Source organism: Neopelma chrysocephalum, unplaced genomic scaffold (assembly GCF_003984885.1).
Source record: "Neopelma chrysocephalum unplaced genomic scaffold, ASM398488v2 Primary Assembly neopelma1_92, whole genome shotgun sequence".
In the NCBI taxonomy this organism is placed as follows: Eukaryota; Metazoa; Chordata; class Aves; order Passeriformes; family Pipridae; genus Neopelma; species Neopelma chrysocephalum.
In genome coordinates, this window is record NW_020897754.1 from 272,366 (window position 1) to 339,801 (window position 67,436).

Below are 67,436 nucleotides of genomic sequence, written 5' to 3' on the forward strand. Positions count from 1 at the left end.
AGGGAATTAATAAAGTTGAAATGCTTTCCAGAAGTATTCTGGGAACAAATGGGATACCAAAGCACAGAATAAAGAAAATCCTTCAGTGAATACAGTGAAATTATCCTTATGATGAGATGCTGCATGATTTAGAGTTCAGTATATATAAATCAACTAATATTTGGCAGAGAAATCTGTGGTAACACAGGGGAAACTGATCATAAGAAAAGGGAAGAAGCCAAAACAATCCCTAGTCCAGAGTAGTGTTGTTAGGAAATGAAAATTTCAGTGGGATGATAAATTGTCTTCAGGTGGAAAGAAATTTACCTTCAAAAAGTGCTGATGGAGAGGTAAATGTTTATTCACACAGTGCACACATAATACAATAGAAAATATAGTTAGGTTAAAAAATATGTTAATTATTCCACAGCTATGGTTAATAAGTTATTACAATAAAGTTATTAGTGTGTGTAGCACCACAAAATTAGCAAAACAGCATGTCCTAACAATTTTTAGACTACTGGAACACCTTCAAAGTCACAATTTTAAACATTTCAAAACAGCATGGATTTTTTTAAAGGGTCTTCAAGAACATAAAGATTAAAAATACAAGTGAGAGAAAACCAGAGGTGATCTTCAGGTTGTCAGACTGAAGAGGTGACTGATATTAACCCTGTAATTTTAGATTTTTACAGCAGTTCCATACTCACATCGCTGCAGTTCACAGGTAAAGCTGGAGAAGGGGACTTTCTCAGGAGATGTGATGGACTTAACTCCCCTGATGGTGAAGAATGCAACCTAAAATTGCATATATTTAGTTGATTTACCAGGTCCCATTAATCAAACACTGAAAAACAGCCCTGGTGTTGCAGAAGCCAGCAGAGCTCCCCAGTGATGAAGCTCTGGTCAGGTAATTTGAGACACCAAGGTCTTAAATTCTAACTAACACTCAGATAACTGATGAGATGATATTACTATCACCCTAAATTTGACCTTAACAAGAGTGGTTGGACTTTCTGATGAAGCCTTAACTCCTGGAAGAGTTGGGACTAGAAACAGGTTTACATTCAGGGACAACATAGGCCATGCAAGTGTTTCAAGGAGAGTTTTCCTACCAGAAAAACATAAACACTACCCTCAGACAACTAATTTCCCAGTCCCAAGTGGTTTATCTACCCCATTCAACACCATGTGAAGCAGCTGCACCACAGTAACACTTTGGAAGTCACAGTTAAATAATCCTTTCCTCAAAGAAACTGGCATGGCCAGAACAAAACTATTTATCCACACCAGGGATGTGTTCTGCCTTTACTACATTAGATTAGAACTGGTATCTCACAATGCCACTGCTCAGCCTCAAAATATTTGATGCACTTAATAAAAATGAAACCTGAGCAACCCCCACATATCATATAAAGCTCTTCCCCACCTTTGTTTAAAAGCCCAATGATGATGTTGAGCATTTATTACCTTTGCAACTCTAATATTTCATTTGCAATTTCGGTTCCTATACTTCCAGCACCAAGGACTGTTCCAGAGGACATTCCAGGTACACTTACTAAAGACTGTTTTACAGCATCTAGAGATAAAAAAAAAACCCAAAGCTTTAAATCTGTAGCAGTTTAGTTGCACAGCAAGGATTCATTTTAAAGCAGCTTTTGTTCTGTATCTCTTATTTTCAGAAATTAAATTCTTGAAAACACTGATTCATGGGGGAGGGTGTTGTGAGCCTCATTTGCAATATAAAGCCAAGTGAATAATGTATTTGTGAAAACTGTTGCTCTCCAGTAGTGAAATTAGCTTTAATTACTGCCACCTCCAGCCTCTCTCACAGACAATGCAAAGCATATGAGGGAGAAAAACCCTTTGATTTGTCACAAAAAAATATTAACTAAATGTGTATCTATGAGTACTGCTCTGTATTCAACAGGTAAACTCAGAGCACAACTGCATTTCATCAGAAAAGTGGATAAAATATGAATAAATTCTGTGCCAGAAGCATAATATCCTACCAAACAAAATCCTTGCTACAACAGAGGCTGCTAGAAATTAAAAATATGCTTCTGTTTACAGTTCTGTGAATGATATGAATTAGGATGCTGTAAGTAGCTAGAAACTGTCACCAGAATTAGCTTTAAAAAAAAAATTAATCCTTCCTTGCACACAATCTAGAGTAAAAAAATTCCTGGAGGGAATAAATCTGAAATGACTGATCAGGAAAAGCACGTCTGATAACTGTAAGAAGCAACACTTGCCTTCTGCAGGCTGGGAACTGTAGAGAACCTCTTCTTCAGCTGATTCCTTATGACCTCTGAGATTTACATACATTAAACAAACAAACACACACACAAAAACAAACCACAAAAAAAAATCAGCTGATTTTTCAAGGGCAAAATCCAGCACATTTACGTTTGATTTCAAAAATACTTCACACAGAATAAAAACTGACATCCTCAAAGTAGCAAAAATGAGAGATTCCTTACACATTTCAATGTTCAATCCTTTGCACTGTTTCTGGGTGAAATATTGATTCCCACTTATTCTCCAAATAAAAAAGAAAGCCAAGATGGTTGTCTGTGTTCCATGGCAAGAGAACAAGACTGTGAATTTAATTCTCTGAGGGAGAGCAGGTAACCAGGAACAAGTGCTACAAGGACAGGTCAGTGGCTGCCTCCCTTCCCTCCTCCAGACAGATTTCCAAGGGCAGGCAAAAGTGTCCCTTGGCTGCTGCCCAGCACTGAGTGTCTTAACTGCTCTTCTCTGTCTTCTTGAGGAAAAAGGACATGGGAAAAATAGGTGGGTGATGTTGACTTAAGGCATGAGCCAGATACAGAACGAGGAAAAGGCCCCCTTGGCAACTTGGATTTTAATGGAATTAAAATCCTCTCTGTCCCCCAGTATCACTGGAACAATCCAAATTATTGCTCCATCACAAGGAGAATGAAAAAGAAGAATTAAAAGTAAAAAAGAAGAATTGAACACATCTATTTACTGTCCCACAGGCTGTCAATTTGGAGAGTATCTATCGATTATTCTTCTCCACCTTCTGACACCTGGTAAGTGGAGGAGCCCTTAAAAATGGGTCAAATGACATAGGAAGTCTTGTAAAGCCAAGCAGGAAAAGCAGAATTAACTCAACATGTCCATTTACTCATATCTCCTTTTCTTAAAAGATCCTTCCTTTCCTCCAAGAAGAAATTCTTTCACCTCATTTTTCCCTACCAGGAAACAGCAGAGTTTTCAAAGTCAAATCCATGACTTAGGGCTGAAATAAAAATAGCTGGTAAAGGTCAAAAAATGTTTGTCCAGGTTACTCAGCCCCTTTTTGTGTTGATATTTTCCAGCCTTGTTCTGCTTCTTAAACAGGCTGCTCTCTGCTAATGCTAATTGTAATTAAGACAAAAAAACAACATGGAGATTGATAGGAATTACTTACAATACCACAGTGTTGTTTGACACGATGTACTCCAGTTCTTTGGTCCATGGATTCATGAAACTAAACCACTGACTCTTTAAAGTAACAAAAGTCCCATCTTTTGCTCTAAATTTGTAGGAATTTGTAAAGACTTTTTCTTTATTCTGCAGCACTAGATAAGAAAGGAAAGTTATAGTCACCATATTTATGCTTAGGAAAGTGAAGTTAAAAAGCAAATCACCAGGAGGGAGGCTCAGGACTTGGTGAACTTCCATAATTAGTGTTTTAATGATATTATTTTGTACCTTCTTTATGTTTTTCAGCTAGATGGTTGTGATCATCCTGGTGGCAGTACTCGTAACAAGAAGTTCCTAGAAGCTCTTGGGGCAAGTAACCTAAAATTGCTGTTGCACTGTGAGAAACAAAAACATGAACTCCAGAGGATTCAAAAAATTGCAAAACTGTTATTTTCAGGATCAGGTAAAGCAGAAAATTAATATTTAAAGAAACAGTGTTTGGGAAAAGAAATAAAGCATTAATACAGCTCTGAAAGAACAATTCACTGCAAATTATCCATTTGCAATAAATGGCAATTGAAAGACAAAAAACCCCAGTGTTTAAACAAACAAACTACATGTTCACACAAAATACTTATGGTGATTAGGTCATAATTAGCCAGTCAGAGAACTGGTCACACAAAAGGAGTAATTAAAAAGCTCAGTAATTGAATTTTGCTCTGCCACTCCAAGGAATAAGGTTACACTGACACTTTCAGGTGAAAGAACAGATGAGTGAAAGCAACACAATCTCCAGTGGCAATAATGAAATTCAAAATGCAAAGTCTATACAACAAATAAAATATACTCAGTCTATACAACAAATAAAAGTCTGTTTCAGAAAGTTCAAAAAAGAGGAACTTCTTAGCTTTCATTTCTAATGAAATAATTTGGTACCTCACTCAGACATATTTGTCCCAAACAGCAGGATTTTAAGAATAACTTTTGGTTAAATGTCTACTACTTTAGTCATATGCAGAGCTATGAAGCTCTAACTTGAGATTTTTCTTTATGAATAAATAAGTACATGAGTGCATTTTATAACACATTTCTGTAGAACAATACACTTCTACATATTAAGTTTTATGTCTGGGGAAAAAAAAACAAGAGCCTAAGTACTCATAGATTCAGACTGAAATATTTCCTGTATACAGCAGGAAAAATTCTGAAAATTTTTCAAGAATTCTAATTAGAAATTCTGTCCTGCTCAAGAAATTACAGTTCTGACAGAAAATTTAATTAGTGGTGTCATTAGCATTTTCTCTCCACAAAGAACAAAACACTCACCGCTGATCTACATAAACAAACTTCCCATCCATGGCAAATCGTGTAACAAATTCTGTTGCTTTGACTTTTATCTCTCCACTCTTTTGGGGAACAATATAAGGGTGTAACCTCCCAATTGCAACAAGGCAGTTAAAGTTACTACTGTCCTTTTCTACATCATTTTCCTCTTCTACTCCCACCTCATTAGGAGGCCAGTTCTTCAAGTACCCAGTACAGTGAATGGTGCAGTATTTCCTGTGATCTGATCAAAAGAAATGAAATAAGAAGCAGTTATTGTTCAAAAAGAAAACCAAACTACTTTTTTTTTCACTCTATTGGCCATGAGACCAGCAACTACATTTTATTTTTACCTACAAGGCTATAGATAATTTTACAGAGCAATTTTAAATTGGTTTTGTACTACTTAATTTTGGCTTACCTGGAGAGAGTGCTTCTAACCCTACGTAAGATTTAGGAAGATAAGTTATAGGTGTTGGCAGTTCAAACATAGTGTCACAATAAAAAAAAGCAAACCAACAGTCTGGTAACCACAGCTCACTTTGTCTTTATATGGTTTCATATGGATTATACATTAAAATTCACTGGAAAGGCCCTCTGCAGCTTCCAAATCAATTTATTCCTTGTGAACACAATGATTTTAACATATCCTTACTGCAACTGCTAAAAGAATCAATTGTGAACAACCCAAAACAATCCAGGTTATTCTCTGTTTATCTGAGGCTTCTGAATTCCACAATTTTCTGGGAATACAAATATTTTACATGTCTTAAATTACAGCACATTTGTCACCTACATAACATGTAAACACCCTCATATGCATCAAGGCATAGAGATGATTTCACATGTCCTACAGGAACTGTCTTCCCCAAAAAAATGCCAAAGCATTCCTGATATCTCTATGCTTTCCATAGGTTTGATTTCCTCTCAACTAGAAAAAAAACCACTTATCAACTCCATAAAATGAGAAACTGAGTTATCCCACTGTGACTTTGTTGGGAAGGCACCTGAGAAACTGGGACAAACATTTATCCAAGTTATGTTCTTATCTCCCCGAGTTATTTGACACATCAAGGGATACCAAATTCTGTTTTACTTACAATTATGGGCCTCTTAAATTTTACAGTTGTGTGGTGTATCTCAACAGTTAGAGGTTACTTTGAAAAAGAGAAGTTGGAGGGGTTTTTTTCAGGATCAAACAATTTCAGCACACCTTTGCAAAAATCAAGACTAAGGTATTAAACAGAAGCTGGAAATAACATTTCAAAATTGAAATTCTCACTGCAAATTTGACAAGAGTAGATTACTGTACAGGCATACCAAAATATGAACTAAATTACAATTCTTGGAAAAATGAATGGAATTACACTGATAAAATAACTTTACAATGAAAAGGGTAAAAAAGGAGAAACTCATACTTTCAAATACACACAACACAAAAAGTAAATCAGAAAAAAAAGTTGGTTTACTTGCTTTTTTTTCCTTCAAAATAGTAGAGTTTGCAGGCCTTATTCACTCAGTTATCTTCAAGACATAAAGTTATTTAGTTTCATTCTTCTGATCTGCTCCAGTTCTTTCAAATATTTCCCTGAGACTTCTAAAATTTGACCACCATAGACCACATGCTCCTAAACAGCCACTGTAACTCCCTCCCTCCCTCTTTTCCAGGAGGGAACAGGGAGCAGAAAGGGTACAATTAGACTGTTTTTCCAATTTAAACTTCTCTACAGCTACTTTGTGAGATCAGCGAGAACTACAAGGGTCACAGAAGTGGCTGGGAATTTAAACTTGGAATTTAAATACACCAAATTTCAAGACAAAAAGCCCCCCTTTGATCTACACTGGTTGAATACCTTTCTTCTTTGGGTTGGGCAAACACTCCTTCTCTTCCTTCACTGTGGTCCTACTACACTTTATCCGACAGAAGAAGGAACGGCGAGCCCCGGAATTCAGCCGAGCCGGTCCAGCTTGGAAATCTGTGTGGACTTGCAAGCCAGCTTACAAAAATTCAGTAAAGCAGTTAAAAAAGCCCAAAATCAGACAGCAACACTTCAGAAAACATGTAGCTTCTAGTATTACATTCTCCTAAATAAATCTTGGCCTTACGATGAAATAAGGCTAAGCTTAAATAATAAATAAAACATGGCTGTCCCACAGATTCCAGAATTAAAAACAAGCTACCAAACTATTTTTTAAACCCCTCCTGATATTTTGAGTGGTATTTTAATAAACTTTCAACTTGGTTTTGGCACAAAGATGCTTGTAAAAGCCAGCTATAAAATAGCCTGGAGATGCACAGTACATAAGGCTTTCCATATTAGAAATAACTGCAAGCAGAGGAAAGTTTGGTTACATTGGGATTGACACTTAGCATTTTCAGAGAAGACAGGGATTCTTGATATTGGAGTATTTTATCCCATCAGGTCTTTTGTATTGACAAGACCTAGCAAATACAAGAAAAAAAAGTAGTGTTCCTGGTAGGAAAAAGGTCAGACCACAGCTTGGTAAATGTTCAACAGTGCAAATCTCAGTCATTCTTACGATCTAAAATCAGTTCTTTTCTGGGCTAACTTTTAACTGCAAATGCATTCTGAACAGCAGACACACATTCAAATGGGTCACAAGGACACCCAAGCACATAAAAATATATTAATCTATCCTGGATAATAACTAAATTTACTGACATCTCTTTAAAAATAATCTGAGTTCAAATATGACTTACTTTTGCCATCCACGAGCTTCTCCCGAGGGGAGACATCCGAGGAAGAAAGTTGCTCCTTGACTTTTGCAACATCTTTTGGATGCAAATAATCAAACAGGCTTTGTCCAATTAAACTGGCCTGTTTTAAAAACAAAACAAAACCCAGAAGAGATGAGAACCACACCAGTTTGGGCCTCCACACGTGTTACTTCATCTCAGAAAAATAAGTGTCAGTGTAGAAGTTTAAAATAAAAACGAAATCTGCTTAATGCTTGTTCCCCTAAGATGATTCATTTCACTTCAATTGAAAAGGATAGTTTTGCTTTTTTCTTTAAAAAAAAAAAAAAGATAAAAATAAATGTATGGAACAGAGTCCAGATTGGTGATCCTTCCATTAGTGAAGAAAATCCTCCCATTTATGAAGAAAATCCTCACATTTCTGAAGAAAATGAAGGCAGCACAAATGGTTTTAAAGTTATACAAGTAGCCAGATGGCAGCACTGACTGTTTTAGCCTCTGTTTGTGAAACAGAAGTCACAGATTCATGAACAAATTCTCATGCCTTGATTACTTGTAGTAATTGCCCATGATGTTAAAGGTCAACTAATCAAGATTATTTATATTTTTCCTATTTCCCTTATTCCACAGGCTGAGTCCCATTCAGGTCGTTCTTGTGGACAATGTGTTATGCAGTGCATCCAAGCATAAAGGCATCACCAAGGAAAGCTTTAATTAACCTCCACTGCTGAACTACCAATTTTCCTTGGCCTAAAAAAACCCCCTGAAAATCACTTCACTATGTAAAAGAAAATCTCTTGCACACAGAAATTAGGACATCTTCCAATTATCCTCTCAGAGTAGCAGTTTTCTTCAGGATGAGCTGAAATCTGGGGCTGTTACTCAGGTCAGGAACACTGAGTGTACCTGCAAATATTTTATTACAGGATGTTCAGCCTTACTCTGAAGAAGCTTTAAAGAAATTCCAAGAAAAGATATAAAAGGTCTGGTTTAAACCAAAGAAAGTCCAAGAAATGGTATAAATAATAAAAATGTACAAGTTTTCAGATTTCTCAGAAAATGCAAGGTAAAAGCAAAGCAAGAAACTCAACTATAACCAACCTGATCATAATTCAGTATTTTGCAAACTGATTCAGAGACAAACAGGATTTTTCCTCTGTTGCATCCAACCACAAACAGGAATCCATCTGCAGCCTGGAAATATAAAAATACTGTCTTTGAAAACATGCCATTAAAACATTACTACAAGAAAGCACACTTCTAAACCTGATTTTTATAATTAGGTACGAGAAAGATGGAGAGGGATTATTTGCAAGGGACAGGACAAGGGGGAATGGCTTCAAACTGACAGGGAGTAGGTTTAAATTGGATACTGGGAAGAAGTTCTTCCCTGTGAGGGTGGGGAGGCCCTGGAACAGGTTGCCCAGAGAAGCCCAGCTTCACTTGGGAGTCATTTACAGATCTGGGCAAAGTTTGTTACAAAATTCAAGTTAATAAGGACACCATTCAACTGAGAGTTTCCTTCCACTTACCCTCAAGATTAACTGTCTGAGTTCATCATCCTTTAAAAATGAAGGTTTATATCTGACTTCTGAATAGGAGCTGCTGGAACCTGGAAAATGGATTAATCCCAGACATAATGTCAGATGTTACATTTTAAATTTACTTTTAAAGTAGTTATACTAATATATTTTGTATTTTTTCTCTGTGATCAGAACAGCTGAATAAAAAAAAATAATTAAAAGTTCTAGGAATTCTAAAAATTAAAAAAAATCTCAAACATACAAGTACATAACCATTTTTTATTGCCAACAATCCAAAAAACACACTATTGTAGTTAAACTGAATGTCTCAATAAATGTAGTGAGACTGACTCACTGCATGTGCTGTTCTAGTACCCATGGCAAGCACTCTAAAATAAAGAATTTTTATCCATTACAAGCATTTCTATAACTTTTTCTAGATATTTTTTGAGGTAAATAGCAGTTGAACTTTCCAGCAAATGTCACCATTCACTATAATTCCACGGAGAATCTTGTGTTTTTTTAAAGCACTTGCTTTGAGGATATATATAACTGTGCTGGGTGAAGCCCAGTTTTTACATCCTATTGTTAAAATATCAATGTTTGAGCTGAAGATTTCTTGTAGATGATTGTTTAAATTGCAAACCCCCAAAATCTTGTGTTCTGTTGACAGACTATGCAATGTGCAACTTGCATTTGGATATAATTTTTTTAGGGGAGGAAAAAAAATATAAATCCCAAACCCCAGCAATAGCAAAAGGAGAAGAAAGAATATTTCCTGGGTTGATCCTGACACTAAACATTCCCTGAGATCCATGATTACTTTAACTTTGCCAGCTGACTGAGGCTACCAGGAGTTTATAACTCTTTTTCTTGGTGCTCTCTAACATGTAATTTTTAAGACTTTAATGTTATCAAAGCCATCAATCATTTCGTTCAAGTATGTTTTGTCTTGCAACTTTCCTTTTGACTCTTGGACTTTTTAAAAAGAATCAAGGAATGACTTGGCTGCAAGACAGAAAATATCAGATACTGAAGGGTGGCTTTTTTTCTGCTGTACTAAGCAAAAAGAAGACATTAAGTTCTGGAAGATACAGATGGAGATTTAAATGAGGAACAGACCCAGAACTAAATACGGTAAGGAAATGTAAAATGAGTTATCCTTGATTTATTTGAGATCAAAGAAGATACACTGTTTAACTACTGTTAGAACAAGGATTAAGTTTCCTAAAACCCACCTTTTAAAGATTTTAAGTGCTGCACAGCCATCCTTAACACTGTGAGCTTGTCCAGCTTTCTGGCCATGGGGTTGCACTGAGGGATCATAGCAGACAATTCCTCTATCAAATTATTCATTTTGTCTCTCCTTCGTTTCTCTGTTTGACTGTGAGCCTCTCTAAGAAGAAAAAACATTTAAAAAAAGAGATGTAGAACACATGATTTTTTTTTCCCCCATAACATTCACCAGTTCAATTTTGGCATGGAACACACCCCACAAGTGCTACTGCACTGAAACAATTTTCATACACTCGGACAACTGAATGGGATTCACTTGAACAAAAGAAATGGTCACAATAATGATGGGAAAAACTGAGGAGGAAAAGCATTGTCAAGGAACAATTTGATTATATGTGACCATGAAGACTTATAAAAGTTAAATTATTCTTGTGACCTTTGGCTTCCAAGTGATTACCTGGACACCCTACTGTACAGAGGAAAACTCTGGATGTCCTTAGGAATCCCTGGGAGACATTTCTGCTTCCTGGCCTTATCTCTGTAACTGTGTAATGGGATGGGGTGTAGGATGGGGTGTTCATTCTGCTCTTTTCCTTTTCAAAAAGAATGTCCCAGAACAGGCTAAAGCCTCTCTGAAATCTGTTTTATGCAACTCTCAACACCTAGAGATAAGCAGTGTCTTCCTGGTAACTCATTCCCTCAAAAACCCCTCAGATTGAAGGCAAACACAAGCGTTTATTCCCAGCACAGCAACAAACAATACTGTTCCTTGGGATTTTAAGAGATGTAGTGGCAACTGAAAGAAAAAGCTATGCCTTGTGCCATTTACCACAATAACTCAGAAAACTTTCCCTTTCCTGGTAAGGTGAGAAAGAACAAAGTGCAGTTTTAAAGACCTCATTGTCTGTTATTTTTATTACTTCACCGAAAAATAAATGCCTCCACCACACAACTGATTCTGGGTCATTCTGCCAAGATATCAGTTTTTCTCCCTCTAAAGCCTTTTTAAAAAAAAATTAATTGTAGGAGTTATGCTCGGCTTTAGAGGTTCACCCATCTTTTTCCTTATTGAAGGAACAATCAAGTACTATCTTGTGTCTCCTCCCTGAACTGTGAACCTCAGGAAGACGGATACAGTCATTTCCAGGAAAGGGAACAACCTTTCCCATCTCCAAGGGTCAAGAAGAAGTTATAAAAAATTAAGGTGGGTGCAGAAATTCAGGTGATGACTGGATGATTCAAAAAGCCTTCTGTTACATTCTCAGTTACAAAGGGGAATGAAGAAAAGCTGCAGGAAAAAAACACTGGAAAAACACAACTGGGAAGAAAAGCTCCAGAGAGTCTTCTTATTTTTTTTCTTCCAACTAATGAAACAAAACTCAAGGAAAAAAAATGAACATACAACACAAAAGTCATTAAATATAATCTTCTTTTATAGCAATCTGGGATACTCTCTGAAGAAAAATGCATTTTGAAGTTAAACAAAACTGTAAATATATCTTGGAACATTTTAGTTTCATTGATTTTGTTTAGATTACAGGGACACTTCACAATTATTAGTTAGCACACTACATAAATAATTCTGACAGGATGCTGAGTGGATTATGGATTTCTGGTTTGACATCTCTGCTCACATGAAAAATGCAAGACACTTATTTTTAAATCAATTTTATAGAACAGCTCTAGTTTTACAAAGTGGCTTGTCTACAGCTGAAAATATTTGGCTGAATTGTGGATGCATCTTACAAGTGAATTTCAATTGATGTGAATTCCAAGTTCAGTGGCAAACCTTGAATAATTCCCTATACAAAAACTTGTTCCAGGATGAGAATTCTCTGTTGTGCTTTAGCTGAATCCATTTCTACGTGGGATAAATTTTAAATATCTGCAGGTGTGGACAAATCCAGAAAAAATAATTCTCAAATTCACCCAAATGAAGCATCAGCTCCTCCCTTTATATATGACTCGAATGTTCTGCATTTAATTTTCACCTTGAAAATTTTATTCTCCTGTTTTTGCTAAAACTTCTGAGATATTCTGCAGCAACTTTTATTAAAATTAGTAGAAAATTCCTATACAATTAGCAGGGAAAGGGAAAAGTATACTGTTAAATATTTGAGAGTTTTCACAAACTCATATTTCACTACTGTGAATCCCATTATTTACTAGCAAAACATACTTCTATTGTAAATCAGTACCTGAAATCTTTCACTTTAACATGTTCTTCATCTTCACTCCTAGACAAAAATAAGATATAGTTTTACATTGCATATTTAATACCAGGGACTTCTTTCTTCCCACAAATTTCAGAAGACATAAAATGCTACAAATTTACTATTGCTCTGGCAAAAGCAAACCCACAAAAATTCCTAAAACCAAACTCGTGTAGCAAGTGATGCATAATAGAAAGAGACCAAATACAACTTCCAATATTCACAGTTGTTTGAATATATTATGGGGATATTTCAGAATCATGGGGCTATTTGTAACCTGAAGAAAACAACATTATTGGAACATTCAAATAACTTCAGTCTAAGCTTGATTTTACTTTTTTTTATTTAAAATTTTACAAGAGAGATCATCTATTCACATTTTGATTTCTCATATCTTATTGTCAGATGATGAAATAAGCAATCCTTGCCTAGACTGGGCCTAAATTATAGTTTAAACAGTAAAAATTAAGCGTTTTCCTATACCCTACAGCAATGACTGGAAAGTCTATGTGATAAAATTGTAAAGGACACACAGTCACAGTGTCTGTAACACAATAAATATTGATAAATGCAAACACAGGAGTAGGTTGGACTTAGGTTGCAAGGCCCTGGGACTTCTCTTCATTGTGTTCAGATTTACACAAGTTAGCAATAACTATTATTTTTTTGTAAAAACACCACATCCTGGGATCATCAAACACCATAAGCAGGTGGTCCAAGAGGTGATTATCCTGCTGCGCTCAGCACTGCTGTGGCTTCCCCTGGAATCCTGGGTGTACTTGTGGGCCCAAAATATAAGGAGGTGTTTGGTCAAGTTGTGAAGGTCCCTGAATCCATCCAGAAGTGTGGCCAAGGACTCCTGGTTTGTCTAGTTTGGAAAAAAGGAGGCTGAGGGGTGACCTCCTTCCTGAGAAGGGGAAGTGTAGATGGAGGTGCCGAGCTCTTCTCCCTGGTATCCAGGGACAGGCACGTAGGAATGGTTCAAAGCTGTGCCAGGGGAGTTTAGACTGAACATTACTGAGCTTTTCTTTCCCAAGAGAGTGGTGAAACACTCGAATGGCTCCCAGAGAGGTGGTGGATACCTGGAGCCTGGCAGTGTTTAAGAGGAGTTTGGGCAATGCCCTTAACAAGAAGATTTAACCCTTGGTCAGCCCAGAAGTGCTCAGGCTGATTGCTGTAGGTGCCTTCCAACTGAAATAGTCTTATTCCACACAAAAAAGAACACTGCATGGCTACTTGTAAACAAATGTATTTTTTAAGGAAGGTATCCAGATGCAGAAAAAGAAACTGCAACAAAGTAACCATGTCATTAACCATCCCATAACACAGATACACAAAGGGTTTTACTAATGCTGCTCGGCCAGTCTGAAGTCTGGTTTGCCACCTCATTATTTTAACATAGTTCTATTCCAAAAAGCATTTAAAAAGGTTAAAACAAACATAAATGTTTACATGCACCAGCCCTAGAAGGATATGAGACCTTTCCTTCACCTCCTCAGTCTTCTTATTTAAGAGGTACTTTTCATCTGTTCCGATTCTTAACTTCCATCCTAACAAGTCTGGTGAAGTTGGAAGCAGGGAGAAATGTCTTGGAAAGAAGTACCAGGAACCCTTAACATTGGATGGACCTCCCCCTCCTGTTCATCATCTTGTGCTGTCCAAAGCCCTGCCCTTGGATGAAGCATTCCTTAAGGAAACACACAGCTTATCAAGGGAAGTGTGACATGTCCATAAGCACTCAAAAGAGACGGATTCATTCATAAAAAGTACCTTTTCTGAGGATCACCATCAACTTCAGCTGTATCCCTGCAGAAAGAGGAAATAAAGTAAGCAAAATGTAGTTTGGAGCACAACAGGATGACTTGAGAGACCCAAGGAAGTAAAGTCACAGAATAATTTTAGTGGAAACCCCACTTAATTCCTTTCAGCAAGAACATCAGTTTTTAGGACCTAATTAGTACTTCTTATAAACTAATACTTTTTCGATTAGTTTTTCGACTTGGACATGATTTTTTTAATCAGAGAGATCCAAACTTCAGGGAAACTCTACTGATGAACCAACACTTCTACTGAATGGGTAAAAACCCACAAGTGCTACTGAAAAAGAATGGAGAGTTCCTGTTTTTTTCCCCCAGAAACTAATTATTGCTGGAGTTTTCAGGGATCCACAAGACACATTTGAATCTCCAAGCTGACAATTACATCAACACCCACAGCATGGGGACATTCTGTAGATCAATGGAATATACATGGAAGAAGCAGGGATTAAAGAGAATTGCTTTAATAATCACAAATACATGTAAACTTCCTACCCCCACCTTTTTTAAAGATGGGTTTTGCACACTAGTTTGGAGATATTTGTAATGCATTAAATCCAGCTTGTGCCCCTCACTTCTGCCTGATTAATACAGCTTTGAACAGATCACTTTTTTTTGTGAACTGGCATCTGTTTGGCAGCTACAAATCAGGAGAAAACAAGTATGAGCCACTTAAAAAGCCTGAGCACAACTATGGGACAGTCCCCATTTTTAGGTCACAGGTCTGTCCCCACATTTAAGGCAGTGGCTGCTTTGGTCACTGAAGCAGCAGTTCCAGATCAAAGAGCTTAATTAACAATCTGGTTTCATGCTTGAAGGTAATATTCCAGATGAGCTTGGGAGATTTCAAGCAATTTAATAACTCGTGTTTGCCAGCACACAAAGCAGAGGGAGAAAAAGGGGAAAAAGACAAAAAAAAAGGTAGGATTGAAACTGCAGCATTAAAGACATTATCCAGACACTTCAGGCCAGGATATGGCATTAGAGGATACTGGTTTTAATAACTGGGGGCTGCCAAAGAACGTATCTGGAAGAAAATGTAAAAATTGAAGTTGGGACACAGAGAGAAGGGATTTACTCACTGGTTATCGGAATCACTCCCTTTGCGCTTCCTGGGAATCTCAGGCACAGGAGCATTGAAAGGAGTGGTGGTGCCAGGCTTGGTTATGGGATTCATGAGGCTGGAGACTCCAGAGGCAACACACGGGCTCCCATCTACTGGGAAATTATCTGTGAACGGGAATAAAAGCTCAGTGTCCAGGAGGAGCTGCATCAGCATGGATCCATTGGGATTCCCAGTTGGGACAAGAAGTGGTCTCTGTGTGTGGTTTCCAGGTCTCTGACCCAGAAAACAAAGGTTGCACTGCTCCAACCTAAGTACAGCAAAGAGGGCATTGTTTTCCCACAGTGCTGTAATGATCTCCTCAACCCCATCAACATAAAACATATATATAAAATATATATACTCCCCTCCTTAAATCCCCCAGCACCTCAGACATCCTGCTGAATCACAGCTGTGGCACGAGTTCACAGATCCAAACACTGTGGCTCAAACTAAATTAAAGTTAAAAAATATATAGGGAGCTATGTTCCTCAGAACAAGCTGCATAGAAAAAAAAATAAATCCAAGTTTGCTACATTCCTGGTATAAAATCCACAACTACACAGGATATTTGTCATGTAAGCTGGAAGGGTCTTGAAGTAGGAACTCCTTTAGGCTTCACATGCTCAGAGCAGATGAGAGACACAGAGAAGTCATTTAAGGAAGGGAGTATCTTCTACTTCTACAAGGGGGCAAAAGGCAAGGTGAGTACTTTGAAAATCCAACAGGAAGAAAAAAATGGATGTTTTCTTGTGAGTTTCCTCCTTTTTTTTGGCATCTGTGCTGTCTGTAAAAGACAGGTAAAAATGTGCAAGAAGAATGATACAAAGCACACTTTTTTTCCTCTCAGGTGTAAACAAATCTTACACCATAAAAGTGACCTTCTAGGTTTTCATTTGCTGCTGGAATATGACTCTGGAGAGTTAAAGGAATATAGGCTAATACTCAAACAACAGCTTGCCTGGTCTTCCACTAATCCTCTCTCTGTCAAGTCAGACGACACAAAGTCAGCCCCTGTTTTATTTTAGAAAGCTCTTTAACTCATTAAGTCACACAGGAAGTCTCAAAAAAAAGAGGTGGAAACTCAAAGAATCAAGAAATATCTGACAAATAAGTAACAGCCTTTCTGCAACAGCAAGAAAACTTAGTTACTTCAGATATACATTATATTCAATTTAGGGATGTTCAAAAGATTAAAAGAAATGACGTGATAAAAAAGATATTAAGAGAAATGACATGATAAAAAAGATATTTAAAAATGACACGCTAAATACTACAAGGCACAAATGGTAGACATTTGAAATACTTTTATGATTAATCTCCTCTTCCTAATAGTCTCTCATTTTATATTTCTGTTATTAACACAATTATAGAACAAAAATTGTCAATGATTCCAAAGGAACTGTTTACTTAAGAGGAGTAGTTTCAACTCACTGAGGTCACAGCATCCTATAATTATTGGATTAAGCTCCTAAAGTATAATCCTACATGATGAATATTCATAAAAGAGTACTTACTAACTAGAGACCTACATGATTCCAAGACAGGAGTGCCTCCAGCACAAGAGATCCTTTCGTCCTGGAACAAAGCAGGACAGCACAGACCCACTGACCTAAATACTGCTGTGCACACAGATGGCCAGCCTTTCTGAGCCACTTCCCTTTAAAGGAGCAAAATCCAGTGCCTCTTCCAGTTTTCCCAATTTATCCATCACACTATCAGAATTACTGTTATTCTTTATATATATATTTTAAGATTTTCAAAAAACCAAACGAATGAAACACTTAAAAATTAAACAGTGCAAAAAAAATAAAGAAAGAAATCAACTTAAAGTTTCAGAACTACCAAGCACAATAGAAAAGTGGCTCTGTGGAATTTAATACCTACCACTGAGCAAGAAGTGGGTAGAAACAGCTCCTAAGGCCAGGTCAGCTCTGAGAAGTCACTAAAGGTGATTTAAAATAATCTCTGAGGGCTCTCTAATAATTATCATTACACCAGGTAATTCCAAGGTGCTCCCTCTCTCTCGCTGGAGAGGGTCAACCTTGTGGAGTCTGGGATGAAAGATTTCTTCTCCAGCTCTCTCACTTTGGGAGATGGATTATTTCCCTGTAAAATCATTTTTAACTACTAGAAACAGTTTAATTCAACCAGAGATGTTGTGTTTTACCACCTCAAGGGCTATAACTTACACTAGCCTGGTTTGCAAGCCCAATAAAACTCCAGCATGGAGAAATGACACTTTTATTACTGTTCATTCCATTGTTAAAGCCCCTGGCACACTGACAACTGAAATTTAATGGCAAATGAATAGTTCCTCAAAGACAAGTCTGTTATGATCTATGTTTGGCTCTCAGCATTAAGCATATCTATATTAAAAGCTTATCTATATTAAAAATCAAAAATCTAAAAGCATGTTGAACACATCAGGATGGATGAAAATAATACAGGAAACCCCCCACTGGAATCATTCTCGCTGTGAAAAAGCAAAGACCATCCAAGAAGTACAAATACACCATGTGGAAAAATAGCTCATTCCCAGTAAGTGTATCAGAAAAACACCAAACTATTATTTTAACACTAATTGTAGTATATTTTAGCACTAATGTTAGTATATTTTGTAATCAGGCAAAGAAAGCATTTAAGGAATGATTATCAATATGCACAGTTCTTATCATCTCAAAATACAAGACCCCACTCTCTTGTGTTTTTCTACAAGGAAAAGAAATAATAATTCCAGTCCCCAGGGGGTTGGCAAAGAAGTGAACAACTGCAAATGAGCTGCATGGAACTGCTGTTTGGGGTGGGATATAGACACACAAAATCAACATATTCCTGTGTTCAGCAAAGCCTCTGTGTCAATCCCATGCAATGCATTAAAGAAACAAGGCTTGGGAGACTCCCCATTTTTCCAATAACATTTTCCAATCACATGCCACATTCCTGAGCTGTTTGCTCCACCAACAGTTTGCAGGTTTTCGGTTCCTAAGCAAACACAACCTATTAGAAAAAGCTTATGGCCCAACTCCACCAGCCATAAAAGGGGAGATTCATCTGAGCAAACAACTATGTCCACATCCAAAGTGGCCACTCCAGCCCCTCTTGGAGGGAAGACATCTCCAGGGTGATTCATCCCTACCCAAAATAGATTCCTCCAGTTGGCTACATGGACTACAACAGTTCTAGGGTGATTCATCTCCATCTAAAATAGATTCCTACAGTTGGTTCCATGAGATGCAGCCCAAGAGGATCCACCTTTTACACAAGAACCAAAGCAACTGGCTCAGACTTGGACAGCCACACTTGGACATCAAAAAGGAGTGAGATGAATCCCACCCAAGGTGGCTACAGAACTATCATGCAATTCTGCAGCATCTGTTGGTATCACATGCCACAAAGCCCAAGACAGTCTTTCAAAATTAGTGCCTTAATTAATGCACTATCACCTCATGACCTGCTCACCCCCCTGTGCAAGGTCACCTTTTCCTCCTCAAAGGTTTCCTAAATCATTGCTTTAGTACCAAAACATTATTTTGACTTTTTAGAATTATCAGAAGGAAAGCATACAAGACACACAGAAGGATACAAGTGATGTATGTATTAATAAATTGATATAAAAGCTGTCAGTCAACCCTCACTGAGCCAGTTTAAAAAATAGCATCCAAATCCAGCTATCAGGATATGGCAGCAAAGTGGGCTTGAAATAAAATGTCAATGAATAAGTACAGTTATAAAACTTATGGTGACACCCTTCACAGTCTGAGGATAAATGAGACTTGGAGAAAAGTGGTTAATAATGTGGTAACACTGGCACAACCTTTCCAAGAATAAGGAATTTTTAATCCAGCTTCCTATTTTGAAACACTTTCTGGCAGAAGGAAAGAAGCTGCTTTGAATTGAATTTCTAAGATCACAGATGCCACAAACTATTAAAATGTGGATTTTCCAAAGGTATGTTCCTGGCACGCACAAAAACCTTGAGCTGGAAGTTTCAGCTGTGACAAGTTTAAAGAACTCAAAATTCTGTTGGAAGTGGCTGTGAAGTGGCACAGGAGGGTTCTGCAGCGTAAGTAGATAAGTTATTAAAATTGAAATGTGCTCACAGGAGCTCCTGGGCTGCATCTGCAGTGGGAAATCAGTGGCAGAACAGCAGCAGGTCAGGGGGAAGCAGCTGGTGCAGAAGCCCCTGTTTCTAATTTGAAAGCAGTTCAGGGAGCTTACACTAAATCACATTTACTCTGGTTCACTGGGCCAAAAAATCCTCACAGTGCATGTGTGTTAAAGCTGCCTGAGAACCCCCTGGTTCAGTCCCTGGGGGATGTGTGGGGTGGGACTGGAGCAGCACTGACCTTGCTGCAAGAAAAGTCTACTTTAGTTTCTCCTGAAAGGAGTCCAGTTCAGTAACACCAAAACTGCCCTGGAAACCAAACCAGGGAGCAGCAATTTATTGAGTTCTGTCATAATGCACATCTTTTTTTTTTTTAAGATATAAGATGGAGGGATGGAGCAGCTCTGCTGTGAGGAAAGGCTCAGAGAGTTGGGATTGTTCAGCCTGGAGAAGAGAAGCTTTGGGTTGACCTAATTGTGGCCTTCCAGGACCTGAAGGGAGTCCTACAGGAAAGATGGAGAAATACTATTTCCAAGGGCTTGGAGTGACAGGACAAGGGGGAATGGCTTCAAACAGACAGAGAGCAGGTTTAGATTGGATATTGGGAAGAAATTCTTCCCTGTGAGGGTGGTGAGGCCCTGGCACAGGTTGCCCAGAGAAGCTGTGGCTGCCCCATCCCTGGAAGTGTTGAAGGCCAGGTTGGATGGGGCTCTGAGCAACCTGGGATAGTGGAAGGTGTCCCTGCCCATGGCAGGGGGGTTGGAACAGGATGGTTTTTAAGGTCCCTTCCAACCCAAATCATTCTGTGATTCCTTGTCTCTGATGACCTGAGCAATCCTAGATATATCCATCTACACATGGAGCACACAGAGAGGACAGCTATTGAGTTAAGTAACTGTGTCATGGAAATTGCCTTATTTTACCATGGAGTTATTTTTCTAAAATTATTTCAATGAATTCTTACTGCAGATTTTTACTAGATAGTGATAGAACTATACCTATAGCCTCCATACATACAGTGCTGCAGGAGGAAGAAAGTTACAGGTGCTGTGATGTCCCTTTACAGCTCCTGCAGATCTGAACTGCAGTAGAAAACAAAGAACCATATTTTCTAAACAGGGTTGAGAGTTGTATTAAGTGTTATTTTTAATTAATTTATTCTAGACTTTTTAAATAGATCATGAAAAGCATCTTCAGACTGGTTACAGCAAGATCATTGCCCACAGTATCTCTCATGGAAAGCTGGGCCAACAATTTTCACTGGAGTTCTGAAAACAGTAGAAATGTACAGTCTAGAGCAGCTTATTCTTCCCCAAATTTTGTAATGCAGGAGCAAGAGACAGAGGATTCAGAATCTTCTGAACAACACTATGCAGAGAATAAACTCTTCTATGTTAAATTAAAAAATGTTGAATTTATTTTTAATATCAGCAAACGAAAGGAAAAGTTATAATATGCTGAATTATAGGCATTTAAATCAAACAATAACAGAGGCAACTGATTACTCTCTGCTTCTATTTTTGCTTATTTTCACCACTCAGAAGAGAATCAGTCAACAGTAACAGCTCACCCACTAAATAACACATTTACTTAACAGATTTCAAATACCAAATATTTGGCCAAACCTATTAGTGTATTAAAAACTATAATAAGACAGTAACCAGCTAATGAAAAGATACTGCCCAAGGCCCTGAAAGGGTACCCTGCTTTCTCAGGCACTTTCAGGTTCACACCAGGTAAAACCCCTCTGAGAGAAATCAGGAGTCTCATGCATCGTAGCTCATTAATGAATAAAAAACAAACCACAAGTCCTCTCCAATCACACACTCCTAAAGGAATGGTGGGTAGCTGTTTCCTTGCGAGTTTTGGAATCATCTAATTGTCAAATGTCCAGTTTAGAGTTTGTTTTTCATAATGTGCAAATGTACCAACAGTAATGTACAGCCAAGTGAAAAAAAAAATCTATTAAGCAGTCAATCTTAGTGTGGACCTAATTCCACATACAATTAAGATAAAAGTATCTTAAAAGCAAACAAACACAAAACTTTTTTCTTCAAAATCCAGTAAAAGAACAGGTATAAACATGGGTAGCTACAGAAAGCAAGGAGGGGGGTTATTTCACAATAAAACATTGATTTCCCAAATCCACCTGTAAATGGAAACATCCATGCACTTGGGGTTTTCTTTATTTTATTTATTTCCTTTCCTTACAGCATGTGCACGATATAACCAACAAATCCTCGTTTAAGCAGTTCAACAGACTGCAAAAATACTACAGAAAAACACCTCACTCTGTTTTCAAACAATACATTATTTGCCACAAAATTTTACCCAGATATTTAGACAACCAAGCAGCAGAGACAGAAACACGTCAACTTATTTGAGACAACCGGGGCCTCCATATACATTAAAACACCCATAGCCCAACAGGTTTATGAAACACTACTACTAAGCCTAGAAGAGCCGGTGCTAACTAAACAGAACTGCAGCGCTGGCTTAAGAGGGAGTGGCTCACTCCTGTTTCTCCAAACCCCGTTCAAAACACTCCTTTCTCCTCGCAGAGGGGAAGCACCGAACTCATTTCTAGGCAGGAGGAGCAGCTGCTGGTTCTGCTTTACAACCAGCCTGGTTTTTCTAGTACTAGAAACTTAGGATTAAAAACAAGGAAGGAACATCAAACCCTGGTCACACACACACAGAGAGAGAAGCCAGAATCACTATACCTAAAATACTAAATTATGTTTACCTACCAAAAAAAAAAATCATACTAGAGTATTAGGAACGCAAGGGTAAGTGTATTACCAAAAATTATGAACGACATAGTGAGTTAAAAAAAAACCCAAAGAGATTTTTAGTGCACATCACGTCCGTATGATGGCAACAAACAGCACTGAGTGACCATCACACAGGCGGGTGCCAGAGGATGGTGCCAGGCTCTTTTCAGCGACAGGACGAGAAGCATGGCCATAAACTAAAACACAAGAAGTTCCACCTCAGCATGAGGAAGAACTTCTTTACACTAAGGGTGGCAGAGCACTGGAAGAGTTACCCAGGGAGGTCGTGGAGCCTCCCTCTCTGGAGACATTCCAAGCCCACCTGGATGCGTCCCTGTGTCACCTGCCCCAGGTGACCCTGCCCTGGTGGACTGGATGGTCTCCAGAGGTCTCTTCCAACCCTACTCCCGGGATTCCGTGGTTTCCCCGTGAGCGCCCCGGGTACATCCACCTGGGAAGGAACTTGGGCGGGAGAGCAGCGCCCGGCGGGAATCAAAACACAAAACCCCACCAGCGCCGGAACGGCGCCGGGCACAGGGCGGGAACCCCAGAGTGCCCCTCACCGGCCCCACAACAACACCCGCCCGCGCCACATCACCGAGGGGGACGGACAGAGAGACACACCCCACACACAGCACCCACGGCCGCCCCCGCCGGCCGCCCCTCAGGCGGACCCCGCTCCCACCTTCCGCCGCCCGCCGCTCCTCCTCGGCGCCCTCGGCGCTCCCCGCTCCTGCCTCGGCCATGGCGGGCGGCCCCGCGCCCCGCTCCACAGCGCCCCCGGCACCGGCGGCATGCAGCGGGGGTGAGCTGAGGTGAGCCGAGGAGGAGCCGCCGGCCCCGGGGAGGGATCAGGGGCCGCCCCTCCAGGCTCCTCCAGGCTCCCCCCGGCGCCGCCTCAGCGCCCCCGCCCCGACATCTTCCCCGCCCCGGCCCCGCGCGCCGCCTCTCGCGAGAGCTGGGGCCGGGCGGCGTGAGGGGACGGCGAGGAGGAAGAGGAGCCCTTGTGGAACCTCGGAGCTGGTTTGGGGTGGGAAAGAGTTGCAGGATAATCGAGCTCGAGCTGTAACCGAGCACCACTTTGTCAACCAGAACACAGAGCACTGAGCGCCACAGTCTTTCCTTAAACACCTCCTGGCACAGTGACTCTCCACCGCCTCCCTGGGCAGCTCGTTGGGATGTCTCAGCACGCTTTCTGGGAAGAAATTCTTCCTGATGTCCGACCTAAACGTCCTCTGGTGGAGCTTAAGACTCTGTCCTCTCATCCTGTCACTTGTTCCCTGGGAGCAGGTCCTTCACCTGGCTGCAGCCTGCTGTCAGGGAGTTGTAGAGAGCAAGAAGGTCCCCCCGAGCCTCCTTTTCTCCAGGTTGAGCCCCCCCCAGCTCCCTCAGCTGCTCCTCATCACATTTGTGCTCCAGACCCTTCCCCAGCTCCATTGCCCTTCTTTGGACACGCTCCAGCCCCTCAATGTCCTTGTAGTGAGGGGCCCAGAACTGGACACAGGATTTGAGGTGTGGCCTCACCAGTGCCCAGCACAGGGGGACAATCCCTGCTCTGGTCCTGCTGCCACACTATTGCTGATCCAAGCCAGGTGCCATTGGCCTCTTGCCCCCCTGGGCACACCTGGGCTCATGTCCAGCCGCTGTCACCAGCACTCCAGGGCCTTTCCCAATGGGCACTTTCCAGCCCCTCTGCCCCAGCCTGGAGCTGCAGGGGCTTGTTGTGACCCAAGGGCAGGAGCTGGCACTGAATCTTACTGAACCTCATCCCGCTGGCCTTGGCCCATCAATCCAGCCTGTCCAGATCCCTCATGTTGTCCACAAAAGCGTATTTGTTACCAGGCGCACAACAAAACAATAATGACACAGTCGAGAGACACACATTGATGGTTTGAAAGTGTACAAAGATCTTGCACCAAAGAACATCCTGACTTAAGATAATCTTGACATACCCCAAGTCAGGATCTTGGAATACTTTTGGTTGGCAGAGGCCTCTGGGAGTCATCTGGTGCAGTGTGTGGTCAGAGCAGGGACAGAACAGTCACATCTGTCAGTGAAAAGGAGCATAAAAATAGGGTTAACCTTGAGGAGTGTATTGATTTTGCTAAAGAAACTGTGACTAAACACACAAAAAAGATCTATGCCATTTTAATAAAAGTGAGAGTATTATTTACCTATTTTCATTATGCTGAGAGGAAGCACATGTATGTGAAAGCCACTTACCTGTCCAGGTCAAAGGGATTTTCAAGCATGCAAAGGTTTAAGCCAAACCTGTGGGTTATAAAACTGATCTTGCAGAAATAAATTGCTTGAAAGATCGTTTTCTGAAAGGCTGTTTACTTCAACAGGACGGTCACATGCAACAGCACAATGAGTCTGGAGCTGTAGAAACAGTACAGAGGGGACTCCAGTAATATTTACAAGCATCTCACCACTGGCGATATTACTACAGGTGGTTGTGGTTATTTATAAAATTACAAGAGACTGTTTACTGTTGACTCTCTTAACAAAAAAAGCTTTTTTTCCCCCCTCAATATCAAGGAAATGTTCAAGTCCTGCTAAAGATTCTTGCTTGATATACCTGAACAAAACCTTCCTGTATGCAAACAAGCTGTTTCTATGTCTTTTTTCTCTGTGTAGGAAAGTTAATGTTTTGTCTTGGGAAAGCCAATAGCTTGAAATAGAAGTCTCATTAAATCTTTGCTTTTCTGCTTCCATCATTCAATCTAAAACAGCAATTCAGTATTGTCTTTATTTTAATTATGTATAAACATCTATGTCTGCCAAAACACTCCCCTCAGCTACCTGAAAAGAGGTTGCAGCAAGGTGGAGGTCGTCCTCTTCTCCCAAGTAACAAGAAAAAGGATGAGAGGAAAATAAATCCTCATAAAATCCTGGGAGCCAAATCCATTTGAACACCTATGAATTTATTGATTTATGGTGGAAAATGAGGAACTTGCCTGAGTTAGGTAGAGCTGGGGACAAAAACCTGAAACAAAGGATGTGTTTCCTTCATAGCTTTCAGAGATTTAGGCAGCATTTACTTGTCTAAACTCTAAACTATAATTTGAGGAGGATTCCTGGACCACATTTGTTCCATCTTTTATAACTAGAAGCTCCCAACACATTTCACATCTGACGTTGGAGCTCCCTGTCTGTGTGGGAGCAGCAGCTCAGCATCTTGCCTGTGGCTAAGCCCAAGGGTTAGGGATGTGACAGAATATTCCAGGAATAGGCCAGGGAACCTTGGGTCCCAGCTGGGGATGCTGCTGAAGACATGTACACTTTTTCATAAGGCACTTTTTTCCCTTGGAAATCCAACTTTTCATCCCAGGATTTTATGTTCTGTGTAATCCCAGTTGCTATTGCAGTGATGTATATATTGCATCATGTGGGGTCAGTTGGTCCTGCAGAATTAGTGTTGCACAGAAGCCATTACCCCTTCTAAATGAAATAAAAAACAGTAGGAAGAGTTAAAAAAACAGGAGTTAGAAACTGTTGCCATCTTTGAGAAAATCACTGACATTATTGCACATTTGCTTTTATTCCTATCCTACAACTGATACTGAAAAAATTTCTGAGACTTTCTTCCCAGGAAGCTTAAATGTCATGTTTTGTCCTGCTAAAATACTCTTTTGCCCCAGTTTTGAAGACAGGAGCTCCCTCCTCCACGTTTGTAGACACCCAAATGTTAGGGAGATTTCAGAAGTGAGCCCAAAAATATTTCAGAGACTCAGCAACCACAAAAAGTTTAAGATGTTATAAAATTTGATGAGTTAAACATTTAAATAGTTCCCCAAAACTGTTTTAACAAGCTTAATAGCCTAACAGCTCTTAAATGCAAACTTTCTCCATATGGGAATATTAATGAGGACATTTAAAATGTTTTTTTTTAACTGACTCACTAGAAACAGAGCTACTGTCCCTCAGTCACATTTCATCTTGTAATTTTTAGTGCCTCAATAGAAGAACTTGCAACTCAACACAGAAATTAATGGCATGTCACCTGGCACTTACATAATTCCTATAACCATCAAGTGCTGCCAAATCATTAACACAAATTTTAGACATCATTTATTACGTTTCTTTCTTATTCACAGGTGATGATTGGCCTGTTCACTGAGCATTTCATCTGACAGTAACTGGTGTTTATAGCACAGAGTTTGCCTTGAGTCTTGGCAGAGCAGGAGCCCAGTTTATGTAAGGCACTGATTTTGAGTAGGCCACACTTGATATTTTTGCCCCATTTTAAGGTGAGCACTTTCTCCTGAGTAGCTTTCAGCTATAAAATAGGGAACAGAATGTTTTATGTAAGCAAGGGACAGCCTATTTTTTTCCAAACAACTTATACAACGACTTGCTAAAGGGGTAAAAATAAGTCAGACCTCGGGGCAGTTAAATAATGGCCTGGGAGTGAGCAGTTAAAGGTGGCTGTGCTGTTCCTCCTTTTTGCTTTTCTGTCACATCCATGTCTCAGCTCTTTCCCAGGAGCATCCAGGCAGGATGCCATCCCGAAGGGGATGTTAATTTTGATGTATTTGCTGGGGCCAAGCTCTCTCCATGCATGCCCATCTCAGAATCCAGGAGTGACTCTCCTCCTCTGAGGGAACACTGGGAGTCCCTCTCCATTATTAGGGACACTTGTGTCACTTCACACACAAACATCCTTAGGTGACTGCCCGGGGTGAGCCAGCCAGCTTTTTTCTCCTGAAGCTTAATAGCAGTGAAGTGACTCGGCACTGGAAAGACAAACACATTTTTCATAACCTCCTCTCCCAGAACACAAGTGTTTATGGTTTCCCCTCAGACATGAGGCTCAAAGTAATCCCTGTGTCCTGAATCCAGTGTGGTTTTATGGAGTACATGTGAACAGGTTAGCTAGTTATCAGATATAATATTTTTTTTAAAATCTATTTTAGGCCACTGTTTGTATTTTATTCTGCTTGAAAGCCTCTGGATTAATTTTAAGGGCACCACAAGCAATTTTCTGACTTTGCTATAAATTTTGTGCCTGTGTATTAGTAAAACCTGCTGGCATTTTAAAGCAAAAGTTCCTCCCAAAATCAAAGTGCCTTTTGCTTCAAAAATTATAGAAATAGCATAATCATACTGTCATCAGCCACTAACAAAAATAAGCCCTTTAAAGTTATTTCTGCTCAATAATTAGCACAGAAGCCCTTCAAAGAATTTAAAAAAATCACAAAAAAAATCAGGCTTTGTCAGCAATGAACTGTGCTGGCACAATCCAGGGAGTGGAGTTGCATGGATTATGTTATTCAGTGAATCCAACTGAACTGGGATAGTGATAGAGAGATCTGGGAATCATGAACAAATTCCTTGCATGATGAAACAAGTTTAACTGGAGAAGAGCATCCAAATCCTACTTGCTCTCCCTTTCTGATCTCAGTATTGGAGCCACTAGGAAAACAATTTACTTTGGGGTTTTCTAACCAAGTTAAAAAAAGGAAGATTAACATTTTCTAAACTGCCTGGTTTATTTTGGAGTCCTGGCTGGTGAGGTCTGTGCCTGCAAAGTAATTCCCTTGCTTGTGAATCTCTTGCCCAAAAGTCTCTCAATTTGATGGTGCCATTTCTGATTTTTTAAAAAAAACGTCTTCAGTTTTTAAATAGCCTTTTCATTCCTGGCAGAAGCTGGTGTTTTCTGAATACCTAATGAGAGCCTAACGTCTCTGAAAACCAGGACTGCTGTTACAAATATCTTCCCAAGGACAAATAAAGCTGTTTAGGAGGCCTGTTGGAATGAAAAGCAATTCAAATGTGCCCATGGTGCACAAGGGGCAGCCCCCAAGTTGGGATCAGGGAGATCCCACCTGGTGCCCTTTGAGAAAAAGGCATTTAAATAGGTTGTACACTTTGCAAAGCTTCCTTGAGGCTTTAGTTTCCTTTTGTTTATAAAAAAAATAGGTAGTATTTTCCTCTTTAACTGCAGAAGTACCATGCAAGTTTCTCACACGGTGTTTGAAGCCAAAAGGCCTCCTCTTCACATCCTGCTTTTCAACCCACTGAGTTGTAGAGATAGTGAAATCTTTTTGTCTCATTGGTAAAGAACACCAAGGCATGGCATCAGCAACCAGCTCCCTTTGGAGACCATCCTTGTTCCTGGTTTCTTTGGCCTTTAGATAGGGATCTTCTGCTGACGTCAGTGGGAGTTGGATGAGACCTCAAAGGCAGCTGCTGGATTGAAAATCTTGACATGAATGTGATTTCACTCCCTCATGATCAAAAAGTCACTGAGGTTCTTATCTGATCATTCACTAAATAGATATATTGAAGTCAGAAGTAGAACAGGGAAATCAAGAGCCCAAAATTGGCAGAGCTGTTGCAGTTTTTGAGGAAGTCTTAACACTGCAGGGATCACTGGTGTGTTCAAGTGATAGAAGGGTTTGGGTTGGAAGGGACTTAAAAGATCATCTCGTTCCACCCCCCTGCCATGGGCAGGGACACCTTCCACTAGCCCAGGTTGCTCAGAGCCCCATCCAATCTGGCCTTGAATACTTCCAGGGATGGGGCAGCCACAGCCACAGCCCCTGTGCCAGGGCCTCCCCACCCTCCCAGGGAAGAATTCCTTGCTAATATCCAATCTAAACCTCCTCTCTCTCAGTTTGAAGCCATTCCCCCTTGTCCTGTCATTCCAGGCCCTTGGAAATAGTCTTTCTCCATCTTTCCTGTAGGACTCCTTTCAGGTCCTGGAAGGCCACAATTAGGTCACCCCAAAGCTTCTCTTCTCCAGGCTGAACAATCCCAACTCTCTCAGCCTTTCCTCACAGCAGAGCTGCTCCATCCCTCTGATCACCTTGGTGTCCCTCCTCTGGACTCGCTCCAACAGCTCCATGTCCTTGCTGTGCTGGGCCCCCAGAGCTGAAAGCAGCACTGCAGAGGGGGTTCCCCCAGAGCGGGGTAGAGGAGCAGAATCCCCCCTCCCCTGCTGCCCACACTGCTTTGGGTGCAGCCCAGGGCACGGGGGGGTTCTGGGCTGGGCCATATGCAGCCTCTCACCCACCAGCACCCCTAAGTCCTTCTCCCCAGGGCTGCTCTCGGCATTTAAATGAATAAATTGTAACTCAGGGCTCCCATTTCAGTCTATTTTGTGGAGTCTACATGTGCACAGCCAAGGCTGGGGGGAATATCTTGGCACCTGCCTCATGTTGGAGCTCCATCTCCTCCGTATTCCAGCCCACCCTGAGGGGCAGATCGTGCCCCCATCCCTGGGAGGCAGCGAGGTGTTACCTCGGCTCGAGGTGTCTGTAACTCTTGCTCTCTGTACCTGGAGTCTCTCCTGTAAAATGTGGAGCAGGGGCTGTAGTGACACTTTTACACAGCAGCTCCAAGGTCACAGCCTCGCTCTGCTGCCAAGCCACCCGCTCATCCTTTAGTTTCCAGGGCAGGAATTGTAGAGACAAGGGCAAAGATGTTGTCTTTGGAGCAGGGAGGGTGGGCAGAGACACCTGCAGGAGAAGGAGCTGCTACCAATGGCAGTGAACTGCCTGGGGACAGCATGTAGGGAGAGCACGTATTCCTGGTATTCCTGGAGGAGGGAGAAGCCGCAGCAGATGGCGGCTCACTAGAAACATTAAAGCAGCTGGTACAGAAACAGGATGGGAAATGAGAAACCTGCCTTAATTTCCCTCCTCAACACCAGAAGGTCCAGGCCTGTGTATCCCATTTCCCCCCAGAACAGGGACCTTGACACTATCAAATAACCTGAGGAGGGTGGTGGGAGGAGGAAGAGGAGGTGAGATGAACTCTCTCTGCATCGGAAAGATTCATCTCCTCTCACACCCACTGCAGTGGTAACATTACCACTGACAGGAAGTCCATTGTGTAATACAAACCACCCTGGTCTCCTACTGCCCCAGTATTAGTGCATCTGGTGCTCTTTGGATGGTGACATTTCTTAGGCAGCCTGGAATTCTGTGCTGCAGAGCCTGGAGCAGCTGAACCCAGCGTGGCTCACCGGGTGCATTTAGAAACTGCTTTCAGTTGTAGGACAGGCATCTCAGAACATCCGTGATATTTAAAATCTACACATGTGATAAATCACTTTGCCTCAGAGAAATGGAATCCTTTAGATTGGAAAGGGCCTCCAAGATCATCGAGTCCAACTTTTGACTAATCACCACCTTATCAACTAGACCATGGCACTGAGTGCCACGTCCTGTCTTTCCTTAAACACCTCCAGGGATGGGGACTCCACTGCCTCCCTGGACAGCCCATTCCAATGCCTGACAACCCTTTACATTTACAAATACATGAAGCACTTCCTAAACTTCAAATATATCCAGAGCTGGGAATCACTATTGTCTTCACTCCCAAGACAGATTGTTTTGGATATTCCTCCCCTCTCTTTCCATTGAATGATTGTCAAAAAAAGCTCTTTTATTGTCCAAAGCATAATTGTTTTGCTTAGGTACAAGGCACGCTTTGTAGAAGAGTAAAGCAATTAAAAATGCACAGATATTTGCAGTATGTTTCATAAGCACTAAACTAAAATGTGATTTTAAAGAAATTTATATGAGCTGAAGGCACTGCCTTTGTATTTGCCATTAAAGTGCTTTTTTTTTGGAGGAATACTGAATTGGGTGATGCAAGGAGATAAAGAACTAAGCTTGTGTTTTCTCATGAGATGTAGCTCTGAGATATAGTTAAGGGAAGAAAAAGGTAATCCCATTAAAATAGAATTTGTAAGATTCTGTTAAAAATCATTTCCTGAGTAAACTGTGTCTGAATTCCTTAGGTGTCTCCCATTCTGGAAGAGAAATCTGGTGCACCAGTGTGGAAAAAAACCCCAAACCACAACTTTACAAAAAGAATGCTACTTTTATTTTCAAATGCTGTAAAAAGCCTCATATAAATTTTTATAATGCTTCTATGTAACTTTCCCAACCACACCTAATGAAACAGTCTAGGAAAAATAGAGCAGTTGCCATTTCGACTCCGAGGACGAGCTGCTGTGAGATCCCGGCGCTGGAAGGACAAGGTACAGTGTGTTACAATGCCTGTGGGACTGAGCAGGTGAGAGCACTTCCTAAGCATTCACTGGCTAAACTGCAGCATTCCCTGCTGGCTGTGCCAGAGGGGGATTGTCCCCTCTTGGGAAGGAGACACCACATCCCTGCCCTCAGGGGAACTTCCCCCCTCCGGGGCTGTTTTCCATACTGAATATCCAATGGCTCAGGTGTTTAACAATTGACCTATAAAAAGAACACTTATGTAACTCTCCAGCAAGGCAAATTCAACAGTGCAACATTGGATTTCTGAATGCTGGCAAGTTTTCCTTTTGTAAACTCCTTCTGCACTCCAAACAAGCCTTGCTGATGTCCTGTACCTAAGGCCACTCACTCCCGCTGGTTGGAGATGGCACGAAGTGCAAAAGTGCAGCTGCAGCTCCCAATCCAAGCTTCCTCCCCAGTTCCAGGGAATTCAGATCCAGGCTCTTCACTTCCATCGATGCACTCAAGTTTTCCCTGCTGGAATAGGTTAAACTTCCCAGCAAAGCTCTGCTAACGATTTGCATACAACAATTCCACGTTTTAACAAAAGTTTAACAAAACAGACTCCCAGAAAATAAATTTTCACATGGTTGCAATCATCAAGCCATTTCAGGATCTTTGGTACTCCAAGAATAAGAAAAATAAATGGCACAGTGACAAACATCACCAAAGGAAAACACACAACCATCCAAAGGAATCAGACAAAAATAACAAAGGATATGTTGTACTTCCACTTTTTTTGAAAGCCAGTGTACAATAACCTGCTGTTCTCTTTAATCCATTACAGTGTCACAGTTTCACCTTTAAAAAAAACCAAACCCCTATCATCCTAAAAGCAGCAGTTAATATTGTTTAACTTGACTTACTGATTAAAATAATGCTATGTTTAAAAAAAAATTAATTAAAAAAATCAACTACCACAATACAGGAGTTTATGCTAGATAGGCTGCAGGCTGTTTCCCTATGGATATAACTCCTATGTGAGCACTGATATGATTAATCATCTGCAGTTTTAAATGAGTAGTATTACCTTGAGTGTTACAAATAGAAGGGTTGAGCTTTTGCCCGAGTTTGTAAACCAGTGAGTATGTACAGACATAGTTGTTTAATAGATAGCTTTAAATTAAGTGTGTATTTATCTGCCCTTCCCCAAACCCCACAGGAAAAAAAAATAGATCACCAGTATCACTGAGCATTTGCAGTTTCCATGAAACTTGTCTTAGCAAGTCCAAGCAAAGACTTGTTTTTAGGCCATGTTAAAAGGGTCAGTGTGGGCTTTTGGAAGGTGGTGCTTGCAGGACTTCTAATTCCAGTGCACACAGTGCCCCAGGAATGAGCCTGGAAATGAAACCCAAGAAAAATTGTTTTGAATAGCAGTGTCCTTTTGGGGCCAAGTTTCATCTCGGGTATTTTCTGCCTGAGCTCCTCTGCCTTGGACTGAAGGCCTCTGAAAAGGCATTTCCTTTCCTGAGAAGCCTCAGGAGCTGTCGGGGCACTGGCAGGATGAAGTCTGGAGGGTGGATTTAACGGAGTCATTGTTTTTGGACAGTCTTTGGATGGCCACAGGTTGAGCTTCAGCACACTGGAGAATTTCTGAGAGACCTTGTTCCAACAGCAGCAAAGGGGCATTAATTAGCACAAGGTCTGGGGAGAAAATCTGGGAGATCCATGAGCTGTTCCCACCTAAGTCCAGCACTCAGGCAAAAATTTAGCTTAGGTATGTTCTGATATAACCCTGTGTAAACTCTGGGCCCTGAGGCACTGGCTGCTCCTCATGGATGAGCTGGAGACTGAAGCTTTTTTGTATAAAGAACAGATATGAGATGCTTGAAGGGAGACAAAACACTGGAGGAAAGACATCACTGAAGCCCTGGAGGAACCCAGCAGCTGGATCAGGGAACCCAGCTGGATGAGGGAAGGGTACCTGCACATCAGAAAGGCACTGATGCACAGAAATCTTGCTGGTAAATGGTCTCTTAGGCAGCAGATGAACCCCCCAGTGTGTTTTCAAAGCATACAAGTCCTTCAGTACAGCTGATACAGCAATAAATATTTCTCTAATGGCTTTCCAATAGTCACTTTCATATTGCTGCAAAAGCCAGACTAATGGAGTCTTTCCTACTGGATGCCCAAACATCCTGTGCTTCACTCTGAGGGGGCTGCAGAGGTTTTAGGGTGCCTTTCACTGGTGTTCATCCCATGGCCACATTAGAGGGAGACACTACAAGGAGACAGAGCCCACTGGAGAGTCTGAGCCTCCTGGGACACTCCACTTCCTCTAGTTGGGCAGAGGCTGCTCCAGGGCATTCTGGAAAGAAAAGGATTCCTTCTGCCTGGATCTTCTTAGGAAGAAAAAGCCCCAATCTGATCCCTTTTCTAGAGTACATTTTGCACAGAGAGAAAAGGCTGCTTGAATTATGAGCAGCACTAAGATGATGTGCTGTACAGCAGAGGCAGGAATGCAGTCCTAGAAACTCCACCATCCCTTCAAAACTTTGTATATCAGAATGTTTCCCTTCTGTTAAACAACATCTTGCTCATTTCTATTCAGATTCCTTTTTTCTCCTGGAGCTGCCAGCAGGCATCACCACCTTGAGCAGCAATACCCATCAGAAATACCACTACTGAAATCAGAAATGCCCCTACACAGACCACAGATCCCACTGCCACACACAGTGGGAAAAGGAAGGGATGATGGGCTGATAAAGTCCTAGAGTGGGGGGAAAATGAGAGCAGAAGCAGGACACTGCTATTTAAAATAATTCCATGGGGTATCTGCAGCCCACAAATGGAAAAACCTCGAGCAGTTGCTCAGAGAAGTTGGCAAATGTGGGCAATTTTATTTTTTTTCATACTGCATATCTAAACCCCAGCAGGTGAGCAGGCCAACAACAACGCTGCACCAAATGATATGTTTTCCCTCCTGGGTGGATTAGATGGTTTACAGTACAAACAAAGCCACAGTACAGAGAGGCAGCATTAACCGTTATCCACACATAGGCAGTGCAGGAAAAGGGATGCACGTTCCTTTTATTCCAGTACCTTTGTATAATAAAGTTAACAAAAATATTCAAATATTTAAAAAAAAAAAGAAAAAAAGAAAAAAAGAAAACAAAACAAAACCCAAGCCAGCTGGCACTGCCAACTAATTCCTGTAGTAGTCTCAGAAATCCTAATCCTGTAGAATTTCCACGTGAAGTCGATGCGCACCAGAGTCAATGTGTTGATAACGAACGCCAAGCGGGTCTGGTGATGCACTACCTGAGGTTTGTGGTTTCAATTCCTTCTGGGGGTTCATGTCCTGCCTCACAACTTCCCAGCTTTCATGTAGGAAGGGATGGAGCCACGCTGAGTAAGCCCTTCAAACCTCTTGTAGGTGTAATTGAGGAAAACCCAGTCTTTGGATTTGTAGTCAGGCTCCGTTGTGTTTGGCACTGGAATTCAGAGACAAAAGCAAACACGTGGAAAAAACCCAAACAGTTAAAACCAGTGCTGCCTCTGAGAGGACTTTTCACAGATATAAACAGCCCTGAACTCTTACTTCCCTCCCAGCAGAAATTCCTGGAAGAAATCCTGTGTTTAATCAGGTCAGTTGCCTTTTGTCAATGGTCTGAGAAGAGCTGAGTTTTCTGAGCATTCTTAGTTTTCAGCTTCCGAATATAATTCTGAAGTTGAAAAGGGTTTTGTTTGTTTGTTTTGGGATTTTTTTTATTATGGCTACACACTGCACCAGGCTCCCAGACCTGGAGAGAAATCTCTCACACACCCACAGAAGACAGGATTACAAAACCCATAACATCTACGATGCTCTAAGCACAACAAACACATTTACACACCACGAACAAGGCATATCCAAGTTCTCCCAAGAGAATATTAACTCTCCAAGGACTTCTTCTCTGCTTAAAGCTTCAGCAAGGCTTGCACAGCCTCATTTATGTGCAGGCTGCCATCCTGCATGCTGACAGTCACTGGGCTTCTACATTTACCTCTCTGGCTGCTGCTTTTATACCCTTGTAACAATATTTCCAACTTAAAATGCCAAACACACCAATATTGAAGTTTGTATTTAGGGATCTACAAGTACAATATCACTGCCAGTGGGTCTGAAGTGCCAAAACAACACAAATGCTCTTGGCATTACTCAAACATGGACTTAAACAGCTTTACTGAGGCACTAGAGAGGGGTTGTTTTGCATTAAAAGAAGATTTTAATGCAAAGCCGTCAAAGGACAAACTTCCTTGCCATTACATAAAAGCCATTTCAGAAAAAGAAAACCACAAACCCAGATTTTGTATAATTCTTATGGATAATGTTTTACCAGAATCTGCATGACAGGAAACTGTACTGCTTTCTGTGCTCACTGTCTGTGCAAACTATTTTTACTAATTGATTGAACTCTTAAATTTTCTGAGTTTCTTTTATTTTCTACTCCGAAGTCCTAAGGAAGGAGAAACTCTAAGGGATCCCAGGTTTACACTTATATTTCAAAGGAAGTCTCTAGGTGGAGTCTGAGTATGAGGGTATCAGAAAAATTAATATAAACAACAAGCAAAGCTCCCGTGGAGTACTTCTGGCTTGTTAGAGATGGAAATGTGGAATTTCCAGTGACAGTCTCACCTGGCTGTAAAATATCAGACTCAGGGAATTCATCAAAGTTGGAAGTATCATCAATACTTTTGATTTCTATCGGGATTGCAGCTGGTCTTTCCCTGCAAGCAGAAATAAATGCCAGCACAGTGAATAGCAGGAAAAGACACCAAGTTCCAGTTTTGTTTAACTCAGGTTTTTACAGTACAACACCCCTTTAATTCAGAGCACAAAGGTTCCCCTGGGTCCATCAAGGTGTGTCTGACTCACCTGTTTCTGGCATTCACTCATTCCCTATCTAGCACTGGGATCTTCCTGGCAGGCTTGGGGAAAACATCATTTTCCCATTAACTGAAAGAGCATTCCAGGCTTATCTGGCTCCCAGGTATCACTGCCATCACAGGCCCAGCCTACCCAGCCCAGCAGGATTTCACTTGCATTTGGAGCCATCAGATGTGCTGCTTTCCAATCCCAGTGCTCATCCAAGCACCTTCCCACTGCAGCTTCTGCTCCTGCCACTGTCACCAGCATCTCCCATCCCAAACAGGTTGGCTCTGACACATTCCTGCTTCAGCAGCTCCACAATTAGGGAGCCCTGGAAAGAGTTTTAAGGTGGTTTGGAAACTGCCCACGGGATCTGTCCCACGAAAGCCTTCCCACTGGGACACGGCCCTGTGGGAAAGGCAGGCATTTCCAGCTGGGAACTCAGACAGTTGTGATTATTACAATTACAATTTAATCCAGAGCAACCTGAGGCATCTCAAGGCAGTTAAACTCTGAACAGACCCATGAGTGTCAGCAAGGCCTGAACACCTTCGCTGTCACCCACCTACTGCCTGCAGCTGCCCTTCAAAATCAAAGATAAATTGGAAATAATCATCCTTGACATCATAGTACATGAAATTCTTGCTTTCATGGCTTTTATTCTCTCTCCAAAATGTGTGTGTATATATTACCTGATATGTCCCCAGTCTACTCCTTCAAAAAAGGGATGACTTTTTATTTCCTCTACTCCGTTGCTACCAATTCTGTTTTCTGAGTCAGTACAAAACCTGAAAAAGGGGAAATAAAATAAAGGGAATGTTACAATAAATGCAACCAGAAGCAATAGTATCCTGTAGCAAAAATTTCAGGAGGTTGCATCCAGGAGAGATGAGAAATAGAAGCAGAATATTGTGAGTCCCAAAAGAAAAGTTACAATGCCAACAACTTCCACCTTTTCTGAACTTTTGCATCCCCATCTTAGAGGTCTGTGAAAAGTTGCTGCATGTTCCAGCCCTGTAAGATTAGTTTGGAATGGAGGCTTAAATTCCCTACTCAGAGGCTGGAATAGCCTCTGAAGCATCTCACCCAGGAGAGGGTGAGAATTCCAATGCTCACCCAGGAATTCCTTAAATCCCAGCTGTCCTTTGTATGTGCTACATTTTTTTTTTTATGCTGCCCTTGCAGACTCTTTGAGGGCGGCAAAAGGTGTCACAGTGAGGGAGCTCACACAAAAAGGGAGCTTTGCAACATGATATGACACCCACAAACAAAAAAAGCTTGGTCTTGCCCAATGTGGAGTCCTCTGGAGACCTCTTGGAAATGGGAAACACTTGGCAGCACGGGCAGGGTGTTTTGACCTCATTTTAGTAGATTATCTCCAACTAAAGATGTTTGACCCTAATTTAAATCTTTCCATGTATGGAGACAAACTAATAAATGCCAGTAGTCATTGTGTGAGTAAATTCATGAGCAAGACACACTAACAAATATACTGAAATAATTAAAAACTCCCCAAGCACAGCCAGGATTGAGGAGGAAGAATTCCCCGGCAAGGAACTCGGGATGCTGACAACATGCAGGAAGGCTGAGCAGAATACTGGAGAAATAGATACTGAAAATGCAATAAAACTGTTTTACACAATGAGGATTAGCAATAATTAAATGATTTGAGCTGTTGGTATCACTGTAACTGGATTCAGGATCACTGTTTTATTAGTTATGTTTTTGTGTGCTACTGCTGCATTGCTTGAATGATAAATAATAATAAATTCTAATTTTGTGAAGTACATTCCCCTTTCTGTCTGCAACAAAACTGTGGAAGTTTCTAATATTAATTTTGAAAAGAAAAAAAAAAAAAAGAGGAAAAAATACCAAAGCCAAAACCCACCCACTTCCCCTCCCCTCAAAACCTCTGAGGACAAGGGAGCATTTCTGCCTGACCTTGTCACTAAACCCCTCACAAAAACTTCTGTGCAAACTGATTAAAATGGATTAAAAACTGGAATTTCACAAAAAGTGAGCAAATCCAAAGCATCCAAAAATTTCTGTTCAGTGCATTAAATGCTGGTGAGCATTTCTTAGTCTCCTCTGGGAAAAGTTGTGTGTTAATCCCTTTTTTCTCCTTCTTTTTTCCTTGTCTGTTCTGTTTCTCCTGATACCATGGTACAAATCAAGATGATTCCAGCTTATTCCTTCATGTGAAACACATGGCAAAGGGGGGAAAATAAAAAAAAAATCCATCAAGGATGGTGACACAGAAGAAACCAACTGTCCCTTCAACGTGAAACTTCCTTCCTGTAGAATGGGAATTGAATCCCGTGGAAGATGCCCCTGGCTGAGCAAGTGGGGCTTTTCTCACTGACCTTAGGATTAAATCCTTGGCTTTGTCCGAAATGGGCACCTCTGGAGGAAATACCAACGTTTCTTTCCAGTTCATGACTTTCCTGTAAGTCTCCTGTGGGGTTTCTGAGCAGAAAGGTGGATACCCTGCACAAATAAACAGGAAACTAAGGAGTTTTTCCCAGGAGAGCAAAGTGAGCTGGGTCTCTGCTTTTGTCAGCAGGGCTCCCAAATCCCAAAAGCCCCAAAGTTTCCTCTTTCGAACAAATTGACAAATGTTACACCTTTGAACAATTTTCAAGTTATTTAACTTACCTATTAACATTTCATACATAATCACTCCCAAAGACCACCAGTCACACAGCTTGTTGTACCCAGTCTGCATAAACACTTCTGGTGCAATATAGTCTGGGGTTCCAACAGTGGAATAGGCCTGGAAAAAAAAAAAGGAATAAACTCTTTAGAAGATGAACATTACAGTTTTACACTTTGCAAAACCTTTTCCTGGGCATTCACATATATTTGGATGGACAAGAATAAGTATGAAAATTCACAGTAAATAAAATCCCAATATTATTCTTTTATATGAGTAAACACCTATGAGAGAACCTTACAAGTAAATGGAAATCATGTTCCTAAACATGCTCAAATCATGGCATATTTCCACTGCAATAGGAGAAGGACATTTTAGCCAGAGTTTTAGTAGCTCTGCATTTTATTGAACAGACCTGGGACATTTAGAGTTGAACCAATGGAAAAACAAAAATGGGGCTCCTTTTCCAAAATGTTGATGCAAGTTGATTTTGGCCTTTTCTTTTCTCTGTTGGACTGGTTTACCCCCACAGTTCTGCCACATCTGTCTTTACTGACCTGGAGACGCAGTTTTTTCAGGGATCTAATTCCAAGCAGGAAGAGGGCTGTGGAACAGAGCCCCTATGAGGCAGCATGTCTCATGAGGGAAGAAGAGACAACCCAAAACACCTTTTGGCAATAGTGCAGTAGATCACTTTTTAAATGGAGCGTGCAAAATAAAAAGTCACAAAATGTGAAAATTGAAGGTTTTTGCAGCTGCTGCTTGGGGAAAATCATGGACAGGGATGAAACTCTGCAACCCCAGAGACAGACACTTTCCTTTGGTTCAGTTAATGCCAAAGCTCCCTTTATTATGTGACCATTCTTCACTATAACGCTGCTGCCAACACTCCAGTGCCAACACACTCCCAAAAACATAATGATTTATGTTTTGAGGGTTTGGGGCAAAAAACCCCCAAATATTATTTAATGAACTCACCAGCTGTCGCCTGTTCTTCTTCCACGTTTCTGCTTTCCTCTTGGAGTTCATATTCTGAAATGCTAATTTGAAAAATAGTTATTAGATAATAAATTAATTTATGAGAACTAAGAGAAAAAAGATGGGTAAGATTTCATTCTTAAACAATAACTTTTGTGTCTTTAGAATCCTTTAGTCTGCAAAACAAATATTCAGTTATAACTGAAATAAGGGGGAAATTAGAATAACTACTGTCCAATTCACATGAAACTCATGTAAGTAGGACATTTAACCAGCAATTCTAAATTAGAACTTGCTAAAAGTTTTAGAGATTGATCCAAGATCAGCTTCTAAAAAGCTTCATGAGATTGTCACTGATTCCAGTTCTTTGGCACATGGACCCCATGTCCCTCCTGAAAGATCATGTCTGTAGCTTCACTAACATTAAATTACTACAATTATAGACACATTACATTAAGAATTCATATCTAATGTGCAAACATATGGGAACAGCATAGAAATCATCATTTCTTTCCTGTCCCAGGGAACAAGCATTTCCAGTTTTCCAATGAAATGCAATCAGCCTGCCCAGTCTTGCTTATTCCAGCAGAAACACGTGTCCCATGTACAGCTGCAGCTCCAAACTATTGAAGTGTTTAACTGGGGCAGGTTATACTCACAGAAGTCACTTGGTGGGTTGTGTGTGAGGTTCCTGTAGAACTCTGTCCTGTGAGCTTTCTTTAGACCTGTGCAGAGCCCAAAATCAGACAGCTTTACATGACCCTAAAAGAAAAAAAATAATCAGAGAATATGAAAACATTATTTAGAAAGGCAGTGCTTGGGAAAATAAAGGTTTTAATAACTGCACACACTTTCACAGGACAAGCAGGCAAATAAAGTCTGAACCTTGGTGTACTGGCAGAGTGGGTTTTCTCTTGAACAGGTTATTTTTCCCCCAAAATGGTCATATCTACAATTTTACAATAGCTGGGGGCAGCTACTTTGCCTGGTTTTGTTTTGAACTGGATACCACTGTGACTGAGAAATGCTCCAGGACAAAATTCCTTTGCCTTGTTTTGGCTTTAATCAGGTTTCCAGGCATCAGTGCTGGATAGAACCTCTCAAACCTGACAGCCTCGTGTAGGTTGTGATAATGGTTGGTCTGGATGGTCTTAGAGGTCTTTTCCAACCTCAACAATTTCAGGATTCTGTGATGATTAACTGGGCTCACTTTATGGTCAGTCTGAGAGTGTTGTGAGGGGGAATAAAATCAGAGAATTCAACTGATTACGTTCCAGTTACTTCAAGGTGCAGGAAAGCAAGTGGATCACTTTTTAATGAATATGAGCATCTGGACACCCTAAGTGAGTCTTCTCCCTTAAAAGCCCTGCTTTGTAAGGCTTCCCAACAAATCCCAAGGGGAATTTTGCTTTGTTTAAGCACACAGGGAAAGTACAGTGACCATTTCTAAATCATGGAGGTGGCACTACTGGCTCCCACCAAGCAGCACTGTGACCTACAGACTGGGATCTTGGAAGTTTAAAGTGCACAGGACATGCCTTGGCATCCAGCAGAAGGTTGTCTGGCTTAATATCCCTGTGGATAAATCCCAGCTGGTGAATGGCATCTATGGCCAGCACAGTTTCAGAGATGTAGAACTGTGTCTCCTCCTCTGACAAGGTGTCTTTCTTCATCAGCAAGGTCATCATGTCTCCTGAGCAGAGAGAGGAAAACCCAGCTTAGGAACCAGAACATTTCAATCACCAGACTCTTAAGAAACCCCAGTAGAATCCAAATTTAACCTTGGAACTGGCCTTACAGCTACTAATTATAAAACTGTTACTGCAAGGACCTACAAACCCAACTGACTTTTTCAGTAAAATGGGGGTGAAGCTGTTAAAAAATCCTAAACAGGGATTTTAATTGGACAGCCCAGAAAAACATAGTGAATTTTAACACACATTACACTTATTGCACAATGGCTTTTTCGTAATTTCTTTTTACTGTCAATAACTCCAGCAGTAAGTAGTAGAATAGTTATTTAATTCAAGTCTACTTAACACCCCTTTATAACCTTTCCCCTTCCCCTAAAAATCAGGAATGGTCACATGCCTGCAAAATTCATTTAACCAAAAGTTAAGGAAGAAGTGCCTGTACCACCCAAAGCCACAGCACACAGCTCACCTCCAGGTAAGAACTCCATGATCAGGTAAAGATTCCTTTTATCCTGAAAGCTGTAAAACATTTTTACTACCCAGGCTCCATCTGCTTCAACCAAAATATCTCTTTCTGCTCGGATATGGGCCACCTGAAATTTTTTTGAAATTACTGTTATTAAAGAACAATGAAATATTTCAACATAATTTTATATTCCTAGTCCTATAAAATATTTTTCACTATGTTTAGTAAAAAACCCTTATTTTCATGTGCTTTATCTACTCATTTGTCATGGTTTTTTACTAGATCCTACAAAGTCCTCAAAAATTATCCCCCAGAAACCCACAGAAGTTAACTCAGTATTGAAAATAACAGTTCACACAACTTTGCAAAAGAAATCTCTAGAAACACAATTTGTTAAGCTGGTTTTGTTTGTTAGAAGGAACAGATAAAGCTGGTGGAAAAGATGGAATTGTTTCTCTAGTGAAATACAAGGCAAATGATGGGTAAAGTTTGGACTAAAGTTACTTTTAATCTGCCTTTTCACTTGAGAAATCCACCCTCGATTTCTTTGCTAAAGTACTTTTAGCTAAAAAAGTCAAAGCAAAAACCAAACCAAACAAAAAAAAAATCAAAGCAAAGAACCATAACAAGACAAAACCCAACTTAAAAACCAAAACAAAGGAAAACAAAGTCAATGAAACACCTGTTGGTATCTCACCTTTTAAAGAGTTTTTACTTTGGGAGGGATTATTTCTCAAGAAACATTTTCCTTGAAATGGAGTTTTACAGATTCAGTACTACAAGGTCCATCTTGATAAGCAGAGCATAATAAAGTCTTTGTCACTACTCCAAATTGGTTGTAAACCAAATATTTTTAAAATGCTGTTCATGACCTTATTTCCTAATTTCTGCTTCTTTTGTGCTGTGGCGGCAACTCCACAAACCCTCATGGGGTTTCAAAGGCTTCAAAGACGGCAAATATTTTCTAGACAGGCTAATTTTGGAATTTCGGGGATTTGTACACCACAAACCTGCTCTTTCTCCAGCATATCTGCTTTTCTTAGGATCTTCATTGCATAAATATGACCTGTGTCCTTCTTCTGAACCAGGCGTACCTGTGATGGGAGATACAACCCAGTCAGTCTTCCCTGCATCAGAAACCTCATCCTGGCACGGAATTCTCCTGGAAGGCTCCAAATTGCCAGGCACGGACAAGTTCTTTTGTTAAATATTTAAAAATACAGTGGAAAAAAGAATATTTCTACATGGCACACACACAGTTGTGGCTTTAGGAAAAGTGAGCAGGCACAGTAAATTCCAGGCAGGCTGGGACTGTGCAAGCTGAAATTCAGGGGTGGATATAACTGAGGTGACACATGGCAGCAAGGAGGTTTATGAAGAGCTGTGCAACTGCAAATCCATCATTTCATGGGCAACATCAACTTGGGAAGCCATGGGAAGCCAAGGGCCTTGAGAAATTGGTGCAGGTAATTAATTACCAGACTTATTCCCCTTGGAGAGCTGCACAAACAGCTCCTCTTCTGCAATAAAACTCCCCACCTGGAACTTTTTATTCTGTAATTAAAATGTTTTAATGCCACAAACCTCCCCAAATGCTCCTCTTCCTATAACTTTCAAAGACTCAAAGTCATCCAGGCCAAGTCTGGTCCTCTTCAGCCTCAGAAACTCCGTTTCCTTGCGAGCGTGTTGGGACCTGCGCAGCTTTTTCTGAGGAAACACGGGAATTTCTAAGTCATTTGACAGCAGAAACTCAGGATATGCAATCTCCCTTCTCTCTCTGGAATCCCAGTGGGAGAGGCAAATGTAAAAGGAGAGGTGTTTCTGGTGCTCAGGCACCTGCCAGACTCTGTGCCTGGATACAGCACCGTTTAAAGCCACAAGATGGCATCACACACCTACATTCCTTCTCCCGCTTCCCAAAAGTTCCACAAAACCTCAGGAATGACCCAGCCACTCTTCCTACTTATTTCCCTGCCTATCCTGAGGGCAGACATGATGTAATGGGCCTCAAAAGAGCAACTTAGTGACCAAAGCTCTGCGAGATGGCAACCAGAGATCCCTCCTCATCCTCATCCGCATCCAAACGGAGCAAAGCTGGGCCAGTTTGTTGTTTAAATCAAGGAAAAACGGTTCAGCATTTTGCTTTCTAAGCACATCCCACCTTTTTCCCCCTTGCCAAATATAATAGCAAACAATTTTAATCTTTGAAAAACACACTGTGGCCATGTGTCATAAGAACTAAGGGTGGCATGAAAAGCCTTAGCCAGCTATTGGAAGGATGATTCAAGCATATTCCCAGCTTCCCTAATAAACAAGTTTTTTTAGAGGGGCAACGCTTTACAAAATAAAACTTGCTGTCTTGCTGGGTGATGTTTCTGTAGGCTCCCCAAATCCTATTTTTGAAGCAGTTTTTAAGGTTATTTAAGTAATATTTTTACCTCCTCATCTGCAAGGCCTTCCTCTTCCATAGCCACTTCCAGCTTCTTCTGCCTGCCAAGGGGAGAAACAGGGGATTATTTATTAAAACCCAAACATAACACTGCAGCAAGACAACACCTTTGCTTCACATGTTCCAAACACTAAAGAATTTGCCTCAAATGAAAACGTGAAGGCTCATAGCCCACTCCACCCAGTTACTCATTTGTGCCCAAAGCTGTCAAAAACAGAGAAGCAAATTTAAGCACATACTTCTGGATTTGCAGAATTAGGCATCAAATATATAATAATCACTCTGATGACTTACATTTCTTCATATATATCTTGAATTAAGGCTGGTTTTATCAATTAGGATTACAAAGCAGAATAAAAATGGTTTTTTCACTGTTTCTGTCTCAGCTCTACCTCCAACACCTCCAGCTTTCACCCCCACCAGTCCAAGACTCTTCCAACTTGTGCCATGCCAGGCTAGGAGGCTCTGAGTCGGGAGCAAAGCCTGGAAATACCCCACAGTTGGCAGGGGGTCAGCCCATGGCAATGTGGCTGCTGGACCCCTCTTTTTCCACCCTCAGGACACTTCTTGTCAGCATTGACAGGATGCAGCTTTCCAAAGGCTGGTTATCCACGGGCAGCAGCCAAGACTTGAAAGGCTGGGGGTGTCTTTCTGCACTCAGGGAAGGACAGCAGCATCCCCCAAATCAATGTCCCTCAGTAGACAGTCTGTTCTCCCAATTGGAGTCAACTCCATTACATGGAATAATGAGTAAATGTGATGAAGAGAGAAGCCCTGCTGCTTGAGTGAAAACCCCTCAATTAAAAACATATTCCCAGGGGAGTGATAATTTCACACACTAATGACAATCTAAGACACAACACTCATCACAATCACACACTTGGGGCTTTGACACTTCACTCAAGTGGCACTTCAGCACTGCAGGGACAGGACTGGGCTCTCGGAGCAGCTCAAGTGGTGCTGACCAACACATTCAAACTTCCCACGGGGATGGAAGAACAAGCACCACCAAAAGCAGGAAAAGCTGCAGAGGGGTGGGAGGGAGCAGAGGCAGTACCTGGTCTCCCTCTCCTCGTGCTGGATGATGAGGTTGCTGTAGAAGTTCTCCAGGGTGAGTTTGGCCACTGTGACTCTCTCCCGGGTGTGGTTGCTCATGGGAAAGGATGTTGTGGTCCCTGCAGTCATCGCCATGGTAACATGTACTGGAACACAGCATGGCAAACCATTACTCACTCCAGAAATAAACAGCCCTCTTTCCCACCCTCCATCTCCAAACTCTCCAGAATTCCCAGGGAAGGCACCATTCTTCAGATACATGAAACTCCGTTAAAGAACTTTATTATCAGATTATCCTGAGAGAGCAGGATGTGCTTCCCACTCTCTGAAAAAATAACATGTTGGCAAAACAAAGGCTGAATCAGAGCGAGGAATGATGGAATGATGCAGGGGCAGCTTGTCCACAAATAAGGAAAATGTCCCTCTGGAAGATCTGAGCCCAGCCTGGGGGAAGGAAAAGGCAGCACAGCACAGAAAGGAAAAGGGGAAGGTGAGAGGAAGACCCCACAGCTGGACATGTCACAACCCTCTGACAATTCCAGAAGCTACAAAAAGACCAGGATAAAATGAAAAAGGAAATGGATAAAACCCCTAATCCCAATCCACAGGAGAAGCTGTTTCAAGGATAGAAAACAACTCCCAAATACCTTTGAATTTTAAAGCTGCTCAACAAAGTTACGTGTGGATTTCAAGAAATCATCACATTAAAACACTGGAATTGCTGTATTTCAAGTGGAAAACTTCTGTTGCTGCAGTTTTTTGGGTGGTTGGGCATTATAGATCAAGAACCAACCACCAGGAATAGAAAAACCCTTTCCCAACACAAGGTCATTCCTCTTGTTTCCTTTCCAGCCACCTCTGTTCCTTACAGAGCTCCCTGTGTTTGGATTTTCCAAATCAGAGGGGAATTTCCTTAGGCAGCTGTAAATATGTTACCCATGTAGATAAAGCACTTACAGGTTCTTGCATGTGGTCACTGGGCATTTAAAAACTGGGGAGAAAGAAAGAGGAAAGAAGAAAGGCTGCTCTCCTCAGGAGCTTTCATCTTGATCCCAAAGAACTTGGATGTTTGAAGCCACCCTCCCTCATCCTGTCCCTCCAGGCCCTTGGAAATAGTCTCTCTCCATCCTCCTTGTGGGCTCCCTCCAGGCACTGGGCTTCCTGTTGGTTATTTACATAATCCTGCTACTTCACCAGGGGATTGTGAGGAAGCCAAAGCCCAAAGTAGGATTAGGATATCCAAGCAGATCCTAAGACCTTCTAAAGTGAACTGATTAGAAGTTTCACACAGAAGGAAACTTGCCTGTCCACAGCGGGACAGGAGGATTCCTGAACTCTGCTCCAGGCTTTTTTGGTTTGATTCTCCCTGTCACCCTTTGCAAGGACAGGATTTCACCCTGGGGATTTTTCATTGGATTTGATGATGTGACAATAGGATATTTGTTGCCAGAGATGAAGCTGTTGTGCCACAAATAAAGGCATTTTATTATTATGGAGATGTTATTTTAGCTGTGTATGTTGAAGACGCCAGAGTTCTGAGAATAAAAATATATATCTCTATATAGATACTAACAGGCTTTAATGGCATTGCAGCTGCTTCAAAATGATGTCAATATTTCTATTTTTTTACCAATGTTTTTAATCAATCTTTTATACCCTTCAGTCTTCCACTAAAAGATGAGATCTGTCAATTCTTAATAGTCTTGACTAAAAATTAAGGGGGTCCATTCTTAACACAAAGGCATAACTCATGCTGAATATGGCTCCAAAAGCTGGGAGAATTTAGCAGTGTTCTCCCTGTTGAGTTTGTTTGGACAACTTGACACTTTTTTTTTCTCTTGATAGGTGGGAAAATATAAATATAAAAGAGGTGGATGAGAGCAAAGCCGACACTGCGTTGACATACCCAGATCAAACAGAGCAAAGTGTGATTAAGTTATTTCAAGAAACAACCTAATGAAGTAAAAACCTGCCTTCTGATAATTTTGGAGCATCAGGATAGAGCAGCCCTAAGCCAGGCTTGGAATGGATTAACCTTAAGGTATAACTATCCACTCCAGCACCGGATATTTCTCCTTTGCTTGTCTCTTACGCCTGGGAGGATAAAACAACGCTGCAGTTTGATTTCCTGGTGATTTGTTTGCTCCTGCAAACACTCACAAATTCAGGCACTGCCAAATCAAAGTCACTGGGCTTTATTTATTTGTCTTACATTTGAATCCTGTAAAAAGGAGATCCCAATTCCAGCACCAGCACATCACGTTACCCACAGCGGGGCTGCCCCTCACTGTGCTCCTACAGTAGGAAGACACAGAGGAGTGTCCCCAGTTATTTCTGCCACTGTGGAAAAATAAAAAACAAGCCAAAACCACAACAAAAAAAAATTGTGAAACCAAGAAATGTCCTAAACTCTCCAGATTCCCCAAAGTAAGAGGAAAAGAGCACAGACCTGGCAAGGTATCCTGCAAAATCCCGTGAGATTTCTCACAGCTGAGAAAACCTCCTCAGGTTTTTCCTCCCGCCTCTCTGCTTCCACTAAGGAGCCCCCAAAACAAGGCACAAATCCACATGCCAAACTAAATACCCAGCTGGGAGTAACCAAGCACAGCCCTTAAACATGACCTTTATAAACAAATGATGCCGGAGGGGATGGGGGCGGGAAGGAAGAAGCTTCAAAATAGGACCTTTTATTGACAGCACAGAGCCTGGACTGACCTCACCACATTAACGGGAATGCTTGGAAAAGGTGCCACCCAAGACTTCTTGGAAATGCCCTCAAAAGCCTCCTGAGTTCACCCAAATTGATGGCACTTGCATAATGGAACCATTCCACTCCTGCTGCATCACTGGCCCACAAGGAAGGGTCGTATCCAACCAGCCACACTTGGCCAAAACTCCTCTGGCTGACAAGGATCACAGACCTTTCTTTCCAAAGGGCTGGGAATGTGGAGGAGAAAGACATCAAAGGGATCTAATGGACAGGAGACACTGGGCAGGGCACAGCCCGCAGGACAAGGCTCGGAGCTGCCAGGAGCAGGGATTCCATATGTGCTCCTGGCCTGGAAACAGAGCCAGAGCCTCCTGCAGGGATGGCTCAACTCCCAGCCCGAGCCTTTCTCCTCGTGCCTGCTCGGCATCGCAGCAAGAACCTACGGCATGAGAACGAGGAGCTGTGGATGTGCAGCAGCCAGAGCAAGATGGGACAGCAGCACAGAGGGGAGGAGAGCAAGGATGTTCCTGAAGGACAAGGGGGAGCAGGGAACAACAGCCAAATGCTTCTGGAGTGTTCAAGAGACTCCTCTGAGCAAGTCTCTCCTGATCCACCACAGAACAGTCCAGTTGGAAGGGTCCTCCCCTTTCTGGTAAAAAAATGTTGCCTAATTGACCTTTTTATTCCCAGACCATTCCTGACTGGGAAGCAGAGAAAGGCCAAGCAGCATTTACTCCAATCTGCACCCCCGTTTGTTGCAACAGCTCCAAGTCAAACTCTCAATCCATTTTCCTGACAGAGTCTCCACATTTAAGACCCCCCACCCCCAGACTCTGCCGCACCACCGGTTACTCAAAGCCCATGTGCTCTCTGGGGCACTTCTTGGCAGCTCCCACAGCCTGTCATTAACGGCTTCCTCAGATTTCCTTGGATTAAGACTCGGGTTAATGAGAGCAAAGCCACTGAGGCTTCCAATCCCACCCGCTCCCAAGAGGAGAGATGGAAGAAGTCAAAGCACGTGGAGAACTGATCTCCCCTGAAACAGAGTGGGATCCCTTCCTGATCAGGAAGGGATGAGAAGACAGAATCCAGTCTTATTTTTGAAGCCATGTGTGTAGTATAATAATACCACAGCTCTGGAATAAATTTACTCTGTCCTCAGGGCATATTTCAGTCTGGGAGCAAACCTCCCAGAGAGAAAAGCACCTTTTTCCCCATAGGAAATGATGAAATCGCTGGGTCTTCCATTTGGATTTAAAATGTCAAGCTACATGTCCAGCAGGACAGGGAACACCAATCCCTTCTCCCAAATAACCATATCAAGTCAAAGAAAGGCTGACAAGAATTTTCATTCACCCACCCAAGCACACCCCTAAAGCCCAGCGGTCAGGAAGCTGCTACAGTAAAAAGGGTAAAACTGCAAAGTTCATGAAGTTCCCATTTAAATTCCAAGGGAATTCGGCTCTTCAGTGAAAGCCTCTGGAAAAGGTAGGTACCAAAGCATATTCCTGCCTTTGAAAACTCCCTTTTGTTTCAGCATGACATTGAACTTGCCCCTGAAATAAAGCATAAACATGGCATTTCTCAAGAAATAGAAGGTAAAGCAGAAAGGAGCGAGGCTTTTGGTGCCAGACCAGTTGCCAAGTAAACACACAGAGCTCAATAAAGTCGTACCTTCAGAAACTCCAGTTATCACTCAGTGCTGGGGCTCTTCTGGAGGAGAAGTGAGAGCTGCTTGGCTCCTTCCAGACAACACAGCACAGCAGCTCCCCAGGCCAGGCACTAAAACCCACTGCTGACAAGGATTGTATTTAAGAATTGCAGTGCTATCTAGGAAAGCAGCAAGGATACAGCAAGGCTTGGAGTACGAGCACCAGCCCTGCTGTCTCCAAATTGTTTGAATTCTCTTAAAGACAGACAGGATATATATATATATAAATGAAAAAAAACCCAGCCCAGCACACACAAATAACAGCATGATTCACACCAAAAGGGTGGGCAGGGACAGATAAATGGGATAAACAGCCCAAGGCTCAGCAGGACGCTGTGGTGTGACATGTTCTGAAACACAGCCCTGGGTGGTGTGAGCCCACACACAAACAGAGCAGGGATACAAATGCTGGACAACAGCTGAGGGTTCCAAGGATGAAACCGAAGGAAAAAGTGGTCACACTATGGGATTAGTCCCAAGGGAAAAGGACTTTCTGCACTATGGTTTCTGCAACTGTGCTGGGTGTGTTTTCACCATCCAAATGTTTGTACTCAACCTCCTCCTGGAGAGAATCATGGAATGGCCTGGGTTGGAAGGGACTTAAAGATCATTTAGTTAAAACTCCCTGCCCCGGGCAGGGACCTTCCACTAGACCAGGGTGCTCAGAGCCCCATCCAACCTGGCCTTCAACACTTCCAGGGATGGGGCAGCCACAGCTTCTCTGGGCAACCTGTGCCAGGGCCTCACCACCCTCACAGGGAAGAATTTTTTCCTAATATCCAATCTAAACCTGCTCTCTGTCAAATCCTCCTGTCACTCCAGGCCCTTGGAAACAGTATCTCTCCATCTTCCTTTTGGGCTCCCTTCAGGTCCTGGGATCACCTTGGTGTCCCTCTTCTGGACTTGATCCAACAGCTCCATGTCCTTGCTGTGCTGGGCCCCCAGAGCTGGAGGCAGCTCTGCAGGGGGGTCTCCCCAGAGCGGGGCAGAGAGGCAGAATCCCCCCCCAAAGCTGCCCACACTGTTTTGGGTGCAGCCCAGCACACAGTTGGCTTTCTGTCTCCTTTTCCTATAACCCTCTTTAAATCCATTTCCAAAGCTTTTGGTTAACACATAAAATGCTCCAGGATCCTGAAGCAAGGCAAGAAAACCCCACCACTCACATCTATGTCAGTTATGGGCCAGTATTTGTCACGTCTTGGAGCCTGATCTCAACACTTGTGTTATTACTAAATACAGCTTTCCATGTTCAGAACAGAACCTTGTTCAAAGTTCACTCATATCAATAAAAAAAAACCACCAAAATCTTCAGGTCAATAGGTTTTGACCTAATATTCCCATGCCAGCCTCAGGATGATGCTGGCTGCTCTTCCTGAAGCTCAGAGTTATTAGATCAGCATGTTCGGCAAGCGCTGCTCTGGAGGATGTTTCAGACAGAAAAACAAACATTGCATTATGAAACAATTCATGTTTTCAGTAGCATGACCATTCACAAGCCCCTGTTTTATTGAATCTGCTACCTAAAGGAAGCAACACTCCCTGACAAATAAAATAAAGCAGATACTTCACACGGAGATTCTTCTTCTTCAGTGCTACACTCTGACACCCTCCAGTTTTTACAACAGTCCCCACTGAGAGGGAAAAATTAAATAAAACTGCAACAAGACATCACTGACACTCTACAACGTTCTGTTTGAGTAAGTTTTGCTACTCTAAAGTTACAGGATGAATTATATTTGTTCTATTTAAAGCAGCACTAAGAAACGAGTAAAATTAGCCGTGTCAGAACAGGCTTTGCTATTTAAAAGCAAAAGATGCTCAAATGTTTTGGCCATTTTAAGTCATTCCTGCTTTCCCCATGGAGTGTCTGGGTGAGCCACCCATTATAGTCCCAGCTAAAAGCAGCAAGTGCTCCATGACTTGCTAAACCAAACCCAGGGGACACTCCCAGTCCCCGATTCCCATGGCTGTGGGAAAACCTGGAGGAGAAGTTCACAGACACTCAGGGCCCGGGATGAAAACGCTGCAGCCACGGTGATGGTGGTGACACCACGGAGACGTACGGGACAACGAGGCCCAGAGACCCTAAACTCTTAATTAAGAGTTAAGAAGAGCTTAACGCACCCAAAAAAGATGCTTTCAAAATAAAGCAATACCTTGGAGAAGACTCCTACACCTATAAATACCCCAAAATGTCAACGTGGGGCTCTGATCAGAGAAGGCAAAAAGCCCCTCTGAGAAACACCAGCAGCCCCTCCCAGCCCAGGCCATGCTGTGCACACACTCCAAGCTGGAATGAGCCAGGACTGAAAGGAGCCATCCTGTTTTCCGTCAAACCATCTGTTTGTTTCCCTCCCGCTGCCGCTCCATGGTTTGTGCCAGCACGAGGAGCTGCACAGCCCAGACTGAGGAACCAGGATGAAATGAATTCCTTTAAAATGGCTTAGGTGAGGCTGCTTTCACCTGCCTGGACTGACAAGGGTCACCCTTCCCAAAGCTGAGCCTGCTCCTTCCTTCCCGGGGAGTTTTCCGAAAGCGAGGACTAAGTGACGGCACCTCCTCATCCTAATTTGGCTCCCAGAAACTAATCTGGGAAATCATTCCAGCACACCCGCAGTAATGATAAGGAAATATTTCCTAATATGGAATAAAAACCGAATATTGGAGTTGTGCTGCACTCCAGGACTTCCTGCTATTCAACACGGCTCTCCCACAGACAGGGGCCAGGATTCAGTTCTCTGCCACTTTCGACGAGCAGTGAACACAAATTCACTTCCCTGACAGGAAAAGGGGAAAACTATGTATGGATACACAAAAATATATATGGGAATATATATATAAACTAGATATAGCTATACACTACATTTATTTCCTTTTAGAGTTAATCTTTTGTGCACTTGAAGTAGCAAGAAACTTTTGATCCCAACGTCGTAACCTCGGCTTTCCCAAACAATGGGAGACTGGTCATCTAAAGTTTGGAAACACAAACCCACTAATAAGGTCACTTCCATGTCAGCTCCACTTGCTGAAGCTTTGGCCATACAGTGACATTTTTCATGCTCTATCAACAGTCTGTCCCAAAGTTAGGAGCACATTTGGAGACACTCTGTACTCAGAACACTCAGCGTTTGATGACACACCAAAAACTTCACGAGCTCAGTTCTTTCAAATAATTTGATTTTCTTGACTTTTTAAGAGAATCATTTGGGGTTTAGAAGTACCCTCTCAAACTGCTTCACTGTGTGTGGCTGCAAGGGAGGACTCCTCACCTACCTCATGAGGAAAGGGGATGGAGTGGTTGTACTTCTGCTCCATCAGCAAGGATGGAGGGCTAGAGCTGGGAAGGGGAAGGGAACAGAGGTGCTGGTGTATCCACACACTGCTGTCCTCCAGGGAGTGCTCCACATGGGAGGTCAGCTCAGGACAACACCCTGAAGCACAAGACATGATGAGGGAACCAGACATGCAGTCCCATTCCTCTCTTCCAGGATTCACCGTGGAATCTGAGTTGATGCATTTGAATTTCCTGGGGACAAGAGAAAGCAGCAGCTTCCTGGAAAGCCAAGTGAAACAGGATTTCATAGCTTTGCTCCAGCTCACTTGTGTCTGTCCTTTCTCCTGGCTCTCCCCAAGTCTCACAGAGCTGCAAATCTTTGTCCTCTCACAAGTGTCTAAAAACAGGAAGTCCTTCTATGTACTGGAGCAATTGCATTCCTGTGCACTCAAGCATTTTCACAGCTTTGAGCAGGTACTTGCAGCCAGGCATCAGAAAATGCTGTTTTACTATCTGCTAAATTCAGTGGCATAAAAAAAAAATCCAGCTAAATATTTTGCTGCAATGTTTTAGACCGTGAAATAACTACAAACAGAGCGAGGTCAGTGATCAAAAATCTGCTTCCTCCTCAGCTGGATAAAGTTCTGCTCAGGTCCAACAAAAAATATGTCCCACTCCAAAATGAACAAAAAGGAACATGGATTTCTCTGCATCTTTCATGGCCAAGAGACACAATTCAGGACAGAAGTAAAGTATAAGAGGAGGAGTTTCCGATGCATCTACTATTTAAAAGTGTCAATGAAACTGCAACACAGTTTCGGCTTTGATCCAAAAAACTCTCACATTTTAGGCATGCTCTAAAGCTCTTCTGTTTTCCAAGGAGCCTGGGAAAGCAAGACCTTTAGGAACTAGGAGGGACTTCTGCATTGAAGAATGCTGGAGGAGAAGGGAGCACCAAGACTGCTTTTCCTTTTCCACTGATGTGTGTTCGAATCCCTGACTCTTGCCAGGCTCTTTTTAGATCCCATCAATCAAATTAAGTAATTACACACGATAAGTCTGTGCCAGCAAAGGAGCTGAGTTGCTAAATGAGATGCAGAACACCAGTGACCTGCCATGGCCTGTGCAGTGCCTCTGGTCAGGGTTAATGAGCACAACAGATCCCTCTGGCCCTACAAATCCCTAAATGCAGGTAGTGCATGTTGTCAGCACACGCAGCACTGGAGAGCAGATGTTTGCCTGGTCAAATCCCACTCCAACAGCTCATTCCTTTAATGTGATTTTTGGAGAAGCAGACAGCTGTTGGCACACAAAGCAGACCACCTTGGGCCTTATCCCTCTGAAATTTGGAGGTTTAGCTACAGAGGAAAACAGCTCTTCCAGAGGCAGAGCCTTTGTGAAATCCCAGTCTTCCTGCAGCCTTTCCTTAATGCCCCAACTGCTCTTCTCCTCCAGGGCTGAAGGGTGACCAGGAATGCTTTGTTATGATCCCTCCTACACAATCCCACGTTCACCCTCCTAGGAAGATAACAGAAAGGCAAGGAAGGAAAAGGAAATAAAAGTCTTGCACATAGGAGATAGATGATGACGTCTGTGAGGGGTATTTCCCAGTAAAAGGTAATTCTTGGACTCGGAATGGGTGGTGTTTTCCTTTAAATTAGGCTCAGATATTTGATTCTATTATCTGGTTTCCTAGTTAAAGGATAAGAGAGGCAAAACAAGGTGTGGGGAAAAGCTCTGGCTACATTCAGGGGCAAGAGAAAGTGAGAGGAAAAAGGGGCAGAAGAGATCTGCTGAAGTTTCTCTGAGATATTAGGGCCTGGATGTTAAACATGCCAGAAGGGGAAAATTTTCACATTAAAACCAAATAATTCTTAAAAAGCGCAGTTTCCTGTGCTTTCAAGGTGAAATGGATTATGGCAAGAAGAACAGAAAATTCTCTAGGAGCAAGCCCTTCCCACCAAGGAAGCCTTCAGAACAGCCTTGGAGCATGTCCTGAGGGCTAAGCACTCTCTTGACTGGGACAAGGAGCAGGATCAGCAGTAAGAAGGGCTCTTCATGGAACACAGGTCACCTCATTCCAAGGAGAAGCCCCACTCATGTTCCTGCAGAGTGGCTCTTACTGCTCCTTTTCAAGGTGTCCCTAGTGCCCTGTGAGGTGACCAAGTGCCATTGTGCCTCCATTCCTTTATCTGTCAAGTGGAGATAAACACAAGTGGAGTTCCCTGCAGGAAACCTGAGGAAACACCAGCTCAGTGCAAAGACAGAGCCTGGTGGAGTGGTAAATAAACAAGTCCTTCAGGCAGCCATCTGAACTGCCTGACAAGCTGGACACGACCAGCTATTTCCCATAAATAGCAACCAGAGAAAAACCCAAATAGGAAGAATGAGGTCATTTCCACTTTGGAAATATTATTTAACATGAACATTTCCCTGTGGGGATGGGCCCCATGCTCAAGGCCTTCACACTGAAAGGACAGACACTGCTGCCAAGTCCTACTTCAAGGACTTGCCAGTGCAGGTCTGCGATTACTTCTTGGAAAGACAGGTCCCTTCCTCTCCACGTGGCTGATCCCTCCAGTCCTGGCCAGGCACTCCAGTAGTTTTCCTAATAAAGGTGAGTCCAGTAAACTCAGCTGCAACAACACAGAACACAATCCACTTGATTTTCATGGGAACGGCTGATCACGATGAACAGCAATTCCTGATCTACAGCGACACACCAGGAGCACCCACTTTAGGGCTCACTCAAATTTCTCACTCATTCCTTAATCCCTCTCCTCTCATCCCACTCAACGACTCTCCCAGCAGAGTTACCAGCTCAGGTATCCCAAACACAACCTCTAGTGGCAACTTGAGGTGGGGAAACCTTCCTGCAAACTAAAACTCCCTGAAATTTCTGGCCAACGATGCAAGAGCTGAAGTCCTGAATATTTTGAGATGATGTATGCCCAGAGAAAGGATGCTCTTTGGCTACAACACAGGAAACTGCATTAAGGAACAGATGATCTGGAGTCTATTTTATTTCCCCATGTGCAAAAACAAACCCTACAGAGGAAAAAAAAAAAGCAAAAACGTACTTAGGGTGTGCCTACAAGAAAATAAACATCATCCCTGGAGCCAGCAGTCATGGTAGGAGCTTGAGGAGTTCATGTGTATGATGGACTGTGGTCTTAAGTATTCAAAAATTATTAATTCACTCTGAAAATTCATCATTTAACCCAAAAATATGAGACACGTGGCCACTTCTTTGCCTTGCCTGAGCTGCCCATTTGGTGAGTGCAGACATTGGCCTGTGTGTTGTGGATTTGGGAGGGCATGTGGCAATATAAGCAATGAGATGGTTTTCCCTGTTCCAAGGACAGGGTTGAAATCTCAGATTTCAGAAACAGGAGGAAAATTTATGGGGAAGAACAACAGGAAGGACAATGAAATATTAACCCACTGCAAGAGGCCAAGTTTGGTGACAGTATTTCCAAGCTGAGCAGCCTCAGTGAAATGCTGCTCTGTGAGTCCAGCTGAAAGCATTCCTTGGAATGACTCCCCAGCCAGTGTTTGCACACTCTGCTGCTCATATGCAAATATCATTAATCAGCTGCCTTTTAAAGCTCTGATAAACAGCCAACCTTGGGAAAGTTTGACGCTTTCCCAGTTGAGCCACACAATATCAGGAATGCAGTTTGTCACATGGATGTAACACAGGGTAAGGAGGGAATACCTCTCAACTCCACAAATCACTGGGAAGCAGCTGCTCTGCTCTGTTCTCTTCACTCCTGGAAATACAGAGCACCAAAAAAATAAAGAGAAGGCAGTCTAATAATGTAGTGTTAGCACAGAATCAAAAACATTTACATCTGTGATTCCTCAGGTGATTAATTATTGCTTCAGCAGAGCCTTAAAACACATTTTAACTGCACGCATTTACAGAAAGAAAACCAAGTGAAATCCCAAATTTTAGAAGCAGTGAGAAAGACCCATGAAAAACTATCACTTTTTACTCCCCAGATTATGCCCCATGGATACTGAGCCCTACCTCCCTAGCCTAGATCCATAATAAAAATTTCATTACTCTCCCCAGATCTAAGATGAGAACTCAGGGGTAGAACAAGATCTGGAGGCCAGGCTGCTTTTTTTTTCCTCTTTTTTGTTTGGCATCCCCTCGAGTAAAACTTTACAAAATAAATTATGGAAATTCCAGCAAATCCTGAAAGCACAGGGAAGCTGCTGGCAGCCTCCAGGAGGAAAGGTGTGCCCTCCCTCTTCCCAGCATGCCCAGAGCTCCAAAGGTCTCCTGGGGTTGCTCCCAAGCCTCAAGCTGCTTTCCTCCCCTCTGGGTTATTCCTCCTCATGTTAATAGTGCCAGAAAGGATCTTCATCTTCCAGTGAGCTGGAGCTGCAGCTTTATCCTGCTTCCCTGGGTGAGGGATCTTCCTCCCAGCCTTCAAGCAAAGGATGTTTTGCCCCTTTAAAGTATTTTCCACCCAGATCTTGAGGTACTTTCTAAACTGAAACATAAAACACGTGATCTTGGTAATGCAAGTAGGCAACTGTATCACTCCTGACTTTAAAGGAAAGGAAATAAAGCCAGGGAGGAGTTTGAAGGTTTATGAGCAAGGGAAGGACTGGACCAGAGATCCCTGACTTGTAACAAGTACCTACAGCAGCCTGTAGGGAACAGGCCCCTTTCAAATCCATTCATTTAATAGCAGGGATATATCCAAGGTAACACAGAATCATAAAGGTTGGAAAAGACCTCCAAGATCATCGAGTCCAACCCTTGACCAAACACCACCATGTCAACTAAATGATGGCATTAAGTGCCTCATCCAGCCATTTCCTGGACACTTCCAGGGATGTTGATCCATATAGACTCTCCAGATATAATTCTCAAAAAATGTGGACAATTCCAACCTGACTTCAGAAACGGGGAAAGTGAGGCACAACAAAACCAATCAGAGCCACCAAAAAATCAATTAAAAGAAAGTAAGTTAACTCTGCAACACCACATCAGCATGTGAGGCACAAAGGGAAACCTGCAGGAGCTGCCAAAAACCTGAAGGAAGAGCTGAGACATGGAATTGCTGCCTTAGTCCTGACTCTTACCTTGAGTTTAGTGTTACAGTCAGATCAGGACGGAGCTGCTTCCCTGGCAAAGCTTCCCACAGATACACGTTGGAAGAACAAAATTTGTGCACTTAAGGAACATAAAAATGCTTTATGGAATCCTATTTTTAACACTAAAAATGGCACCAGGAACTCTGGGAAAATCCAGAATTACAGCAGGAAATGAAAAAAAAGGCTCAGTTGACCTGAGTCCAGGGTTTTTCAGAGGTGCAACTGCAGAGGATCAGCTGCTGTTGAAGGAGCACATTCTTCATGCTCTCCTGGAGAAAAACAAAGGACTCTTGACTGTGCTGTCAGGAAAACAAAAGGAGTCTGGGAATTCCCAAGTTTTGCTGTGATGGGAATACCTGGAATTAGTCTTTGGATTTAGCAGTTTGCTTCTCCTGATCATCTCCAGAGCCTCTGTTGGCCTGTGACAGGTTTCTCAAGCACTTTTAGAGACCCAGCCTCAGGAAATATTAGTCTTAGAGCAAATGGAATTTACACTTAAAATATGTGTTATATTCAAATATGCTCCAAAGGCCAAATGAAGCAAAGAAAACAGGTGCCATCCCTCCTCCCTTCATCCCTGAAAACTGGATCCCCCAGCAGAGGAGGACCTGGAATTGTCTTACATGGACAGGCACAGCTCCCACCAAACTCCAGACAACTGGAACCCAACTGTGGCTTGAGCATCTTGGCATTTTTACCTCACAGACAGTAAAAATATTCTCCACACAAAGCAAAAAAGATGAAGATCTGAAGCTCTCTCTATATATAGTGTTTGCTAAAAATACATCTTTGGAGAGATATCCTTTGCCAAACAAGTGCCAAAACTTCAAAGGCTGAGTTCTCATGTTGAAATATTTGTAGTGCAAGTTGTTCTGATTTTTGGGAGGCAGGGCTGGCACTCAAGGATGGCATCTTTCAGCTCCAAGAGCTGGTCCAGGCAGTAACTGGAAAAAGCTCTTTGGTGGCTTAGGTGAAATGAGCCAAAGGATCTGAGTCCAGCCCTCGATAAATTAGGAACCACATCACAAAAGCATCTGTAAGAGTCACTTCCTTTGTTGATACCATTCTAAAGGCCAAGGGCTGAACAAGGTAGGGAAAAAGAATTATCCTCCCTCAAAATAGCACATTCCTTCAAAACACCAACTGCTTTCACCCAGCACCTCTGGTGGAAGCATCCCAGGGCATTTTTTACAAAACATGAACTAATCAGGTGTTCCTTTAAGTACCACGTGTAACCCAACATTTGCTCAGTACTAAAAACCCAGGACCTGCAGAATTCCAACGTGCCAGAGCCATGCAAAAGGAGGGCATCTAACAGGAATATTCCCATCCCACATTCTAGCTGCACTTCCTTCAGGAGCCAACAAACATTCCACAGCTCTGTAACAAAATTTAGCACAGAAACAGAGGCTCACCTTGAGCTTCATTTCAATATCAGGTGTATTTGCCCCGTGTCTTGCCAGGAAAGGGGCATGAAACAAGTGATGCAAATTTAGAAAAGCAAGGAACAATATTTTAAACTCTTTAAGAAAACAGAGTAATTTTAGCTACACCTGTCACAAGCACAGTTCAGAGTAACAGCTCTGGAAAAAAAATCAGTACATTAATTACTTTGAACTCTGTGCATTTGGATAGCACAACATAATAATCTAAACACACTTAATATTAGGGACTGGTGCTGCCCAGTAAATTTAGAGATGCTGAGCTGAGCAAAAAGAATGTGTTTCATTGAAAGATGAAAGCCCTCAGAATTCTGATGCTTTGTAAACAGCTGCTAAACTGTGAAGCACACAGGGTCAAATGTGGTCAGGACCTCAAAGAGCACCATATGTTTCAACATTGAAAAAGCACTTGGGAAAACATCTCAGTGCATTCATATCTTGTTTCTCTGGTTATCACTTCAAAAAATGGCCCAGGTACCCACAACTGAGGTTGGATTATCCTTTCCCAGCCCATTCTCCCTCAAAGTTGATGAGGATTATACCACCAAATTCAATATGGGTTGTAAATTTATCAACAAAAGAGGCTTCTGGCTTAGAATTAACACTGACTAAGGTACCAAAGGAAATCAAGAACTGCAAGAAATTTATTTTATTCATACATTAGTCATTGGCAAATATCCATTTAGATGCCATAAATCTGGAAAGCCATTGGAATGCACTCAGTGCAGCTGCCTTGGCTGAATTTTATTTCCTTAAAAATCCTGCATTCATGGTCAAGCACAACCTGCATTCCTGATCTAGCCAAGGAAGGGAAAACAGGAGGGAAAAGCACACACGGAGCTTTTCCACAAGGAAAAAGCCCCTATTTCCCTTCCTCAATGTACATATATGCTGGGAGCCCACTTTATGAGTGATTTCACCTTCTAAATCAGATTTGCTGACAAAATGATCACCACCCTTGAAGCTGCACCCAAGACACCAATTCAGATATTCCAGACAGGACTCTCCATCCAAGACAATTATGGAGCTTAACCTGCATTGCTCCCACTGTGGTTTGTTAGTTTGCAGTGTCTGGAGAGGATTCACTTCAAGGAGAAGGGAGGTGGGTGGGCCTGACTTAACCACCATCTCAGCAGCAAAATCCAGTCTTGCCAGGCAAGAGAGGGAGGGAAAGCGCTTGGATTCTACACTGACAGAGGAAAATCTCATCATGCAACTACATTCTTCAACTGCAGATTCACTCCCTCTAATGTCCCAAGGAAGGCTACAGAAGCTTTTATCCTCTCAGCCCTTTGAAGATGACACCACCAACTCAGAGCACTCAGGCAAAAGAACCAAGAAAATACATTTACACTGTGGTTCTCACACTGAGAAAATTACAGTCAGATAAATAAGAAAGATGCTGTCAGGACCAGTTTCAAAAGTGAGCTTCTACAAGATAAAAAATGCAAAGAACACTAACAGGTTTCCTTTTCAGTTTTTTTTTTTGAAGCAAAAAATAGTGTAACCAAAATTGTCATTCTAATTTTTCTCTTGCAGCCCTTGCTCATCCCATTCCTGGGGGTCTAAAATCTGAGCCTGCAACTGGACCTTGTACAAAACTGCAATTGGCCTTCCAAATATTGCTGCTTGTTCAACAAAAAGGGCAGAGGGAAAACAAGCTAAAACTACTTATCTTTATTAGAGTGTAACAGTTTCCCCCCCAATTACTTCACAATGACTTCCTTTTTCATTTTTGACTTTCCACTGTGATTTCAAGTGATATAAAATACTCATGAAAAAATGGATGTGTAGCTATTGTGGTTTTTTTTTCCTAAGTGTTGCTTGAATGCAAAGACTATTTTATCAAGCAGAACTCTGTTATTTTGCTTGTTCAAACAGGCAATGGGAACTTCTTCATTGTACCCTCACAAAGGCCAGAGTTTTGCATCCTATGAGGACTGAAGGTGAAGGCAGCAGCATTTTGGGCAGGCTCCAAGGCTGCAGGACGAGCTGTGAGCAACAACTCCAATCAGTGCTGGAGGTCAGTGGGTGTTCAGACAGGAGAAACTCTCTCTCCTGCTTTTGGTGATTTAATGTTCATCTCTTTTTCCTGAATGCTGAAAGGGATTTGTTCTTTCCTTTTTCATGTGCCACTACAAAAGTGCCTTAAAGGTCTGTGAGCAAAAGCAAACAGTTAACATGGATCAGGTGCCCTCTGGGATTAAAAGGGGCTTAAAGGTATCCCAAGTGTGAGCCTGAGACTCTGGAGTTATGAATGAACCCCAGCTGTCAGACAAGACTTTCAGTCTGGCCTGGGAGCAGGGAATGTGGCAGGTTGTGCTCAGGTGCCTCCTAAAAATCAGGGGGAAAGCTCCTTTAGTCACCTCACAGTAATATCAGCACCACCAGTCCTGACTGAATGGAGGAGCTGGGATGCATTAAATCCACTTGGATGCCCACTAGTGGTGAGCCCAACAACACATCCATGTCTGAGATGGTCACTGGGGCTCAGGGACTTCAGTGTGTTCCCTCCTGTTGAAGGAATGGATGGATGTTCCCTGTAAACACAATTACTGGACAAGAACCTGTAACATAAGAAAGAAGCTAAAAAGGTTTTCCAATTTCTTTCAAGGTTTGCCAGCAAAGCTTGAAAATCTAAAGCATTCCACTTTGGTTCTTTTCCCTTTTTCACTGGCTCATGGAAAAAAAAGACAGGGATAAGAGAGGGAAAAGATTTAACAGGGGGAAGAAGGAATCTCCTTCTCTACTCCCTTCACCTTCCAAACCAACTGGTTTTGTTTTTCCACTTCTCCTTCTCAAAATCATATAATAAATGACAATAAATCCCTGTATTCTGCACTTTGGGTTTTTTAAACACTTCAAAACAATCTCTAGTCTACAGAGATTGTCATTGTGCCTGACTTCAACTTCACTCAACTTCTAGTTGGAAGGACTCATAAAATAAGCAATTTACAGGAGATTATTCCAGGTGTTCTTAACATAATTGGTTTAGGCTTTTTTTAAATAAAGGAGAGAAAAAAAAATCAAAGAAAAGTTTCTAATTGCTGCAGTGAGGTCCCCATACCCAGAGTATAAGTGGGTTAAGATGCAGATAATACATATTTTATATGAGCTCCCCTTCTCTGTTAAATTAAACTTCCTGAAAAGATAGACAGGGCAGAGAAAGAGTCTCCATGCAATAATTAAGCCTAAGAGGATCCACCTCCATCTAACACACTTCAATATAAAATGGTCATCTACATTCTCTGTTCACAAAAGTGAAATATGGCCAGTCAGTCAAAGAACAACTCACCTGCTCAGCCTGAGCTCTTTATCTCCTCAGAGGACAAACCAAACCCAAACAAAACCAGTAAAGCTCAGTGAAAAGATGCAAGTTAATGACACCAGAAATTATGAAATTCCTTTCTTTCACCTTACTCTGAAAGTGAGAATTTGCTGTAATGCACTTCACTGCTTTCCAAGTCATGCAGCTGTTTTGTCTGCACCACAAGACAACCTCACTCCACAGAACCATGGAATGGTTTGGGTTGGAAGGGACTTAAAGATCATCCAGTTCCAACCCCCTGCCATGGGCAGGGACACCTTCCAGTAGCCCCAGGTTGCTCAGAGACCACCCAATCTGGCCTTCAACACTTCCAGGGATGGGGCAGCCACAGCTTCTCTGGGCAACCTGTGCCAGGGCCTCACCACCCTCACACGGAAGAATTTCCCCCTAATATCCAATCTAAACCTACTCTCTGTCAGTTTGAAGCCATTCCCCCTTGTCCTGTCACTCCAGGCCCTTGGAAATAGTCTCTCTCCATCTTCCTTGTGGGCTCCCTTCAGGTCCTGGAAGGCCACAATTAGGTCACCCCAAAGCTTCTCTTCTCCAGGCTGAACAATCCCAACTCTCTCAGCCTTTCACACTTAATTGCTCAGTCTCACCAAGAGTATTTGCTGCACAAATATCTGATAACCCACAGCCATTACTACACCAAAGAGGAATGTGATTTAACAGCTGGCTCTTACCTGTCTGCACCAGCTGTAAGATTGCCCAGTGCCCCACAGAGCACAAAACTCCCTCATACTTCCAGGTGTTAGAGCTCCACAAATGATACTTTTAATTATTGCTACACAGGCTTCATTCTCCATATTCAGTTTGAAAGAACAGGTATTCCCACTAAATGCTTACCTTGCAACTGAATTCGCTCTCCTTTCCTGCTCTGCCAAACTCCAAGGAGCCCAGAGCAGAGGAATCTGGTTATCTTCAACTCTCAGAAACAACAACTGCCTTTTAAACAATGCAGGGCAATGCTTTTGTCTGGGGAGCTGCTAATAGAAGCTTTCCTCCTCACACAGAACTCAGCAGGCTCAAAATTAGTGACATTTTAAGTGGAACAATTCTTTCATCATCGGGCTGATATTTGGCTGCCATTCTGGTTCCCTCCCTTATAAGGCACCAGCAAGAGGGAAGGGCAGGGAGAACATTATGCAACTGCTCATTGTAAAATGTAATTAAAACAAATTTTAAGAAATAAGTCTGGAATAAACACTTTTCCAATATAAAAAGCAAGACAAAAGGAGCTTGATGTCATTGGTCTACGCCTGCTGTTTCTGCCTGGCTAATTTTTAAAAAGGGAATTTCCTGAAAGGAAAGGTTATTTCTCAGTTTTTATGGGAAGAGGCCACATGTGCCCTTCCTGGGGGTTCCCAGCGATCCTGAAGGAAGCTCATGGCAGAGCATAAGTGTCCTAGTGAAGTGTTCTCACCCTGCTGCACCAGGCACAGTGACAGGGAGCCTTGGACAACCAGGAGAGGCCCCCCAAGCACACACAGCTCCCCACCTGTAACAAGCTGCTGCTGTCAAGCCCCTTCCCTTTGTTGTTTCTGTCCTTCTCAGAAGTTGCTTTAGGCTGGTCATGTCTTACTGAAGTGATGACTCTCATTCCCTGCTCCCTCAGTTATGGGATGGAAGTTATGACAGTCATTCCCTCCCCCTTCCTTACACTCCTGTCTTTGTAACTCCTGTGGCTCAGCATGACCCAATATCTTCATTTTAACTGCACCAAATTTAAGCCCAACTGTGTTTCTCAGGAGAATTATTCTACTCATAAAAAGAGCCTACAACTTTCTGGTAAGGTCCACACTTGACTGAAGTTTTCCAAGTGTTAGTCTGCTTGGGTTTGTTCTACTACAAGGAGGTTTAATTGCTAAAACACCTTGGCACATTTTATAAATGCCTGACTTAATGTGACATCACACTCAGCACTCCAGAGAATTGTGAATAGCTGTCTTTATTACACACAGTAGAAAAAAGGTTTCACAACCTTTTATCTGTTCAGAGATAACAAAAAGGGGTTTTTTTGTGGAAGGAAATTTAAGGAATTCCAACATGCCTGTAATGCCAAGATCTTTGCTAAGACTGGAGCTCCTCTCCAGCATGTCAGTGACCACAGGCTCAAAGTCTGGAACACAAGAGACACAGCTAATATAAGTTGTAACACAATAAACACCCTTCCTTCTCCCACATAGATCCAAGTTATCCCTTGACTTCCTCCCTCTCATTCATTCTGCCACCTCAGATAAACTCCATCTGTTTGCACAACCTGCTCGTGCCAAATTGTTACTTAATATTGTCTGTTCCCTGTTACTGAAAGGTGAAGAGTTGTCTCTCTTTTTACTGCTTCAGGACATTCTCACTCTTGTGAAACCCCATAAACCCAGGCTACCTTTTTAATCAACCACTGCTCCTTTTTACCAATAAAAATATAAAGTCAACTGCTCCTTAGACAATCAAAACCTCACAGGAGTTGCCTCCCAAAGCCAGTTTATTACATTACAATTCCAGGTCTCTGCTTCCTTCACATTCCCATCAGTTGTAACTCTCATAAAGCCTCATGTCAGTAACAAATTGGAAGTTTGTAGGTATAAATATTAAAGACATACAACAGAAAATCTGAACTGTAGATTTGGAAACAGAAAGTAAAAACTGATGCCTAAATTACTGAGAAATCAGAAAATATTTGAAGCCTCAAGATTAATGATTCTCTCCTGATCCACTGTTTCCCTCAGCTTTTTTAATCTCTACAGAGTACTAAGAGAGATATCAATGCAAGCCTCCCAAGATTACCTGATTTCCCAGGTAGAAGGCAGTATTAACTGTGACAGCTGCCCATTTTAATGCTTCCCAAGCTGACCAAATTATTAATGACAAGGAAAGTAAGTTTTCCTTGATAATTTCTTTATCCCTCTAGTTCCTATTTTGTTTTCATCATTAAAGAAAAACTTTCTGTTGCTTCCCCGTGCAGGAACAGTGGGACTGCCAGAAGTTACTCTGTAGTTTTTGACTATAGGATCTTCTGTATCCATCAAAGTATTAAATTTACTCTTCTGCATTTGACAATTAATTTCTGATCCTTCAAGACAGAGTCCCCCATCTTAAACACAGTTCACCACATAAATTCACACCAGGAATTAAGTAACTATTCCCTGAGTTCACACCCCATAACATTAGACTGGGTTTCCCTCAGGGTAACACCTTGTGCCACAAAAGATGTTATTTAATCACCAGACTTCAAAAAATCCTGCATCAACCCATCTTGAAGAATTAGACTTCAGTTATTCATCAAACCCACGTTTTCCAGCCACAGTAATGTTATTACTACTGGTGGCAGGTCTGCTCTAAGTGCAGCTGGATGTTGAATTGAGCAACAAGAGGAGATTAAATTATTTTGTGGACAATTGCATGTTTGATTTATGTCAACTGCCATCACCCTAAGACACATAAAGCCTCTTTCAGGGGGACTAAAAGCAAACCATTTACCATCTAATATCAGCTTAGCAGGCTTTGTGCTGATGAATGCTGCATTCAGAGGAGCAATTCTGGTCATTGCACGTCTACCCTGCATCTCCAGAACACAAATATCAGAGTTTATCAACTGGCTTCACTTTTTAACCAACCCTCAGCTGAAACTCGGTGGGAAGAAGAACATTTTAATTAGAATAAGCACGGACTGAGAGAAAGCTGAATTTGGAGGGAGAAGACAATAAGAGAAAGCCATTGTCAAGACAGACACAGAGGACAAAAACAGTGACTAAGCTCCCTGTGGTCACTGAAGGATTCAGGAGAGATCTCCAACTGCAGCAGGAACTTAAATGATTAAAAACTTCCACCCACCATTCAACCTTCAGGGGCATAAAGACAGAGGAGGTCACACAGAACTCCCGAGGGAGAACAGGGAAGCAAACCTCACACCCACGTGCAGGAGAAGCTGTGGATACACTGAACTCCAGGGTGACATCCCACAGCATTCCAACCCACCGGGGTGGATCAGACCCTGGGGGATCAAAAACCTTACACAAGCAGGTCCACAACAGATCATTTGACAGGAACCCAAAATTTCTGTTCTCCTGGGAACATTCCCTAACCAACAGCACAGGGGCCTGGTCCCAGTGCACTGCATGTTAATGATGCGGCGTGGGTTTGTTGTTTGTTTTTTTTTTAAGAAAGACTAACTTTCTGCAAGAAAAAAAAAATACCCAAACAAACCAGGAAGAAATAAAACATGACACCTGCCCACTGTAAATATTTGCTTCTGAATTTTATTTAGCTACTGCCTTGGGGGTTTGTTTTCCCCTGAAGCGTTTGAGAAATAAATGTTTAATTTTAGCATTTTTTTTAAGCTCTGTGAAATAGTAACATTTAAATTGAACATACAGCATGCCTTGCACAACCTGAAAAACACACGAGTTCATTTCAGAGAGGGACGCAAACCTGACTTCCCCTGTCCAAGACACTTTTTAACGAGAGCTGGAAA

At 42.0% G+C, this 67,436-nt stretch overlaps 2 protein-coding genes across 7 annotated transcripts in view; both read right to left on the minus strand.

Annotated features, from left to right (window-relative positions):
• ARNTL2 (aryl hydrocarbon receptor nuclear translocator like 2) overlaps positions 1-23,157 on the minus strand; it is a 26,307-nt gene extending 3,150 nt beyond the window's left edge. Inside the window, exons 1-16 of one of the 5 annotated variants that reach the window (XM_027693540.1) lie at positions 22,912-23,155; positions 15,325-15,472; positions 14,196-14,231; positions 12,411-12,449; positions 10,670-10,756; positions 10,215-10,372; positions 8,986-9,065; positions 8,555-8,647; positions 7,457-7,574; positions 6,588-6,731; positions 4,738-4,978; positions 3,700-3,806; positions 3,416-3,566; positions 2,235-2,290; positions 1,450-1,558; positions 690-777 (exon numbers count right to left, since the gene is read on the minus strand). In XM_027693540.1, coding sequence (XP_027549341.1) covers positions 690-777; positions 1,450-1,558; positions 2,235-2,290; positions 3,416-3,566; positions 3,700-3,806; positions 4,738-4,978; positions 6,588-6,731; positions 7,457-7,574; positions 8,555-8,647; positions 8,986-9,065; positions 10,215-10,372; positions 10,670-10,756; positions 12,411-12,449; positions 14,196-14,231; positions 15,325-15,472; positions 22,912-22,972 — 1,716 coding nt within the window. In that variant the 5' untranslated portion in view covers positions 22,973-23,155. Of the gene's footprint in view, positions 1-689; positions 778-1,449; positions 1,559-2,234; positions 2,291-3,415; positions 3,567-3,699; positions 3,807-4,737; positions 4,979-6,587; positions 6,732-7,456; positions 7,575-8,554; positions 8,648-8,985; positions 9,066-10,214; positions 10,373-10,669; positions 10,757-12,410; positions 12,450-14,195; positions 14,232-15,324; positions 15,473-16,861; positions 16,918-22,911 lie in introns of those variants that run through there. The other 4 variants (XM_027693542.1, XM_027693544.1, XM_027693541.1 and 1 more) reach the window with 4 other exon arrangements.
• Positions 23,158-31,044: 7,887 nt separating this feature from the next.
• On the minus strand, positions 31,045-56,857 carry STK38L (serine/threonine kinase 38 like). Of its 2 annotated transcripts, XM_027693571.1 has the most exons (14): positions 56,799-56,857; positions 45,387-45,531; positions 44,319-44,370; positions 43,465-43,587; positions 42,891-42,974; positions 41,884-42,007; positions 41,259-41,413; positions 40,380-40,482; positions 39,721-39,782; positions 38,745-38,862; positions 38,453-38,576; positions 36,782-36,877; positions 35,856-35,947; positions 31,045-34,671 (listed from the first exon to the last, which is right to left on the minus strand). In XM_027693571.1, exons 2-14 carry the CDS (start codon positions 45,518-45,520, stop codon positions 34,544-34,546), a joined length of 1,395 nt encoding a protein of 464 aa, XP_027549372.1. In that variant the 5' UTR covers positions 45,521-45,531; positions 56,799-56,857; the 3' UTR covers positions 31,045-34,543. The 2 variants fall into 2 exon arrangements, with proteins under 2 accessions (XP_027549372.1, XP_027549371.1); XM_027693570.1 differs by lacking the exon at positions 56,799-56,857 and having other exon boundaries at positions 45,387-45,579.
• Positions 56,858-67,436: the final 10,579 nt, after the last annotated feature.

Coding starts and splice junctions, on each gene's coding strand:
- STK38L (XM_027693571.1), bottom strand. CDS start 45,520: ATGGCGATGACTGCAGGGACCACAACATCCTTTCCCATGAGCAACCAC. Junction 42,008..42,890: donor ATATGCTGGAGAAAGAGCAG/GTTTGTGGTGTA, acceptor AAAAAATTTCAG/GTGGCCCATATCCGAGCAGA. Junction 39,783..40,379: donor CAACCCACCAAGTGACTTCT/GTGAGTATAACC, acceptor TTTTCAAATTAG/CATTTCAGAATATGAACTCC.